Source organism: Arachis hypogaea, chromosome 2 (genome assembly GCF_003086295.3).
Source record: "Arachis hypogaea cultivar Tifrunner chromosome 2, arahy.Tifrunner.gnm2.J5K5, whole genome shotgun sequence".
Taxonomy (NCBI): Eukaryota; Viridiplantae; Streptophyta; class Magnoliopsida; order Fabales; family Fabaceae; genus Arachis; species Arachis hypogaea.
In genome coordinates this window covers 38,444,010-38,516,098 of record NC_092037.1, presented here as the reverse complement: position 1 = coordinate 38,516,098, position 72,089 = coordinate 38,444,010, and the positions used below count along the sequence as shown (strand labels likewise).

Below are 72,089 nucleotides of genomic sequence, written 5' to 3'. Positions count from 1 at the left end.
CCAAAATTTCGAAAATTTGGAGGAAAATAAGGAAAAGATATATATATTTTTTTTTTATTTTTGAATATTTAATTATGAGAGAGAAAAATAACAAAAATACTCAATGCATGAAATTTTTAGATCAAAACAATGAATGCATGCAAGAATGCTATGAATGTCAAGATGAACACCAAGAACACTTTGAAGATCATGATGAACATCAAGAACATAATTTTAAAAAATTTTTAATGCAAAGAAAACATGCAAGACACCAAACTTAGAAATCTTTAATGCATGAAAAATATGAATGCAAAAGTGCACATGAAAAACAACAAACAACACAAAACAAGAAATCATCAAGATCAAACAAGAAGACTTTGTCAAGAACAACTTGAAGATCATGAAGAACACTATGAGTGCATGAGATTTTCGAAAAAATGCAAGAAAAATTTTAAAAGCATGCAATTGACACCAAACTTAAAAATTAACACAAGACTCAAACAAGAAACACAAAATATTTTTGGTTTTTATGATTTTATGATTTTTTTGTATTTTTATTAAATTTTTTCGAAAAACATTTTTTTGAAAAACGAAAAATAAAAGAAAAATTTTTGAAAAAGATTTTTGAAAAGAAAATTACCTAATCTGAGCAACAAGATGAACCGTCAGTTGTCCATACTCGAACAATCCCCGGCAACGGCGCCAAAAACTTGGTGGACGAAATTGTGATCACTATTCTTTGAGTTGCATTCATCAACTTGGTGCTGTAGTTGCACGTAATTGTAAAATTATGGAATTTGAAATTGACACGAGTGGACACAACTCCGTTCAACTAACCAGCAAGTGTACTGGGTCGTCCAAGTAATAAACCTTACGCGAGTAAGGGTCGATCCCACAGAGATTGTTGGTATGAAGCAAGCTATGGTCACCTTGTAAATCTCAGTTAGGCAGATTAAATTGGTTTATGGGTTTTCGAAAATAGAAATAAGAAAATAGAAATAATAAAAGGGATAGGGTACTTATGCAGCCTCATTGGTGGGAATTTCAGATAAGCGAATGAAGATACTGTATGGCTCAAGGACGCCTGCTCTCCCACTGCTTCAACTCAATCCTTCTTACTCCTTTCCATGGCAAGCTGTATGTAGGGCATCACCGTTGTCAATGGCTACATCCCATCCTCTCAGTGAAAACGTTCCTATGCTCTGTCACAGCACGGCTAATCATCTGTCGGTTCTCAATCAGGTTGGAATAGAATCCCTTGATTCTTTTGCGCTTGTCATCACGCCCAGCCTTCAGGAGTTTGAAGCTCGTCACAGTCATTCAATCATAGAGTCCTACTCGAAATACCACAGACAAGGTTTAGACTTTCCGAATCCTCATGAATGCCGCCATCTATCTAACTTATACCACGAAGATTCTGTTGGGGAATCTAAGAGATATGCGCCCGGTCTAAAGTAGAACGGAAGTGGTTGTCAGTCACGTGCGTTCATAGGTGAGAATGATGATGAGTGTCACGGATCATCACATTCATCAAGTTGAAGTGCAACGTATATCTTGGAATAAGAATAAGAGGGATTTGAATAAAAGACAATAGAATTGCATTAATACTTGAGGTACAGCAGAGCTCCACACCCTTAATCTATGGTGTGCAGAAACTCCACCGTTGAAAATACATAAGTAAAAGGTTCAGGCATGGCCGAATGGCCAGCCCCCATGATCTGAGAACTAATCGTCCCAAGATGTCTAATACACTAGTAAAAAGTCCTATTTATAATAAACTAGCTACTAGGGTTTACATGAGTAAGTAATTGATGCATAAATCCACTTCCGGGGCCCACTTGGTGTATGCTTGGGCTGAGCTTGATTAATTCACGAGCTGAGGCTTCTCTTGGAGTTGAACTCCGAGTTATGACGTGTTTTGGGCGTTCAACTCCGGATCATGACGTTTTTCTGGCGTTTAACTCCAGGCAGCAGCATGTACTTGGCGTTCAACGCCAAGTTACGTCGTCAATCTCCGAATAAAGTATGGATTATTATATATTGCTGGAAAGCCCTGGATGTCTACTTTCCAACGCCGTTGAGAGCGCGCCAATTGGAGTTCTGTAGCTCCAGAAAATCCATTTCGAGTGCAAGAAGGTCAGATTCCAACAGCATCAGCAGTCCTTTTGTCAGCCTTTTTTCAGAGTTTTGCTCAAGTCCCTCAATTTCAGCCAGAATTTACCTGAAATTACAGAAAAACACACAAACTCCTAGTAAAGTCCAGAAATGTGAATTTAACATAAAAACTAATGAAAACATCCCTAAAAGTAGCTCAAACCTACTAAAAACTACCTAAAAACAATGCCAAAAAGCGTATAAATTATCCGCTCATCACAACACCAAACTTAAATTGTTGCTTGTCCCCAAGCAACTGAAAATCAAATAGGATAAAAGAAGAGAATATACTATAAATTTCAAAATATCAATGAATATTAATTTAATTAGATGAGCGGGACTTATAGCTTTTTTGCTTCTGAACAGTTTTGGCATCTCACTTTTTCTTTTGAAGTTCAGAGTGATTGGCGTCTCTGGGAACTTAGAATTTCGGATAGTGTTATTGACTTTCCTAGTTAAGCATGTTGATTCTTGAACACAGCTACTTATGAGTCTTGGCCGTGGCCCTAAGCACTTTGTTTTCCAGTATTACCACTGGATACATAAATGCCACAGACACATAACTGGGTGAACCTTTTCAGATTGTGACTCAGCTTTGCTAGAGTCCCCAGTTAGTGGTGTCCAGAGCTCTTAAGCACACTCTTTTGTTTTGGATCACGACTTTAACCACTCAGTCTCAAGCTTTTCACTTGGACCTTCATGACACAAGCACATGGTTAGGGACAGCTTGATTTAGCCGCTTAGGCCTGGATTTAATTTCCTTGGGCCCTCCTATCCATTGATGCTCAAAGCCTTGGATCCTTTTTACCCTTGCCTTTTGGTTTTAAGGGCTATTGGCTTTTTCTACTGCTCCTTCTTTTTCTTTCTATATTTTTTTTTCGCAAGCTTCCTTTTTCACTGCTTTCTCTTGCTTCAAGAATCAATTTCATGATTTTTTCAGATCATCAATAACATTTCTCTTTGTTCATCATTCTTTCAAGAGCCAACAATTTTAACACTTATAAACAACAATATCAAAAGACATATGCACTGTTCAATCATTCATTCAGAAAACAAAAACTTGGTGCACGTTCTGGGCGTTCAACGCCCATGTAAAGCATGTTTCTGGCGTTGAACGCCAGTTTCATGCTTGTTACTGGCGTTCAGCGCCAGTTTTTCCTCTCTGGGCACATTCCTGGTGTTTAGCGCCAGGATGTTGCTTGTTTCTGGCGTTCAGCACCAGAATGGTGCTCTGTTCTGGCGTTGAACGCCGGCCAGATGCACTTTACTGGCGTTGAACGCCAGCCCGTGCGTCCTCCAGGGTGAAAATTTTTTTCTTCTGTTTTTGACTCTGTTTTTAATTTTTTTGATTTTTTCGTGACTCCTCATGATCATGTACCTAATAAAACACAAAATAACAATATAATAAAAATTAGATAAATAAAATTGGGTTGCCTCCCAACAAGCGCTTCTTTAATGTCAATAGCTTGACAGTGGCTCTCATGGGGCCACAAGGTGATCAGGTCAATGTTAGTGTAGTCCCAACACCAAACTTAGAGTTTGGATATGGGATCTTAACACCAAACTTAGAGTTTGGTTGTGGCCTCACAACACCAAACTTAGAGATTGACTGTGTGGGTTCTTCTTGACTCTGAACTGAGAGAAGCTCTTCATGCTTACTCTCTTTTGTCACAGAGGGATGGCCATGTGCTTTAAACACAAGGTAGTCCCCATTCAATTGAAGGACTAATTTACCTCTGTTGACATCTATCACAGCTCCTGCTGTAGCTAGGAAAGGTTTTCCAAGGATGATGCAATCATCCTCTTCCTTCCTAGTGTCTAAGATTATGAAATCAGCAGGGATGTAAAGGCCTTCAACCTTTACTAGCACGTCCTCCACTATTCCATAGGCTTGTCTCACTGACTTGTCTGCCAATTGCAATGAGAACAAGGCAGGTTGTACCTCAATAATCCCTAGCTTCTCCATTACAGAGAGTGGCATAAGATTTATCCCTGACCCCAGATCACATAGAGCTTTTTCAAAGCTCATGGTGCCAATGGTACAAGGTATTAAGAACTTGCCAGGATCTTGTTTCTTTTGAGGTAGAGTTTTCTGAATCCAAGTGTCTAGTTCACTAATCAGCAAGGGAGGTTCACTTTCCCAAGTCTCATTACCAAACAACTTGGCATTCAGTTTCATGATAGCTCCTAAATATTGAGCAACTTGCTCTCCAGTCACATCTTCATCCTCCTCAGAGGATGAATAGTCTTCAGAGCTCATGAATGGCAGAAGGAGATTTAATGGAATCTCTATGGTCTCTATATGAGCCTCAGATTCCTCTGGATCCTTAATAGGAAACTCCTTCTTGCTTGAAGGACGTCCCAGGAGGTCTTCCTCACTAGGATTTTCGTCCTCCTCCTCCCTAGTGCATTCGGCCACTTTGACTAAATCAATGGCCTTGCACTCTCCTTTTGGATTCTCTTCTGTATTGCTTGGGAGAATACTGGGAGGAGTTTCAATAACTTTCTTACCCAGCTGGCCCACTTGTGCCTCCAAATTTCTAATGGAGGATCTTGTTTCATTCATGAAACTGAAAGTGGCCTTTGACAGATCAGAGACAATATTGGCTAAATTAGAAGTGTTTTGTTCTGAATTCTCTGTCTGTTGCTGAGAAGATGATGGATATGGCTTACTATTGCTCAGCCTATTGCGTCCTCCATTGTTAAAGCCTTGTTGAGGCTTTTGTTGATCCTTCCAGGAGAAATTTGGATGATTTCTCCATGATGGGTTATAGGTGTTTCCATAAGGTTCACCCATGTAATTAACCTCTGCCATGGCAGGGTTCTCAGGATCATAAGCTTCTTCAGAAGCTACCTCTCTAGTACTGTTTGATGCATGTTGCAATCCATTCAGATTTTGAGAGATTATGTTGACCTGTTGAGTCAACATTTTGTTCTGAGCCAATATGGCATTCAGAGCATCAATTTCAAGAACTCCTTTCTTCTGAGGTATCCCATTATTCACGGAATTCCTCTCAGAGGTATACATGAATTGGTTGTTTGCAACCATGTCAATGAGTTCTTGAGCCTCTTCAGGCGTTTTCTTCAGGTGAATAGATCCACCTGCAGAATGGTCCAATGACATTTTCGAAAATTCAGATAGACCATAATAGAATATATCTAATAGGGTCCATTCTGAAAACATGTCAGATGGACATCTTTTGGTCAGCTGCTTGTATCTTTCCCAAGCTTCATAGAGGGATTCACCATCTTTTTGTTTGAAGGTTTGAATATCCACTCTCAGCTTGCTCAGCTTTTGAGGAGGAAAGAATTTATCCAAGAAGGCTGTGACCAGCTTATCCCAGGAGTCCAGGCTATCCTTAGGTTGTGAATCCAACCAAATTCTAGCTCTGTCTCTTACAGCAAAAGGGAAAAGTATGAGTCTGTAGACTTCAGGATCAACTCCATTCGTCTTTACAGTCTCACAGATCTGCAAGAACTCAGTTAAAAACTGATAAGGATCTTCAGATGGAAGTCCATAAAACTTGCAGTTTTGTTGCATTAATGCAACTAGTTGAGGCTTAAGCTCAAAGTTATTGGCTCCAATGGCAGGAATGGAGATGCTTCTTCCATCAAACTTGGACGTTGGCTTTGTGAAGTCACCAAGCATTCTCCTTGCATTATTATTATTATTTTCGGCTGCCATGTCCTTCTCTTGTTCGAAAATTTCTGAAAGGTTGTTTCTGGATTGTTGTAATTTAGCTTCTCTTAATTTTCTCTTCAGAGTCCTTTCAGGTTCTGGATCAATTTCAACAAGAGCGTCTTTTTCCCTGTTCCTGCTCATATGAAAGAGAAGAAAACAAGAAAAGAAAGAGGAATCCTTTATGTCACAGTATAGAGATTCCCTTATGTTAGTAGAAGAAGAAAGGGGTTAGAAGAATGGAGATGGGGATTCGGATTTTTGGATGAAGAGAGGTGAAGAGAAGTGTTAGTAATTAAATAATTAAATAGAAGAAGAAAAGAGAAGGAAGATTTCGAAAATAATTTTTGAAAAAGAGGTTAGTAATTTTCGAAAATCAAAGACAAAATATAATTAAAATTAAAATTTAAAACAAAAAGAATTTTTGAAAAAGAGAGGGAGAATTTTCGAAAATTAGAGAGGGAAAAGTAGTTAGGTGGTTTTGAAAAAGATAAGAAACAAACAAAAAGTTAGTTAGTTGATTGAAAAAGATTTGAAATCAAATTTTGAAAAAGATAAGAGGATAAGAAGTTAGATAAGATATTTTGAAATCAAATTTTGAAAAAGATAAAATTTTTGAAAAAGATAAGATAAAAGATAAAAAGATAAGATAAAAATTTTAATAAAAAGATATTTTGAAAAAGATTTAATTTTTTAAAAAGACTCAACTAACAAGAAACTACAGGATAAGATTCTAGAACTTAAAGATTGAACCTTTCTTAACAAGAAAGTAACAAACTTCAAATTTTTGAACCAATCACATTAATTGTTAGCTAATTTTCGAAAATATGATATAAAAGATAAGAAAAAGATTTTGAAAATATTTTGAAAAAGCTTTTTGAAATTTTCGAAAATTATAGAAAAAATGAAAAAGATATGATTTTTGAAAAAGATTTTGAAAAGATAAGATTTTTAAAATTGAAATTTTGACTTGACTTGTGAGAAACAACTAATTTTGAAAAATTTTTGACCAAGTCAACCCAAAATTTCAAAATTTTGGAGGAAAATAAGGAAAAGATATTTTTTTATTTTTGAATTTTTTTAATTATGAAAGAGAAAAACAACAAAAATACTCAATGCATGAAATTTTTAGATCAAAACAATGAATGCATGCAAGAATGCTATGAATGTCAAGATGAACACCAAGAACACTTTGAAGATCATGATGAACATCAAGAACATATTTTTGAAAAATTTTTAATGCAAAGAAAACATGCAAGACACCAAACTTAGAAATCTTTAATGCATGAAAAATATGAATGCAAAAGTGCACATGAAAAACAACAAACAACACAAAACAAGAAAACATCAAGATCAAACAAGAGGACTTATCAAGAACAACTTGAAGATCATGAAGAACACTATGAATGCATGGGATTTTCGAAAAATGCAAGAAAAATTTTTAAAAGCATGCAATTGACACCAAACTTAAAAATTGACTCAAGACTCAAACAAGAAACACAAAATATTTTTGGTTTTTATGATTTTATGATTTTTTTTGTATTTTTATTAAATTTTTTTCGAAAAACATTTTTTTTGAAAAACGAAAAATAAAAGAAAAATTTTTGAAAAAGATTTTTGAAAAGAAAATTACCTAATCTGAGCAACAAGATGAACCGTCAGTTGTCCATACTCGAACAATCCCCGGCAACGGCGCCAAAAACTTGGTGGACGAAATTGTGATCCATATTCTTTTGTACTTGTATGAAATCATTATTATGGCACCAGTTGAATTCACAACTCCGTTCAACTAACCAGCAAGTGTACTGGGTCGTCCAAGTAATAAACCTTACGTGAGTAAGGGTCGATCCCACAGAGATTGTTGGTATGAAGCAAGCTATGGTCATCTTGTAAATCCCAGTCAGGAGGATAAAATTATGGAATTTAGAAAATCAAATATGATTAATAAAAATAAACAGAAAATAAAATGGATAGAGATACTTATGTAAATCAATAGTGAAAATTTCAGATAGGCATATGGAGATGTTGTGCTCCTCTTGAATCTCTAATTTCTTATTACATTCATCCAATCCTTCTTACTCCTTTCCATGGCAAGCTGTATGTAGGGCATCACCGTTGTCAATGGCTACATCCCATCCTCTCAGTGAAAACGTTCCTATGCTCTATCACAGCACGGCTAATCATCTGTCGGTTCTCAATCAGGTTGGAATAGAATCCCTTGATTCTTTTGCGTTTGTCATCACGCCCAGCCTTCAGGAGTTTGAAGCTCGTCACAGTCATTCAATCCCAGAATCCTACTCGGAATACCATAGACAAGGTTTAGACTTTCCGGATCCTCATGAATGCCGCCATCTATCTAGCTTATACCACGAAGATTCTGTTGGGGAATCTAAGAGATATGCGCCCGGCCTAGAGTAGAACGGAAGTGGTTGTCAGTCACGCGCGTTCATAGGTGAGAATGATGATGAGTGTCACGGATCATCACATTCATCAAAGTTAAGTGCAACGTATATCTTGGAATAAGAATAAAAGAGAATTGAATAGAAAGTAATAGTAATTGTATTGAAACTTGAGGTACAGCAGAGCTCCACACCCTTAATCTATGGTGTGCAGAAACTCCACTGTTGAAAATACATAAGTGAAAGGTTCAGGCATGGCCGAATGGCCAGCCCCCATGGTCTAAGGACTAGGCGTCCAGAGATGTCTAATACACTAGTAAAAAGTCCTATTTATAATAAACTAGCTACTAGGGTTTACATGAGTAAGTAATTGATGCATAAATCCACTTCCGGGGCCCACTTGGTGTATGCTTGGGCTGAGCTTGATTAATCCACGAGCTGAGGCTTCTCTTGGAGTTGAACTCCGAGTTATGACGTGTTTTGGGCGTTCAACTCCGGATCATGACGTTTTTCTGGCGTTTAACTCCAGACAGCAGCATGTACTTGGCGTTCAACGCCAAGTTACGTCGTCAATCTCCAAATAAAGTATGGACTATTATATATTGCTGGAAAGCCCTGGATGTCTACTTTCCAACGCCGTTGAGAGCGCGCCAATTGGAGTTCTATAGCTCTAGAAAATTTATTTCGAGTGCAGGGAGGTCAGATTCCAACAGCATCAGCAGTCCTTTTGTCAGCCTTTTTTCATAGTTTTGCTCAAGTCCCTCAATTTCAGCCAGAATTTACCTGAAATTACAGAAAAATACACAAACTCCTAGTAAAGTTCAGAAATGTGAATTTAACATAAAAACTAATGAAAACATCCCTAAAAGTAGCTCAAACTTACTAAAAACTACCTAAAAACAATGCCAAAAAGCGTATAAATTATCCGCTCATCAGCCATTTAGGGTGGGTTTGGGTGGGGAGGATGGGTAGATGTGAGTGGTGAAGAGGTGATGGGAAAGAGAGATTGAGGTGATTAGTGAAGGGTTTTTGGGGAAGAGTGTTATTGGGTTGTGTGAAGAGAGGATGAATGTGAAGAAGAGGAGAGAAAGTGAGTTGAGGTAGGTGGGGATCCTGTGAGGTCCACAGATCCTGGGATGATTGATAAACCACTATTTTATGGTTTATCTTATGCTCAATTGAGTGGTTTTTATCAACTCTTTACTCACTTATTCATACAATTCGCATGTTTTACATTTTCCTTCCTGATTTTGTGCTATGATTGAAAACATGCTTCTTTGATCTTATATTTGCTTATTATTAATCCTCTCTTACTACCATTAGATGCCTTGATATGTGTGTTAAGTGTTTTCAAATATTATAGGGAAAGAATGACTTGGAGGATGGAAAGGAAGCATGCAAAAGTGGAAGGAATACAAGAAGTTGAAGAAGTTGTTAAGCTGTCCAGCCTTATCTCTTCGCACTCAAACGGCTATAACTTTAGCTACAGAGATCCAAACGACGCGGTTTCAGTTGCGTTGAAAAGCTAACGTCCGGGGCTTCGATTTGATATATAATTTGCCATAGCTACCCTGAAGTTAGGCGACGCGAACGCGTGAATGACGCGTCCACGTCGCATCTGCGAACCTCAATCCGCGCGGCCGCGTGGACGACGCCTCCGCGTCACTTGCCCGCGACCTGAACGTAACAAAAATTGTAGGGGGTGATTTCTGGGCTGCTTTTGACCTAGTTTTTAGCCCAGAACACACAGATTAGAGGCTATAAAGTGGGGGAATGCATCCATTCATAATCATGCTCTCATAATTCATAATTTTAGGTTTTAGATGTAGTTTTTAGAGAGAGAGGTTCTCTCCTCTCTCTTAGGATTAGTATTTAGGATTTCTCTTAGTTTTAGGATTGCTTCTCAATCACAGGTTCAATATTTTCTTTTATTTATTTTTCCAATTTAATTTATGAACTTTTCCATGTTACATTTGAATTTCTATTTAATATATCTTGAGGTATTTCAGACTTATGATTGCTTTCTTTAATTTATTAATGTTCTCGATTTATCCAAATTATTTTCATTCAAGTAGAATTTCTTCCCTTTTGGCTTTGGTTGATTAATTGGTGACTCTTGAGTTATCAAACTCATTATTGATTGAAAATTGGAATTCTTCAAGAATTAATTCGAGTTCCAATAACTCTAGCCTTTCCCAAGGAAGGACTAGGACTCAAGGAATTGAAATTAATTCATCTACTTAACTTACTTTCATAGTTAGAGGTTAACAAAGTGGGAGAAAAATCCAATTCTCATCACAATCGATAAGGATAACTAGGATAGGACTTCCAGTTCTCATACTTTGCCAAGAGTTTATTTTACACTTATTATTATTTTATTGTACTTGTCATTTAACTAACTTTTTACCTTAATCCAAAACACCAAAACGCCCTTTTTCATAACCAATAATAAGAACATACCTCCCTACAATTGCTTGAGAAGACAACTCGAGGTTTAAATACTCGGTTATCAATTTTAAAAAGGGGTTTGTTACTTGTGACAACCAAAACATTTGTAAGAAAGGTTGATTGCTTGGTTTAGTAACTATACTTACAACGAGAGTTTACTATAACTTCTAAACCATCAATCTTCAGTTCTTCAAAATGGCGCCGTTGCCGGGGAATTGCAAACGTGTGCCTTATTATTGGTTATTGTAAATATAAAAAAATATTTCAGATTTTTATTTTAAAATTTTTATCTTATCTTATCTTATTTTTCAAAATTCAATTTTTTTAAAATCATCTCTTTTTCAAAATATTTTGTTTTTGTTAGTTTTTGTTTTTATTTTCTCTCACTACTATGAACTCTCACCCCTTTGACTATGAGTCTGGTTATAATTATGTTGCAGGAAGAGGAGATTATAATAACAACATGCACCATGGTTGGAACAATCAAAGATGGGAGGAGCCACAAGGATTTGATCAACCGTCATGGCAACAACCACCTCCAATGGACTATCAACAACCATTCTGTGATGCATATAAAGGCAATGGCTATGGTGAGTGATGAGCGGATATTTTGTACGCTTTTTGGGGCTAATTTCATGTAGATTTTAGCATGTTTCATTTAGTTTTTAGTAAAATAATATTAGTTTTTAGGCAAAAATCATATTTCTGGACTTTACTATGAGTTTGTGTGTTTTTCTGTGATTTCAGGTATTTTCTGGCTGAAATTGAGGGAGCTGAGCAAAAATCTGACTTAGGCTGAAAAAGGACTGCTGATGCTGTTGGATCCTGACCTCCCTGCACTCGAAATGAATTTTCTGGAGCTACAGGAGTCCAATTGGCGCGCTCTCAACGGCGTTGGAAAGTAGACATCCAGGGCTTTCCAGCAATATATAATAGTCCATACTTTGCGCAAGGATAGACGACGTAACTTGGCGTTAAACGCCAAGTTCATGCTGCTGTCTGGAGTTAAACGCCAGAAAAACGTCATGATCCGGAGTTGAACGCCCAAAACACGTCATAACCTGGAGTTTAACGCCAAGAAAGGCCTTTACACGTGGAAAGCTTTAGTCTCAGCCCCAGCACACACCAAGTGGGCCCCAGAAGTGGATTTCTGCACCAATTATCTTAGTTTATTCATTTTCTGTAAACCTAGGTCACTAGCTTACTATTTAAACAACTTTTACAGACATTTCTTGTACCTCATGACATTTTCAGATCTGAATTACATACTTTGTGACGGCATGAGTCTCTAAACTCCATTGTTGGGGGTGAGGAGCTCTGCAGCGTCTCGATGATTTAATACAATTCCTTTGTTTTCCATTCAAACACGCTTGTTCTTATCTAAGATGTTTATTCGCGCTTAACTGTGAAGAAGGTGATGATCTGTGACACTCATCACCTTCCTCAATCCATGAACGTGTGCCTGACAACCACCTCCGTTCTACATCAGACTGAATGAATATCTCTTAGATTCCCCAACAGAATCTTCGTGGTATAAGCCGGATTGATGGCGGCATTCATGAGAATCCGGAAAGTCTAAACCTTGTCTGTGGTATTCCGAGTAGGATTCCGGGATTGAATGACTGTGACGTGCTTCAAACTCCTGAGGGCTGGGCGTTAGTGACAGACGCAAAAGAATCAATGGATTCTATTCCAACCTGATTGAGAACCGACAGATGATTAGCCGTGCTGTGACAGAGCATAGGAACGTTTTCACTGAGAGGATGGGAAGTAGCCACTGACAACGGTGACACCCTACATAGATCCTGCCATGGAAGGAACCTGCGTGTGAGAAGAGGATTTCAAGGAAGAGTTGAAGTCAGAGGACAGAGCATCTCCAAAACTCCAACATATTCTCCAGTACTGCAAAGTAAAGTAACATTGTTCCCTCTTTTGTTTTTATAATCAAATCTAGTAATTTCACTTTTAATCCAAATAATCCTATTGACATCCTGACTAAGATTAATAAAATAAATATTAATTGCTTCAAACCAATAATCTCTGTGGATTCGACCCTTACTCACGTAAGGTATTACTTAGACGACCCAGTACACTTGCTGGTTAGTTGAACGGAATTGTGAAAAGAAAGTAATCAGTTAGTTAAATTGGTTCTCTTTGGCGCATGCCAAGGAGCCTTTAATCAAGGATCACAATTTCGTCCACCAAGTTTTTGGCGCCGTTGCCGGGGATTATTGAGTTTGGACAATTGAAGGCTTATTTTATTTCTTAGATTAGGAATAATTTATTTTTATTTTTATTCTTATTTTTATTGTTAGAGAGTCATTAAATCTTGATAGGATAGTTTCTTTTCAAAAATTTCTTTTCAAAATTTATTATTTTTCTCTTAATTAATTGCTAATTTTCGTGAGTTTTAGTGTCTTGTTCTAAGTTTGGTGTCAATTGCATATCTCATATTTTTCTTTAAAATTTTCGACTTGTGATTTTTGTTCTTCATTAATCTTCAAGTTGTTCTTGCTTATTTTTCTTGTTTGATCTTGAGTTTTTCTTGCTTTGTGTCTTTTCTTGTTTCACTTGTGTTCCTTTTAAAGCACTAATTGGAATATCTGCATCAAGTGTCATATTTATTCCCAATTGGCTAAAGCATTGGTTTATATTCTTGATAAGGAAGCACCAGTACTTTTGAAAATCTTTTTCAAAAATAATTTTTCCTAATTTAATCTTGTGCCAAACTTTAAGTTTGGTGTTTTCTTGTTAATCTTTCCTTAATTTTCGAAAACTTGTCTTGATTTCCTAAAAATTTTAAGTTTGGTGTTCTTTCTTGTGTTCTTGGTGTTCTTGTGAATCTTCAAAGTGTTCTTGAGTTTTTCTTGTGTCTTGATCTTAAAATTTTTAAGTTTGGTGTTCCTTGGTGTTTTCCCTCCAAAAATTTTCGAAAATAAGGAGCATTAGATCTAAAAATTTAAAGTCTTGTATCTTTTGTGTGCTTTTCTCTTTCATCATAAAATTCAAAATTCAAAAAATTTTTATTTTCTAACTATTTTTAAAACTACTTTTTCGAAAATTTTACATTAAAAATTCAATTTTCAATTTCAAAATATTTCCACTTTCTTTTATTTATTTCGTTTTTATTTTATTTTAAAAAAAAAAATAATAATAATTTTCTTTCACAAAATATCTTCAAAATATTTTTATATCTATATCCCATTTTTTTTTGTTATTCCATTACTATAAAATAAATAATTCTCAACATATAAATTCTCAACTTGTATTCCATTAAGGAAGTAAGTATGAATGAACAGTCCAAGAGGACTCTGGGGTCATATGCTAACCCCACTACTGCTTCATATGGGAGTAGTATCTGTATACCTTCCATTGGAGTTGGTAGCTTTGAGCTGAATCCTCAGCTCATTATCATGGTGCAGCAAAACTGCCAGTATTCTGGTCTTCCACATGAAGAACCTACAGAGTTTCTGGCACAATTTCTGCAAATTGCTGATACAGTACATGATAAGGAAGTGGATCAGGATGTCTACAGATTACTACTGTTTCCATTTGCTGTAAAAGATCAAGCTAAGAGGTGGTTAAATAACCAGCCTAAAAACAGCATAAAAACATGGAAACAGCTGTCAGAAAAATTCCTGAATCACTATTTCCCTCCCAAACGGATGACACAGCTAAGGCTAAGCATCCAAGGCTTCAAACAAGGAGATAATGAATCCCTTTATGATGCCTGGGAGAGATACAGAGAGATGCTAAGAAAATGCCCCTCTGAAATGTTTTCAGAATGGGTGTAATTAGACATCTTCTACTATGGGCTTACAGAAAAAGCTCAGATTTCTCTAGACCACTCAGCTGGTGGATCTATACATATGAGAAAAACAATTGAAGAAGCTCAAGAGCTCATTGATACAGTTGCCAGAAATCAGCATCTGTACCTAAGCAGTGAATCCTCTATGAAAGAAGAAGCTAAAACAGTAACTGCAGAACCCAGTCCAATGGATCAGGCTAACGAATTTAATCAGCAATTAGACTTTCTAACTCAGCAGCTAGCCGAATTCAAGGAAATATTACAGGAAACAAGAATGGCTAACAGGAACATGGAAGTGCAATTAAAACAGACAGAAAAGCAACTGTCAAAACAAATAGCAGATGAATGCCAAGCAGTTCAATTAAGAAGTGGGAAAACATTAAATACCTCACTTCAAAGCAACAAGAAGACAGGAAATGAACAAATAGCTACTCAAAATCCCTCTGAGGACAGGCAGAGCCCAGAAAGGGATAAAGCTGGCGCTGAACGCCCAGACCATGCTCATTCCTAGCGTTCAACGCCAGAAACAAGCATGGATCTGGCGTTGAACGCCCAAAAGGAACATGGTTCTGGCGTTCAAACGCCAGTAACAAGCAAGGAGGTGGCGTTTAACGCCACTCCAGCTTCCACACCTGGCATTCAAATGCCAGTGGGTGATCAGTCACATACAAGTACTGATAGCAACCCTTCTAAAAAGGCTTCCCAACCCACTTCTGTAGGTAATAAACCTGCAGCAACTAAGGTTGAGGAATACAAAGCCAAAATGCCTTATCCTCAAAAACTCTGCCAAGCGGAACAGGATAAGCAATTTGCCCGCTTTGCAGACTATCTCAGGACTCTTGAAATAAAGATTCCGTTTGCAGAAGCACTTGAGCAAATACCATCTTATGCTAAGTTCATGAAAGAGATCTTAAGTCATAAGAAGGATTGGAGGGAAACTGAAAAAGTTTACCTCACTGAAGAATGCAGTGCAGTCATCCTGAAAAGCTTACCTGAGAAGCTTAAAGATCCTGGGAGTTTTATGATACCATGCACATTAGAAGGTGTTTGTACCAAGCAAGCTTTATGTGATCTTGGGGCAAGTATCAATCTAATACCTGCATCTACTATCAGAAAGCTTGGTTTAACTGAAGAAATTAAACCAACCAGGATATGTCTTCAACTTGCTGATGGCTCCATTAAATACCCATCAGGCGTGATTGAAGACATGATTGTCAAGGTTGGGCCATTTGCCTTTCCTACTGACTTTGTGGTGCTGGAAATGGAGGAGCACAAGAGTGCAACTCTCATTCTAGGAAGACCTTTCCTAGCAACTGGCCGAACCCTCATTGATGTCCAAAAAGGGGAAGTGACCTTGAGAGTCAATGAGGAGGAGTTCAAGTTGAATGTTGTTAAAGCCATGCAACATCCAGACACCCCAAATGACTGCATGAGTGTTGATATTATTGACTCTCTGGTAAGAGAGGTCAATATGGCTGAGAGTCTCGAATCAGAGCTGGAGGACATCTTTAAAGATGATCAGCCTGATTTGGAGGAATCAGAGAAAATAATAGAACCTTTGAAAGTCCCTCAAGAAGAGGAGAAACCTCCAAAACCCGAACTCAAACCATTACCACCATCCCTGAAATATGCATTTCTGGGAGAAGGTGAAACCTTTCCTGTAATTATAAGCTCTACCTTAGAGCCACAGGAAGAGGAAGCACTAATTCAAGTGCTAAGGACGCACAAGACAGCTCTTGGGTGGTCCATTAGTGATCTTAAGGGCATTAGCCCAGCCAGATGCATGCACAAAATCTTGTTGGAGGATGACGCCAAGCCAGTGGTTCAACCACAAAGGCGGCTGAACCCAGCTATGAAAGAAGTGGTGCAAAAAGAGGTCACTAAATTACTAGAGGCTGGGATTATTTATCCTATTTCTGACAGCCCCTGGGTGAGCCCTGTCCAAGTTGTCCCTAAGAAGGGTGGCATGACAGTGGTTCATAATGAAAAAAATGAACTGGTTCCTACAAGGACAGTTATAGGGTGGCGTATGTGCATTGATTACAGAAGACTCAATACAGCCACCAGAAAGGATCATTTTCCTTTACCATTCATAGACCAGATGCTAGAAAGACTAGCAGGTCATGAATACTACTGCTTCCTGGATGGATATTCAGGTTATAATCAAATTGCAGTAGATCCCCAGGATCAGGAGAAAACAGCATTCACATGCCCATCTGAAGTATTTGCATACAGAAGGATGCCATTTGGCCTGTGCAATGCACCTGCAACCTTTCAGAGGTGCATGCTCTCAATTTTCTCTGATATGGTGGAAAAATTTCTGGAAGTCTTCATGGATGACTTTTCAGTATTTGGAGACTCATTCAGCTCCTGCCTTAACCATTTAGCACTTGTTCTGAAAAGATGCCAAGAGACTAACCTAGTTTTAAACTGGGAAAAATGTCACTTTATGGTGACTGAAGGAATTGTCCTTGGGCACAAAATTTCGAACAAGGGAATAGAGGTGGACCAAGCTAAGGTAGAAGTAATTGAAAAATTACCACCACCTGCTAATGTTAAGGCAATCAGAAGCTTTCTAGGACATGCAGGGTTCTATAGGAGGTTTATAAAGGATTTTTCAAAAATCGCCAAACCTCTGAGCAACCTGCTAGCTGCAGACGCGCCATTTATCTTTGATGAAGAGTGTCTGCAGGCATTTGAGACTCTGAAAGCTAAATTGGTTACAGCACCAATCATCTCTGCACCAGACTGGACATTACCATTTGAACTGATGTGTGATGCCAGTGACCATGCCATTGGTGCAGTGTTGGGACAAAGACATGACAAGCTTCTGCACGTCATTTACTATGCAAGCCGTGTGCTAAATGATGCACAGAAGAATTATACAACCACAGAAAAAGAGCTACTTGCAGTGGTTTACGCCATTGACAAATTCAGATCCTACTTAGTAGGATCAAAAGTGATTGTGTACACTGATCATGCTGCTCTTAAATATCTACTCACAAAGCAGGATTCAAAACCCAGACTCATCAGATGGGTGTTGCTTCTGCAAGAGTTTGATATAGAAATAAGAGACAAAAAAGGGACAGAGAATCAAGTAGCAGATCACCTGTCCCGAATAGAACCAGTAGAAGGGACGTCCCTCCCTCTCACTGAGATCTCTGAAACCTTTCCGGATGAGCAACTGTTTGCCATCCAGGAAGTGCCATGGTTTACAGACATTGCAAACTACAAGGCAGTGAGATTCATACCCAAAGAGTACAGTAAGGTGCAATCAAAGAAATTAATCACAGATGCAAAGTACTATCTTTGGGATGAACCATATCTCTTCAAGAGATGTGCAGACGGAGTAATCCGTAGATGTGTGCCTAAAGAGGAAGCACAGAAGATCCTTTAGCATTGCCATGGATCACAGTATGGAGGACATTTTGGAAGTGAGCGAACAGCCACAAGAGTCCTCCAAAGTGGCTTCTACTGGCCTACTCTCTATAAAGATTCCCGAGCATTTGTGCTTAATTGTGACAGTTGCCAAAGATCAGGCAACCTACCTCACAGTTATGCCATGCCTCAACAAGGAATCTTGGAGATTGAGTTGTTTGATGTATGGGGCATTGACTTCATGGGACCTTTCCCACCATCATACTCAAACACTTATATTCTGGTGGCAGTGGATTATGTATCCAAATGGGTGGAGGCTATTGCAACACCCACTAATGACACTAAAACAGTGTTGAAATTCCTCCAGAAACATATCTTCAGCAGATTTGGTATCCCTAGAGTGTTAATCAGTGATGGGGGCACTCATTTCTGTAATAAACAGCTTTACTCTGCTCTGGTACGTTATGGAGTCAACCACAGGGTGGCTACTCCATATCACCCACAAACTAATGGGCAAGCTGAAGTCTCAAATAGAGAACTTAAAAGAATCCTGGAACGGACTGTAATTAACCGTAGAAAGGAGTGGGCAAGAAGCTTGGATGATGCTCTGTGGGCATACAGAACAGCATTCAAGACCCCTATAGGGACCTCTCCATACCAGCTTGTGTATGGAAAGGCATGTCACTTGCCAGTGGAACTGGAACACAAGGCCTATTGGGCAACCAGATTCCTAAACCTTGATGCCAAGTTAGCTGGAGAAAAACGATTGCTCCAGTTAAATGAGCTAGAGGAATTTAGACTCAATGCTTTCGAGAATGCAAAAATTTACAAGGAGAAAGCAAAAAGATGGCATGATAAGAAATTGTCATCCAGAGTCTTTGAGCCAGGGCAGAAAGTTCTGCTATTCAATTCTAGGCTCAAATTATTTCCTGGGAAATTAAAATCCAGGTGGAGAGGTCCATATGTAATTACAAGTGTGTCACCATATGGATACGTAGAGCTTCAGGATAATGAATCTAACAAAAAGTTCATTGTTAATGGACAGAGAGTTAAACATTATCTTGAAGGCAACCTCGAGCAAGAATGCTCAAAACTGAGACTTGATTAGAGCTCAGTGGTAGTCCAGCTAAAGACAATAAAGAAGCGCTTGCTGGGAGGCAACCCAGCCATTTGCAAAGTTTATTTACTAATTAAAATAAATTTTCTTTTCTTTACAGGTTTGAGTCCAAGTATCTTCAAAGGTGAAATAGCAATTGGTTGAAGTCACAGAGTTACAGGGAAATTTGGAAGCTCACTGGCATGAGAAAGCCAGTAAGAAACACTTTGGGCGTTAAACGCCCGAAAGAAGCACCCACTGGGCGTTTAACGCCAGTAAGGGTAGCCATCTGGGCGTTAAACGCCAGAAAGGAGCATCTTCTGGGCGTTAAACGCCAGAAAGAAGCACCTTCTGGGCGTTTAACGCCAGTCTGCTAGCATCCTGGGCGTTCAGAAAAACGCCCAGTAACAAAGGACTTCCTGGCGTTCAACGCCAGAAAGAAGCATCATCTGGGCGTTGAACGCCCAGGAGAAGCAACAATTGGGCGTTAAACGCCCAAAACATGCACCAGTTGGGCGTTTAACGCCAGGATGGTGGGAGGAGGTAAAACTCGTTTTTCTTTATAATTTTTCTAAATTTTTATGTTTTAATTCATGATTTCTTGCATAAACATGTTTCAAATTGTCATCCTGCAAATCAAATTAGTTTTCTAAAAATCCTAATTTCTAAAATCCCTTTTTCAAAAATATTAAATATATCTTAATTCATAAACCAAATCTTTTTCCAATCTAATTCTTTTTCAAATCTTTTTAATTTCTTCTCATATCTTTCTCAACTCATCTTATTTTCTTTAAACTGCCTCTCCTTCTATTCTTCTCCTTTCCTTTCTTTTGCTTGAGGACAAGCAAACCTCTAAGTTTGGTGTGATGTGCCATGATCACTGAGCTAAAACTCATTAAGATCATGGCACCTAAGGGAATAGGAAGAGCAAGGATGTGAACTTAAGGGAGCTGAAGCGTCAGAAAATAATTCTTAAAGGCACCCCACAGACTAGAGGAACATCCACTTCCCAAAACACAGGTCGTTGAGTTCTAATCTTTGCCTTAACTCTGTGATAATTATTCTTATTAGAAATTGACCTTAGAAGTTATATATTTAGTAGTAATTAGTATATCTATTTTGATTTTATTTCCAATTAAGCTATAATTTATTTTTCTCATCATCATTAGGCATGAATAAAGTAGTAGATTTTTTTTCAGAATAAAGAAGTAATCTATATTTTTCGAGTTCTTAATAATAAAATTTATAATTAATTATATGTGGTGGCAATACTTTTTGTTCTCTGAATGAATGCTTGAACAGTGCATAATTTGTACTTTGAATTTGATGAATATTGGCTCCTGAAAGGATGAGGAACACGAAAAATATTATTGATGATCTGAAAAATCATAAAATTGATTCTTGAAGCAAGAAAAAGCAGTCAAAAAAAGAAAAAAAAAACACAATATTCACAAGCCATGGGCACTAGCCAAGAGTAAAAAGGATCCAAGGCTTTGAGCATCAATGGATAGGAGGGCCCAAGGAAATAAATTCCAGGCCTAAGCGGCTAAACCAAGCTGTCCCTAGCCATGTGCTTGTGTCATGAAGGTCCAAGTGAAAAGCTTGAGACTGAGTGGTTAAAGTCGTGATCCAAAGCAAAAGAGTGTGCTTAAGAGCTCTGGACACCACTGACTGGGGACTCTAGCAAAGCTGAGTCATAATCTGAAAAGGTTCACCCAGTTATGTGTCTGTGGCATTTATGTATCCGGTGGTAATACTGGAAGACAAAGTGCTTAGGGCCACGGCCAAGACTCATAAAATAACTGTGTTCAAGAATCAACATACTACACTAGGAGAGTCAATAATACTATCTGAATTCTGAGTTCCTAAGGATGCCAATCATTCTGAAATTTTAAAGATACAGGGAGATGCCAAAACTGTTCAGAGACAAAAGGCTACAAGCCCCGCTCATTTAATAAGAATCTGAGCTTCATTTAAAACTCGAGAATATTATTGCTTCTTTATTTCTGTTAAAACCTATTTTATTTATCTAGTTGCTTGAGGACAAGCAACAGTTTAAGTTTGGTGTTGTGATGAGCGGATATTTTGTACGCTTTTTGGGGCTAATTTCATGTAGATTTTAGCATGTTTCATTTAGTTTTTAGTAAAATAATATTAGTTTTTAGGCAAAAATCATATTTCTGGACTTTACTATGAGTTTGTGTGTTTTTCTGTGATTTCAGGTATTTTCTGGCTGAAATTGAGGGAGCTGAGCAAAAATCTGACTTAGGCTGAAAAAGGACTGCTGATGCTGTTGGATCCTGACCTCCCTGCACTCGAAATGAATTTTCTGGAGCTACAGGAGTCCAATTGGCGCGCTCTCAACGGCGTTGGAAAGTAGACATCCAGGGCTTTCCAGCAATATATAATAGTCCATACTTTGCGCAAGGATAGACGACGTAACTTGGCGTTAAACGCCAAGTTCATGCTGCTGTCTGGAGTTAAACGCCAGAAAAACGTCATGATCCGGAGTTGAACGCCCAAAACACGTCATAACCTGGAGTTTAACGCCAAGAAAGGCCTTTACACGTGGAAAGCTTTAGTCTCAGCCCCAGCACACACCAAGTGGGCCCCAGAAGTGGATTTCTGCACCAATTATCTTAGTTTATTCATTTTCTGTAAACCTAGGTCACTAGCTTACTATTTAAACAACTTTTACAGACATTTCTTGTACCTCATGACATTTTCAGATCTGAATTACATACTTTGTGACGACATGAGTCTCTAAACTCCATTGTTGGGGGTGAGGAGCTCTGCAGCGTCTCGATGATTTAATACAATTCCTTTGTATTCCATTCAAACACGCTTGTTCTTATCTAAGATGTTTATTCGCGCTTAACTGTGAAGAAGGTGATGATCTGTGACACTCATCACCTTCCTCAATCCATGAACGTGTGCCTGACAACCACCTCCGTTCTACATCAGACTGAATGAATATCTCTTAGATTCCCCAACAGAATCTTCGTGGTATAAGCCGGATTGATGGCGGCATTCATGAGAATCCGGAAAGTCTAAACCTTGTCTGTGGTATTCCGAGTAGGATTCCGGGATTGAATGACTGTGACGTGCTTCAAACTCCTGAGGGCTGGGTGTTAGTGACAGACGCAAAAGAATCAATGGATTCTATTCCAACCTGATTGAGAACCGACAGATGATTAGCCGTGCTGTGACAGAGCATAGGAACGTTTTCACTGAGAGGATGGGAAGTAGCCACTGACAACGGTGACACCCTACATAGAGCCTGCCATGGAAGGAACCTGCGTGTGAGAAGAGGATTTCAAGGAAGAGTTGAAGTCAGAGGACAGAGCGTCTCCAAAACTCCAACATATTCTCCAGTACTGCAAAGCAAAGTAACATTGTTCCCTCTTTTGTTTTTATAATCAAATCTAGTAATTTCACTTTTAATCCAAATAATCCTATTGACATCCTGACTAAGATTAATAAAATAAATATTAATTGCTTCAAACCAATAATCTCTGTGGATTCGACCCTTACTCACGTAAGGTATTACTTGGACGACCCAGTACACTTGCTGGTTAGTTGAACGGAATTGTGAAAAGAAAGTAATCAGTTAGTTAAATTGGTTCTCTTTGGCGCATGCCAAGGAGCCTTTAATCAAGGATCACAATTTCGTCCACCAGTGAGCAATCTTTTGATTATCAACAACCACCACCATATGCCTATGAACCCTCTCCTCAACATGACTTTGAACCACCATACTCACAAGTCCCTTTCCACCATTCACCTCCATATGACCGTAACCCTCAACCACCATACCAACCACCTTATGAGCCATATGAACCATATATAGAACCACCCCAATTCCAACCCAATTACTCCCAAGAACCACCACTTCAATATTCACCATCTCCATATCCATCAATCCAAGAGCACTATGATCCTATTTATGAAAGCCGAGTGCATCAAGAGACAAAGGATCGTTTCAAGGAAACAGTGGATCAATTTCAGGCAACCATTCATCAATTGGAGCAAGTGATAATTCAATTAGCTTCCCGACATTCAGACACTCAAGGAACCCCCATGGCTTCATGTGGACAATCTAATGAAGAACGTACCATGAAGGAGATACTAGAAACTCCAGTGAACGGTACGGAGCATGACTTTGTACTGGAACAAGTGGAGGAAGCTGGAATTATTGAAGAAGAAGAAGTGGTTGAATATTTAGGAGATGCAGAACCTCCATGGGAAAGTCTAGTCATAGAACCCCCTTCCAAGACATTTGAAATTGATACTGAGGAGGGTGTACAACCTCCAAGGGATATCACAGTTGAAGACTTGGAAGAGGTTGATCAAGAGATGGAGATTCAAGAAGAAGAAGCACAACCTCCCATGCCCTTGGAAAGCAATGAAGAGGAGATTGAATTGGAAGAGAGCTACCAAGAGGAAGAGGTTGAAATTGAAGAAGCTTGCAAAGAGGTGGTAATTATCAGAGAAGAGCACAAGGGAGTGGAGGTTGCAATTTCATTAAAAATACCTCCCCCTAAGTTGCCATCATCCTTCACAACATTCAAGTGGGTAAAATTCATATCCCTTAGCTTTCTAATTCCACTTGAATATGGGCTACCGGAGACGGATGGTCAACTTAGAGCTCTTTGTGACATTAAGAGTAAGCGGAAGATGGCCAGTGGTAAGAATTGTCCTGCAAGGTTCATTATCGTTGGAAGCTTTAAGTTTAAACGCAAAGGTTGGTGTAAAGCTCAACTGAATGGGTCTAGGAAGCTGTTTGGTCGCTGTAGTGAGAATTCAGATCACCTTTCACCCGGCTGGAAAAATGTAGATCGAGACAAAAACGGGTGTAAAAGTAAGGTTTGGGATCTTGGAATCTGTTCTGGCATTTGTCACCCCGGGAGCCTAAAAATATGTTTGAAGCTTCTTAAGGGCTTTACATGCTTAGTTTGGGACCCCGGAGGCTATTGGAAGTACAAACATTGGTGGGGATTCCTGAATCAGTACAAGCATAAACCACCATAACAGGGAGCTCACTAAAGGTCCAACTTAAGGACTTTAACTAAAAGTGCTAGGTGGGAGACAACCCACCATGGTATGATCGTTCTTTTTCAATTTTATTTCGTGTTGTTTATTTTTTTATTTTATTTTATTTTCATTGAACCTGGAAGTTTTCATAGCATCTACATTAACACTGCATATTGCATACTGCATAATTGCATAATAAAATAAAATAAAATAAAATAAAAGGAAAACACGCACGCGACGCGGCAGCGTCGCTGACGCGTCCGCGTCACTAGTGCATTGAGAAGAAAAGAATTGAACAGAGAATCACGCGAGAGCGTGGCTAGAGGCGCGCCATTAGCATAATTTGACCCCACGCGACCGCGTCATGTGGAACTTTAGCCTCCCACGCGACCGCGTCACCCACGCGGCCGCGTGCCATGAAAATCGACGTAAAAAAGGTGCATGGCCGAAAGTTGTGCTAGAATTGGGCTGGACTCGTGCTAGAAGTCCAAGCCCTCCCACGCGGCCACGTCGTCTTTCAAAAATGGCCATCCACGAGATCGCATCACCCACGCGACCGCGTCACCCAGATTTTTGGCAAAATGCAATTCCAACAGAGAGTTGTGCGAATGCGAGGCTGCACTCGTGCCACTAGCACAAATTAAGTGACGCGATCGCGTGACCCACGCGTCCGCGTCACCTGACCTTATTGCGCACCACGCGGCCGCGTCACCCACACGACCGCGTCGCCAGCGTCGCACACCTTAACTAAATATGCCAAAATATTTTATCTTTTCTTCCCCAATCCTAATTTTTCCTCCCTCCTTTCTTACTTACTTCTTCTTCCCTTCTTTCCCTTCTCATTCTTCTCATCTTTCATTTTCTTTTACTTAATTGCATACTTTCATTCATTGTATTATTTTTCATTGGTGTTGGAATTTTATTTGGGTCATTGTTTTTTTTCTATATTTTTGTGGATTATTTGACAATTATATATTACTTTTTAAGGGGTTGCTTGCATGTTCAATTTAATACTTTCAAATAGCTTATTTACCATGCATGCTATGTGTTTGTGAAAACGCCCATATGGCATTGTGCACTATTTTTAAAATTTCTTTTAATCTACTACTATAAATGCTTGCTTTTCACAAAACCCTTTTTATATTTTATTAATTAAATATAATTGTTATTACAAACATGTTGTTAGTTTGAAAGACTTGGTAATCTAACTTGGACATTGAATGCTTGATCTATGCTACTCATGCCTTTGCCAGCATGCCAATAAACACCTTGCATTCACTTGTTATCATATGCACTAGCTATTTTCCATTGATGACTTTTCACATGTACTCATGAGCGTGTGTTAACGTCATTCTTCTTTATTGTGCATTGATTACCACCTTTCCCGTTCTCTTCCTTGCTCTAACCCTTAGCTCTAAAAGTTACTTTCTTTTTCCCTTTTTAGGATGGCCACCAAGAAGGGTAAAGAGAAAGCTACTCCCAAATCACCAGCATGAAAAGGAACAAAAAGAGCCCCAGTTGAAGCAACCCGTCCACTAGTATATCTTAGCATGCACTGAGGACGGTGCAATCTTTAAGTGTGGGGAGATCGATACCGATTTCCATGGGTTAGCTATTGTCTTCTTTTCAACACCATTGTTTTATTTTCTTTGTTTGTTCATTATTGCATTTGCATGTTTAATTGCATGTTTGTTCATTTAGCTACTGCTTGGTTAAAATAATAAGTTTCTTTTTAAGATCCTATTTTTGAAATTTTCACTAATTTAAATTGAGAATTTTTGTGTTAAATTTGTTTGAAGTTGTATTTGGAACATGGTTTTTGAGCCAAAGAACACACAACCTGTGAGATTTTGAGCTTATTTACATGGTTACATTATTTAACCATAAATTTTTATTCTTGTGTGTTTTCTTCTCTATAATTGTAATCTTTGCTTTGTTCCATTCTATATGTCCAATATTTAATATATTTACATGCTTGCATATGATTGAGGCCATTGTTTGATTCTAGTTCACTAATCCCAAAATTAGCTTACCTTTTACATCACCCTTGTTAGCCCCCTTGAGCCTTTAATTCCCTCTTATTCTATAAACCACAACACTAGCCTTAAGCAGAAAAACAAATTTAAAATCCCAAGTTGAATCCTTGGTTAGCTTAAGATAAAAATTGTGTAATTGTTTAAGTGTGGGAAACTTATTGGGAACATGGATGATAAAAACAAAGGGTAGGAAGTTGAAAAGAATGAAATAATTCAAAATAAAATTTTTGGGAAGCATGCTCATGTGAAATCAAAATAATTGAATTACCATGTGCATTAAAAAATATAATTCTGTATTTGAATAAAGGGGATACAAAAGAATTCCCCAAATGCAAAATAAAGCAATGCACATGAGACAAAATTAAAACTAATGCATGAGCATGTAACATCAAAAGTGGGAAAAATATGGGAGAATAGGTAAAGAAGCTTTGCTTTACAAAGTATGTATGTTAGGTGAGATCTTAGACTAATCAAGGATTCACTTAATTAGCTCACTTAGTCTTATATATATATCCCTACCTTTACCTCAGCCCCATTACAACCTTGAAATGACCTCATGATGTTTGCATTAGTATACTAAATATTTGTTGATTGGTTAGATGAAGAACAAAGTTTTAGAAAGCATGATTAGAGAAGAGTAGAGAGATTGACCCTAGACACTTGAGAGATTTGAGTGCATATACACTACCAGTGAGGGTTCAATCTTTGATTCTATGTTCCCTACTTTCATGAGCTATCTTCTTACAAGTTTACTTGTTTTCACTGTATGATTTGAATTAGTGAAATCTGATTTATGTTTGTCTTGGAGAACTTATTTATTTTTAACCAAGTAGGTAGAAACATTTTGCATTTAGTTGCATTCATAGGTTGCATCTCATACATTCTATCATTCCTCTTCATTTCTTTATAGTTTCTCTAGAGCTTAGCATGAGGACATGCTATTGTTTAAGTGTGGGGAGATTGATAAACCACTATTTTATGGTTTATCTTATGCTCAATTGAGTGGTTTTTATCAACTCTTTACTCACTTATTCATACAATTCGCATGTTTTACATTTTTCTTCTTGATTTTGTGCTATGATTGAAAACATGCTTCTTTGATATTATATTTGCTTATTATTAATCCTCTCTTATTACCATTAGATACCTTGATATGTATGTTAAGTGTTTTCAGATATTATAGGGCAGGAATGGCTTGGAGGATGGAAAGGAAGCATGCAAAAGTGAAAGGAATACAAGAAGTTGAAGAAGTTGTTACGTTGTCCAGCCTGACCTCTTCGTACTCAAACGGCTATAACTTTAGCTACAGAGGTCCAAACGACACGGTTCGAGTTGTGTTGGAAAGCTAACATCCGGAGTTTCGATTTGATATATAATTTGTCAAAGCTGCCCCGAAGTTAGGTGACGCGAACGCGTGAATGACACGTCCACGTCGCATCTGCGAACCTCAATCTGCGCGGTCGCGTAGACGACGCCTCCGTGTCACTTGCCCGCGACCTGAACGTAACAGAAATCGCAGGGGGCAATTTCTGGGCTGCTTTTGACCCAGGTTTTAGCCCAGAACACACAAATTAGAGGCTATAAAGTGGGGGAATGCATCCATTCATAATCATGCTCTCATAATTCATAATTTTAGGTTTTAGATGTAGTTTTTAGAGAGAGAGGTTCTCTCCTCTCTCTTAGGATTAGTATTTAGGATTTCTCTTAGTTTTAGGATTGCTTCTCAATCACAGGTTCAATATTTTCTTTTATTTATTTTTCCAATTTAATTTATGAACTTTTCCATGTTACATTTGATTTTCTATTTAATATATCTTGAGGTATTTCAGACTTATGATTGCTTTCTTTAATTTATTAATGTTCTCGATTTATCCAAATTATTTTCATTCAAGTAGAATTTCTTCCCTTTTAGCTTTGGTTGATTAATTGGTGACTCTTGAGTTATCAAACTCATTATTGATTGAAAATTGGAATTCTTCAAGAATTAATTCGAGTTCCAATAACTCTAGCCTTTCCCAAGGAAGGACTAGGACTCGAGGAATCGAAATTAATTCATCCACTTAACTTACTTTCATAGTTAGAGGTTAACAAAGTGGGAGAAAAATCCAATTCTCATCACAATCGATAAGGATAACTAGGATAGGACTTCCAGTTCTCATACTTTGCCAAGAGTTTATTTTACAGTTATTATTATTTTATTGTACTTGTCATTCAACTAACTTTTTACCTTAATCCAAAACCCCAAAACGCACTTTTTCATAACCAATAATAAGAACATACCTCCCTGCAATTCCTTGAGAAGACGACCCGAGGTTTAAATACTCGGTTATCAATTTTAAAAAGGGGTTTGTTACTTGTGACAACCAAAATGTTTGTAAGAAAGGTTGATTGCTTGGTTTAGTAACTATACTTACAACGAGAGTTTACTATAACTTCTAAACCATCAAGGGTGTGATTTTTCTTCTGCTATTTTTGATTCTGTTTTTAATCTTTGCATTTATTTTGTGACTCCACATGATCATGAACCTAATAAAACATAAAGGAACAATAAAATAAAAAATAAAATTAGATAAATAAAAATTGAGTTGCCTCCCAATAAGCGCTTCTTTAATGTCAATAGCATGACAGTGGGCTCTCATGGAGCCACACAGGTGATCAGGTCAATGTTGTAGACTCCCAACACCAAACGTAGAGTTTGGATGTGGGAATTCAACACCAAACTTAGAGTTTGATTGTGGGGGCTTTGTTTGACTCTGTATTGAGAGAAGCTTTTCATGCTTCCTCTCCATGTATACAGAAGAATACCCTTGGGTCTTAAACACAAGGTAGTCCCCTTTCAATTGAAGGACTAATTCTCCTCTGTTAACATCTATCATAACTCCTGCTATGGCTAGGAAAGGTCTTCCAAGGATGATGCATTCATCCTCCTCCTTCCTAGTGTCTAAGATTATGAAATCAGCAGGGATGTTAAGGCCTTTAACCTTCACTAACACATCCTCTACCAATCCATAAGCTTGTCTTACTGACTTGTCTGCCATTTGTAATAAGAATATGGCAAGCTGTACCTCAATAATCCCCAGCTTCTCCATTACAGAGAGTGGCATAAGATTTATACCTGACCCTAGGTCACACAAAGCTTTTTCAAAGGTCATGATGCCTATGGTGTAGGATATTACGAATTTGCCAGGATCTTGTTTCTTTTGAGGTAAAGTTTGTTGAACCCATGTATCTAGTTCACTAATGAGCAAGGGAGGTTCACCTTCCCAAGTCTCATTACCAAATAACTTGGCATTTAGCTTTATGATAGCTCCTAGATATTGAACAACTTGCTCTCCAGTTACATCTTCATCCTCTTCAGAGGAAGAATAGTCTTCAGAGCTCATGAATGGCAGAAGGAGGTTTAATGGAATCTTTATGGTCTCTATATGAGCCTCAGATTCCTTTGGGTCCTCAATAGGGAACTCCTTCTTGCTTGAGAGACGTCCCATGAGGTCTTCCTCATTGGGATTCACGTCCTCTCCTTCCTCTCTAGGTTCGGCCATGTTGATTATATCAATGGTCTTGCACTCTCTTTTTGGGTTTTCTTCAGTATTGCTTGGGAGAGTACTAGGAGGAGTGTCTGTGACTTTCTTGCTCAGCTGGCCCACTTGTGCCTCCAAATTTCTTATGGAGGACCTTGTTTCACTCATGAAACTTAAAGTGGCCTTGGATAGATTAGAGACTAAGTTTGCTAAGTTAGAGGTATTTTGTTCAGAATTCTCTGTCTGTTGCTGAGAAGATGATGGAAAAGGCTTGTTATTGCTGAGCCTGTTTCTTCCACCATTATTAAAGCCTTGTTGAGGCTTTTGTTGATCCTTCCATGAGAAATTTGGATGATTTCTCCATGATGAATTATAGGTGTTTCCATAAGGTTCACCCATGTAATTTACCTCTGCTATTGCAGGGTTCTCAGGATCATAAGCTTCTTCTTCAGAAGATGTCTCTTTAGTACTGTTGGATGCATTTTGCCATCCATTCAGACTTTGAGAAATCATGTTGACTTGCTGAGTCAACATTTTGTTCTGAGCCAATATGGCATTCAGAGCATCAATTTCAAGAACTCCCTTCCTCTGAGGCGTTCCATTATTCACGGAATTCCTCTCAGAAGTGTACATGAATTGGTTATTTGCAACCATTTCAATAAGTTCCTGAGCTTCTGCAGGCGCTTTCTTTAGGTGAATGGATCCACCTGCAGAGTGGTCCAGTGACATCTTAGAGAACTCAAACAGACCATAATAGAATATATCTATCATGGTCCATTCTAAAAACATGTCAGAAGGACACTTTTTGGTCATCTGTTTGTATCTTTTCCAAGCTTCATAGAGGGATTCACCATCTTTTTGCTTGAAGGTCTGAACATCTACTCTAAGCTTGCTCAGCTTTTGAGGAGGAAAGAATTTAACCAAGAAGGCCGTGACTAGCTTATCCCAAGAGTCCAGGCTATCTTTAGGTTGTAAGTCCAACCATGTTCTAGCTCTGTCTCTTACAGCAAAAGGGAAAAGCATGAGCCTGTAGACTTCAGGATCTACTCCATTAGTCTTAACAATCTCACAGATCTGTAAGAACTCAGTTAAAAACTGGTAGGGATCTTCTGATGGAAGTCCATAAAACTTGCAGTTTTGTTGCATTAGAGCAACTAGTTGAGGTTTTAGCTCAAAATTGTTTGCTCCAATGACAGGGATTGAGATGCTTCTTCCATCAAATTTGGAAGTAGGTGTAGTGTAGTCACCAAGCATCCTCCTTGCATTATTATTTTTGGCTACCATCTCCTCTTCCTTTTCGAAAATTTCTGTAAGGTTGTCTCTGGATTGTTGTAATTTAGCTTCTCTTAGTTTTCTCTTCAGAGTCCTTTCAGGTTCAGGATCTGCCTCAACAAGAATGTTCTTGTCCTTGCTCCTGCTCATATGAAAGAGAAGAGAACAGAAAAAGAAGAGGAATCCTCTATGTCACAGTATAGAGATTCCTTTATGTTAGTAGAAGAAGAAAGGGAATAAGAGTGAAGAAGAATGAATAATCCAAACACAAGGGTGAGGATAGGGACAGTGATTTGAGATGAAGAGAGGTGTTAGTAAATGAATGAATAAATAGAATAAGATGAGAGAGAAGTTTTCGAAAATAATTTTTGAAAAGGAGTTAATGATTTTCGAAAATTAAAGGGGAAATAGAATTAAAATTAAAACTTAAAACAATTAATTAATTAAAAAGAAATTTTTTTGAAAAATAGGAGGTATTTTCGAAAATTGGAGAGAAAAGTTGTTAGGTGGTTTTGAAAAAGATAAAAAATAAACAACAGTTAATTGGTTAGTTTGAAAAAGATTTGAAAATCAAATTTGAAAGGATAAGAAGATAAGAAGATATTTTGAAATCAAATTTTTGAAAAAGATAAAATTTTAAAAGATATGATAAAAAGATATGATTAAAAAGATATGGTTGGAAAAGATTTAATTTTTAAAATTAAAATTAATTACTTGACTAACAAGAAACTAAAAGATATGATTCTAGAATTTAAAAATTGAACCTTTCTTAATAATAAAGTAACAAACTTCAAATTTTTGAATCAATCACATTACTTGTTAGTTAAGTTTCGAAAATTTGAAATAAAATAAGAAAAAGATTTTGAAAAATAGTTTTAAATTTTTGAAAATCATAAGATAAAAGTAAAAGAGATTTGATTTTTGAAAAAGATTTTGAAAAGATAAGACTTTTAAAATTAAAAATTTGACTTGACTTATAAGAACTTAACTAATTTTAAAAATTTTTGACTAAGTCAACTCAAATTTTCGAAATTTTGAGAGAAATAAGGAAAAGATCTTTTTTATTTTTTTGAATTTTTAATGATGAGAGAGAAAAACAACAAAAATGACTCACAACATGAACATTATGAATCAAAACTCATAATGCATGCAAGAACACTATAAATGTCAAGATGAACACCAAGAACACTTTGAAGATCATGATGAACATCAAGAACATATTTTTGAAAAATTTTTGATGCAAAGAAAATATGCAAGACACCAAACTTAGAAATCTTTAATGCTTAGACAATATGAATGCAAAGATGCACATGAAAAACAATAAAAGACACAAAACAAGAAAACATCAAGATCAAACAAGAAGACTTACCAAGAACAACTTGAAGATCATAAAGAACACTATGAATGCATGAATTTTCGAAAATTGCAAGAACAAGATGAATATGCAATTGACACTAAACTTATAAATTGCCTCAAGACTCAAACAAGAAACACAAATTTTTTTTTATTTTATGATTTTATTATTTTTTGGATTTTTGTATATTTTTTTCGAAAACATATAGAAAAAATAAAATAAGAAATTCAAAATTTTTAATAAGAATTCCAGGAATCTTTCAATGTTAGTCTAAAGCTCCGGTCCAGAAATTGGATATGGCTTAATAGCCAGCCAAGCTTTAGCATTAATAGTTCAAGCATGTGAAGAGGAAGCCTCAGTTCAAAAGAATTTAGACATGGCTTTACAGCTAGCCAGATTTCAACATGCTTCATGAAACTCTAGAATTCATTCTTAAAAATTTTGAAAAATTTTTGAAAACAGGTGAGAACATTTTGAAAAATATTTTGAAAAATACTTATTTTTTTGAAAATATTTTGAAAAGAAAAAAAAAAGAAAATTAATTAATCTGAGCAACAAGATGAACCGTTAGTTGTCCAAACTCGAACAATCTCCGGCAACGGCACCAAAAACTTGGTGCACGAAATTGTGATCTCTAATAATGGCATTCAACTTGGTATGCGTGTTTATAACTCAGCACTTTCTTCACAACCTCGCACAACTAACTAGCAAGTGCACTGGGTCGTCCAAGTAATAAACCCTACGTGAGTAAGGGTCGATCCCATGGAGATTGTTGGTATGAAACAAGCTATGGTCATCTTGTAAATCTCAGTCAGGCGGTAATAAATGGTTATGGAGTTTTCGAATAATAATAATAAATAAACAGAAAATAAAGATAGAACTACTTATGTAGACCATCGATGGGAATTTCAGATAGGCGTATGAAGATGCTGTGCTCCTTCTGAATCTCTGCTTTCCTACTGCCTTCATCCAATCCTTCTTACTCCTTTCCATGGCAAGCTGTATGTAGGGCATCACCGTTGTCAATGACTACATCCCATTCTCTCAGTGAAAAAGGTCCAAATGCTCTGTCACGGCACGGCTAATCATCTGTTGGTTCTCGATCATGTCGGAATAGAATCCCTTGATTCTTTTGCATTTGTCATCATGCCCAACAATCGCGAGTTTGAAACTCGTCACAGTCATTCAATCCCGGAATCCTACTCGGAATACCACAGACAAGGTTTAGACTTTTCGGATTCTCATGAATGCTGTCATCAATTCTAGCTTATACCACGAAGACTTTGATCTCACGGAATGGAAGGCTCAGTTGTCAGGCGAGGGCAACCATGCGTCGTGCATCAAGAATCCAAGAGATACACACTCTAGCTTTCGCTTGTAGAACGGAAGTGGTTGTCAGGCACGCGTTCATAGGGACGGATTATGATGAGTGTCACGGATGATCACATCCATCAGATTGAAGTATGAGTAGTATCTTAGAATAGAAATAAGATTGAATTTGAATAAAAGATAGTAGTAATTGCATTAAAACTTGAGGTACAGCACAGCTCCACACCCTTAATCTATGGTGTTTAGAAACTTCACCATTGAAAATACATAAGTGATGAAGGTTCAGGCATGGCCGAATGGCCAGCCTCCAAAACGTGATCACAGGATCAAAAATACAATCCCAGATCCAGGATTTCTAATACAATAATAAAATGTCCTTTACAGAAGTAAGTAATTGATGCAGAAATCCACTTCCGGGGCCCACTTGGTGTGTACTTGGGCTGAGCTCGAGCTTTACACGTGCAGAGGCTTCTTTTGGAGTTGAACGCCAAGTTGTAATGTGTTTTTGGCGTTCAACTCTGGTTCGTGACGTGTTTCTGGCGTTTGACTCCAGAATGCAATGTAGAACTGGCATTGAGCGCCAGTTTACGTCATCTAATCTCGAATAAAGTATGAACTATTATATATTGCTGGAAAGCTCTGAATGTCTACTTTCCAACGCCGTTGAGAGAGCACCATTTGGAGTTCTGTAGCTCCAGAAAATCCATTTTGAGTGCAGGGAGGTCAGAATCCAACAGCATCAGCAGTCCTTTGTCAACCTTTTATCAGAGTTTTGCTCAGGTCCCTCAATTTCAGCCAGAAATTACCTGAAATCACAAAAAAACACAAAAACTCATAGTAAAGTCCAGAAATGTGAATTTAGCATAAAAACTAATGAAAATATCCCTAAAAATAGCTAGATTATACTAAAAACTATCTAAAAACAATGCCAAAAAACGTATAAATTATTCGCTCATCAGTGGCTTTGATGTGTATGAAATGTGTGTGTATGAAGGGTTAGTAAGAGGGGGAATTTATATGAGTGGGCTAGGGTTGGGTTCGGTCATGGGTGGGATAAATGGGAGAGAAATTTTATTTTGAAGTGAGTGGGGGTTGGTGGGAGTTATGATGGTTTGGGGAAGTGATATGGATGTGATTGGGCTAGAGTTTATAAGGAAGAGTGTATGGGGAAGTGTGAAAAAAGAAGAGGGAAGAAGTGGGGTAGGTAAAGATGTTATGGGACCCACTGGTCCTAAAAGGCTAGGGAATGCAGATTTCCTGCCCTTTGCATGGACGTTGAACACCCAGCACTATGCTCTTGGCTGGCGTTCAACGCTAGCTTTGCTGCCATTTGGAGCATTGAACGCCCAGGCTATCCCCCTAGCTGGCGTTCAACGCCAGCAAGACACTCCATCCAGAGTGTTCTATTTTCATTGATGAACGTTTCTTTCTCTGTTCTAACTGCTTTACATGATCATGAACCTAAAGAAATAACTTAAAAAGAAAATAAATTCAAAGAAAAACATAAACTATAACTATGGTTTGGTTGCCTCCTAACAAGCGCTTCTTTAGCATCACTAGCTTGATGCTTAGCTCCTTACGGAGATGGATATGGGCTCGGAATTTTGCCCATTACAGTGAACTTTCTTCTTGTCTTCTCATGAATGAGCTCCACATACTCTAGAGATAGGACACGACTCACTGTATGTGGTTTGACTAGCTTCTTCATGAAGATAACTATCATGCTAGGTGAGAGGCCTTCTGTAGGGACTTTCTCGTCCCTCCAACCTTTAGGTACTTTCTTCTTAGTACCTTTGTTCTCAGTGCTTGTTGAGGGTTGCCCAACACCAAACTTAGGATTGGTGTTTGGGGACTTAGTAAAGCTTTGCACTGAAATAGATGGTTGGAATACTAAGTGTTGCACAGTTATCTCTCTTTTTTCAGAGGGAGAGTTGGGGTAAGGCATCTTGAACAAGATGTGATCCTCCCCTAGTTGTAGAATCAGTTCTCCCTTTGCTACATCAATGATAGCATTGGCAGTGGTTAAGAAAGGTTTTCCAAGGATGATGGATTCATCCTCATTTTCCCTAGTATCTAAGATAATGAAGTTTGCAGGGATGTAAAGGTTTTCAACCTTCACCAATACATCCTCTACTAAGCCATATGCTATCTTCATTGATTTGTCTGCCATCTCTAGTGAGATATTTGTAACTTGTACCTCAAAGATTCCCAACTTCTCCATTATAGAGAGTGGCATGAGGTTTATACTTGACCCTATCTCACACAGAGCCTTCTCAAAAGTCATGGTGCCTATGGTGCAAGGAATTAGGAAGCGTTCGAGGATCTGGAAGCTTCTGAGGTAGCTTCTACTGAACCAAAGTATTGAGTTCTTTGGTAAGCAGTGGAGGTTCTTCCTCCAAATGCTTTGTACCAAACAGCTTGGAATTCAGCTTCATGAGAACTCCTAGGTACCGAGCAACTTGCTCTTTCCTAGTGTCCTCATCCTCATTAGAGGATGAGTATTCATCAGAACTCATGCACTGCAGGAGTGCATGCAAGGGAACCTCTATGGTCTCTATATGAGCCTTGGCTTCTTTTAATTCTTGAATAGGAATTTCTTTAGTGGGTGCTAAACACTCAGTAGGTATGCCTTTACTGGCGTTCAACGCCAGTTTTGGTGGTTCTTTGGGCATTGAAAGCCCATCATGCATCCCTCCACTGGTGTTTAATGCCAGTTTCTTTGCCAAGTTGGGCATTGAATGCCCAAGAGGGACCTCCTTTCTGGCGTTCAACGCTAGTTCTAGTGTTATTTTGGGTGTTGAGCGCCCAGTGAGATATTCCTCACTGGCGTTCAACGCCAGCTCTGATGCCTATTTGGGCGTTGAACGCCCAGTGAGGTATTTCTTACTAGAGTTCAATGCCAGCTTCTGTGCTAGCCTGGGCGTTAAACACCCAGTGAAATGCTCTTCACTGGCGTTCAATGCCATCCTAGTCTTTCCAGATTCAGCTTCAACCTCTATAGTGATGGCCTTTCACTCTTCTCTTGGATTTACTTTAGTGTTACTAGGAAGAGTGTCAAGAGGAGACTCAGGGATCCTCTTGCTCAGCTGGCCAATTTGTATTTCCAAATTTCTAATGGAAGATCTCGTTTCAGTTATGAAACTATGAGTGGTCTTAGAGAGGCTGGAGACTAGAATGACTAAGTCAGAAAGGCTCCACTTAGGAGTTTCCATATTCCCTTAAGAAGATGGGAACAGTGGTCTGTCGTTGAACCTGTTTTGGTTCCTTCCACATTGATTGTTGTTGAAGCCTTACTAAGGCTTCTAATGATCCTTCCATGAGAGGTTAGGATGATTCCTTCATGAGGGATTGTAGGTGTTTCTATAGGGTTCTCCCATGTAATTTGCCTCCTCCATGGTGGGTTGATCAGGATCATAGGCTTCTCCTTCAGAGGAAGCTTCTTGATTGCTGCCAGCTGATTCCAGTCAAATGCTAAGAGATCATATTGACCTGTTAGGTCAAGATCTTCTTTTGAGCCAATATGGCATTCAGAGTGTCAACTTCAAGAACTCCTTTCTTTTGAGCTAGCCTAATGTTTGGTGCACGAAATTGCAATAACACTTTTTGCAATCCGCACAACTAACTAGCAAGTGCACTGGGTCGTCCAAGTAATACCTTACGTGAGTAAGGGTCGAATCCCACGGAGATTGTTGGTTTGAAGCAAGCTATGTTTATCTTATTATTCTTATTCAGGATGCCAACAACAGTGTTTTTCAAGTTCAGTGAAGAAAGGGAAAAGGGCATAAAATAAATACTTGTTATGCAGTAATGGAGAATATGTTGGAGTTTTGGAGATGCTTTGTCTGATTTATTCCTGTAATGTAATATTCTATCCATGGAAAAGTGCAAAGTTCTCTCCATGGTAAGCTGTATGTAGGGTGTCACCGTTGTCAATGGCTACTTCCTATCTTCTCAGTGAAAATGGTCCAAATGCTCTGTCACAGCATGGCTAATCATCTGTCGGTCCTCAATCAGGTTGGAATAGAATCCAATGATTCTTTTGCGTCTGTCACTAACGCCCAGCCTTCAGGAGTTTGAAGCTCGTCACAGTCATTCAATCCCGAAATCGTACTCAAAATACCACGGACAAGGTTTAGACTTTCCGGATTCTCATGAATGCCGCCATCAATCTAGCTTATACCACGAAGATTCTGATTAAAGAATCTAAGAGAAGCTCATTCAATCTGATGTAGAACGGAGGTGATTGTCAGGCACATGTTCATGGATTGAGGAAGGTGATAAGTGTCACGGATCATCACCTTCTTCATAATTAAGCGCGAATGAACATCTTAGATAGGAACACACACGTTTGAATGGAGAAATAGAAACAATTGCATTAATTCATCGAGACGCTGCAGAGCTCCTCACCCCCAACAATGGAGTTTAGAGACTCATGCCGTCAAAGTGTATAAAATTCAGATCTGAAAATGTCATGAGGTACAGAGTTAATCACTAAAAGTTGTTTAAATAGTAAACTAGTAACCTAGGTTTACAAAAAATGAGTAAATTATGATAGATGGTGCAGAAATCCACTTCTGGGGCCCACTTGGTGTGTGCTGGGGCTGAGACTTAAGCTTCTCACATGTCTGGGGCTGTTTTGGGCGTTCAACGCCAGGTTGTAACCTGTTTCTGGCGTTGAACTCCAACTTGTAACCTGTTTCTGGCGCTGGACGCCAGACAGCAGCATGATACTGGAGTTGAACGCCAGTTTATGTCATCTATCTTCACGCAAAGTATGGACTATTATATATTGCTGGAAAGCCCTGGATGTCTACTTTCCAACACCGTTGAGAGCGCGCCAATTGGACTCCTGTAGCTCCAGAAAATTCATTTCGAGTGCAGGGAGGTCAGGATCCAATAACATCAGCAGTCCTTTTTCAGCCTAACTCAGATTTTTGCTCAGCTCCCTCAATTTCAGCCAGAAAATACCTGAAATCACAGAAAAATACATAAACTCATAGTAAAGTCCAGAAATATGATTTTTGCCTAAGAACTAATAATATTTTACTAAAAACTAATTAAAACATGCTAAAATCTACATGAAATTACCCCCAAAAAGCGTATAAAATATCCGCTCATCAATGTTCATAGGGTTTCTCTCTAAAGTGTACATGAATTGGTTGTTTGCAACCATCTCAATGAGTTCTCTTGCATCTTCAAGCATTTTCTTCAAGTGAAGTGATCTACCAGTAGAACTGTCCAATGATATTTTGGACATCTCAGAAAGACCATCATAGAAGATACCTAGGATAAACCATTTTGAGAGCATGTCAGGAGGACACCTCCTGATCAGTTGCTTGTATCTTTCCCAAGCTTCATAGAGGAATTCACATTCTTTTTGTCTAAAGGTTTGAACTTCCACTCTGATTTTGCTCATTCTTTGAGGAGGAAAGATTTGGCCAAGAAAGCATTGACCAACTTTTCCCAAGAGTCTTGGCTCTCTTTTGGTTGAGAATCCAATCATATTTTAGCTCTGTCTCTAACAACAAAAGGGAAAAGAATCAGTCTGTAGACTTCAGGATCCACTCCATTGGTCTTAACAATATCATAAATCTGCAAAAATTCAAATAAGAACTGATATGAATCTTCCAATAGAAGTCCATAAAATTTGTAATTCTGTTGCAGAAGAGAGACTAACTGAGGCTTAAGTTCAAAATTGTTAGCTCTAATGGAAGGTATGGAGATACTTCTTTCATAAAAGTCAGAGGTAGGTATGGTGTAGTCACCAAGAACCTTTCTTGCCTCTCCTTTATGATTAGGCTCGGCTGCCATGCCTTCAGCTTCTTGTTCAAAATTTTTTGAGAGGTTTCTTCCGGAGTATTATTCTTTAGCTTGTTGTAAACGCCTCCTTAGAGTTTTCTCAGGTTCAGGATCAAGATTAAAGAGAGGTTCTTTATCCTTGTTCCTGGTCATAAACAAGAAAAGGAAAACAAGAGAGAAGAAGAATGGGAGCTCTTTGTTCAAGAACAGAGGATTCCCTATGAGATGTAAAGAAGAAAGAAAAGAAGAATGAAGATAAAGAAGAGAGAAGAAGAGTTCGAATAAAAGGTAAGAAGAATTCGAAAGTTAGAAGTAAAAAGGAAAAATATTTTTTTGTTTTTATTTTATTTTAAATTCAAAAATAAAACTAATTAACTAAAAAGATTTAAAAATTAAATAATGTATTTTCGAAAAAAGAAGAGAGAAAAAGAGAGAAGATTTTTTCGAAAATTAGAAGAGAGAAGAGTTAGTTAGGAAGTTTTGAAAAAGAAGAAAGAGAAAACAACTAACTAATTAAGAAATATTAAAAAAATAAAATAAGATTAGAAAAGAATTGAATTTAAAATTTGAAATTTAGAAAAGATAAGATAGAGATTGAAAAGATAAAAAATATTTGAATTTAAAATTTGAAATTAGAAAAGATAAGATAAGAATTTGAAAAGATTTGAAAAAGATAAGATTTGAAATTTGATTTTTGAAAAAGATTTGATTTTGAAATTTGAAATAAGATAAGATTTTTGAATTTTAAAGAAAGGCAAGAAAGATAAAATAGCAATTTGGAAAAGATATGATTTTTGAAAAGATTTGATTTTGAAAAAGATTTGAATTTGAAATTTAAAACTAAGATAAGATAAGATAATAATTTTAAAATTAAAATTTGAAATCTTTTTTAATATTTTCGAAAATTAAGATAAAAAAAGAAAGAAAAGATTTTTTATTTTTTTGAATTAATGAAGAAAGAGAAAAACAACTAAATGACACCAAACTTAAGGTTTTTAGATCTAAGACACCATGAATTCAAAAATTCCAAGGAAAAATACAAAGGGACACCAAACTAAAAAATTTTAAGATCTAAACAAAAAGAAAAATAAGAACACTTTGAAGATCAAGAAGAACACCAAGAACAAACCTAAAAGAATTCAAAGAAAATAAGAACATACAAAGGACACCAAACTTAAAAATTTTGAAAACCAAAGACACAATTTTCAAAAATTTTAAAAGAAAAGATTCAAGAAGACACCAAACTTAAAGATTGACACAAGATTCAAACAAAAGACACTATTTTTAAAAATTTTTAGAAAAAGACTCAAGAAATTCGAAAATTCAACAAGAACAAGAACAAAAGACTCAAACCAAAGATCAAGATTAATAAAGAAAAGAAAAGGTTTTTGATTTTTTTTAATTTTTTTTCCGAAAAAGAAGTGGAAAATAAAAGACTCAAACAAAATTAAAAACAATACCTAATCTAAGCAACAAGATAATCCGTTAGTTGTCCAAACTTGAACAATCTCCGGCAACAGCGCCAAAATCTTGGTGTACGGATTCCCACACTCTGTACAACTGAACCAGCAAGTGCACTGGGTCTTCCAAGTAATACCTGAGGTGAGTCAGTGTCGATCCCAAGAGTATTGTGATTTGAAGCAAGCTATGGTTATCTTGTAAATCTTAGTCAGGCAGATAAAAAAGTTGATTATTTGTTTAGAGAGCATAAAAAGAAAATAAATAAAACATTACTCAATTGATGGTGAAAACAATGATAAGAAGATGGTTAAGGTTTGGAGATGCTTTGTTCTTCTGGATTACTCTGGTCTTACTGTTTTCTTCAACTGTGATTGATTTTTTCTATGGCAGCATGTATGTGATCAACGCCTTTCTTGAGAGGTCGCCAATGCTCCTCTAGATCTGAACCCCTAGGGTTAGTGCGGATCTATTCTGATTGAGGGTGAAGCTCCTGCAGTCTATTCTCCTTAGTGATCCTACTCAAAACGCCACAGACAAGTTCGAATCTTCTGGATCAGAGAATGCTGCACTTTTGGTTCTAGCCTTTACTACAAATACTCTAATCTCCCCGTATCTCGGCTGAACTGGTGTCTCGAGAAGTCGTGGATTAGCTGTCTAAGAGATGTATAATCAAGGTAATGGTTCATCATTGTCCGATGAAAGACTCACTCTGAACCCATGTGGAATGAGATAACCTTGTTCCGGTTCAACACATTCATATTGATGAAGAACGAAGATACATCTTAGAATAGAGAATCAAACATAGATTGAAGATAGAACAATAATACTTTATTAATCCATAAAACTCAACAGAGCTCCTCCTCTCAACCTAGGAGGTTTAGAAACTCATACTGATAGAAAATACAATCATAAACGTGTAAAATGTCAAAAGGTTTTCCAAGATTGTAAAAGTTCTCAAATAAATACTAGACTAATGGCTAAGGATTACATAAGAAGGGTAAAACAGTCTTTTAGTGCGAAAATCCACTTCTGGGGTCCACTTGGTGAGTGTTTGGGATGAGCTTGATAGAGATCCACGTGCTAGAAGGCTCCTTGGGCGTTGAACACTGGCTAGGGGTTCCTTTTTGGGCGTTGGATGCCGGTCTCTTCTCCTTTGGGCGTTGGATGCCAGAATAGGGTAGGAGGTTGGCATTGAACGCCAGTTTTGGGCCTTAAATTTCGAAAGCAAGTATGAGCTATTATATATTTGTTGGAAAGCCCTGGATATTAGCTTTCCATAGCCATTGAGTACGCTCCATTTGGATTTCTGTAACTCCAGAAAAGCTCTTTTGAGTGCAAGGAGGTCATATCCGGACAGCATCTGCAGCACTTTCTCTGTCTCTGAATCAGACTTTTGCTCAAACTCCTCAATTTTAGCCAGAAAATATCTGAAATTGCTTAAAAAGACACAAACTCAAAGTAGAATCCAAAAATGTGAAGTCTGCACTAAAACCTATGAAAACTTAATAAAACTTAAACAAAACATACTAAAAATTATATGAAAATAATGGCAAAAAGCGTATAAAATATCCGCTCATCATGCGGCATCTGCGAACGGCGGCAACGACGGGCTTACACAGGTTGTATCATCGAATTTGGGTCTTAGTCATCGGCAAGGATGGAGGAACGTGGTTTCAGCTCCATGCAACAATCCTCTTGATTCTTGAGGAAAAGCTCCGGTAGTATTGGTGTTATTCAGAGACTGAGAGTGAGGAAGAGAGGAATTGGATTCTAATTATGTTGGCGGGTTAATTTGTGGGTTCAATTGTGAATCGGGCTAGGTTCTGATTTGCCTAGGTTAGTTTTTCTAGCCTAAGACTATGTCCAAAAAAACAAAAATTATGCTAATGGTGATTCTACATTTATAATTCTTGCTTTTAGAAAAAAAAGGCACATATTGTTAAACACATTCCAATCTAAAGAGAAGTTCAACTTGATAGTGATTTTTCATGATTACAATTAAAAACCATTGTTGTTCTCTACAACCTATAAAAAAATAGAAATTTGTTTTATTTTTTATTATTGAAAAATATGCAAACCAAGCATATTTTAAATATTTTTAGTTTTTTTTAAATAGAAAACAATATATCAAAATAAATATATTTTCAAAAAGTTAAAAAATAAAAATCATTTTTAAAAAAATTAAAGATATTTTCTCAAACCAAACACATCATTAAATTTTGAGTGAATACCCAACTCTACCCTTGATCATTTTTTCGAAGGATTACGAGGTCAAACAAAAAAAAATACTCTTTTTGCCCTCTTGATATTTAACTTTGTCAGACTAGTTAGTTCCTATTTGAATAATTTTTCTCCAAAACATACTTACATGACTCATTAATCATTAATATATCTTTTAATTTTTATAAGTAAAACTAATTTAAAAATCACTAATATTTCTTAGTTTTACATAATAAATTTAGCTAATGTATTTAAAAAAGGTAATAGAAAAATAAAATAAAAACTAAACGACCTTGATAATTATACTTAAAAGACAATAAAACTCCTAACAAAAAAATTTATTAATCTTAATTGATTTTTAATGAATAAATCAGCAATTTAACATATTATATAAGTTTATTCTATTAATACCAATAAAAAATATTAACAGAAACATTAATCAATCTCATATAAACTTTTTTTTTAAGATTTGGTTGTGTTTCCAGATAATTTTCAGGATATTTAGGATTGTTTTTTCTTAAATTTTCCTTTTTTTTTTTAAGTATCACTTGGGTTAGCATGGTCCGGAACCAGACACCGGGCTCCAATCCCAGAACGTGCATACGTGTATCTCATAGCCGTACACGAAAAGCAGCTATCCATTCTCACAAGAAGCTGCCCTTTCTTTTCCTCTAAATAACACAGCTTGCCATTATTTTGTTCTTCTGTTCATTTTCTTTCCCTCCTTTTGACTTTTTCTACCACCCCTGTCTTATAGTCGTCTCTTTTATTTTCTGTTCAATTTCAAATGGATTCTCTTCACTCTCTTCAAGTCCACTGTTTTCTCTCTCCGCTCTCGCCCAAGATTCGATTACCTGAATCCTCAAGGAGGTGTCGATTTTCTCGCCGTTTCCAGCCCCATTTTCCCGGAAAGTTGCGGATATTATCTTCCAATGGATTCAGCGGGAGCAAGAACAGACAGAAACATGTTCTCTCAATCCGCAGTTCCTCGAAAACTGGTTCCGAAGTTGAAAGCATCTCTCTTCAGGAAGGCGATGAACGCCCTCCGTTTGATATCAATCTTGCCGTAATTCTTGCTGGATTTGCCTTCGAAGCCTACACTACTCCTCCAGTATGTATAATCTCTGATTTTTTTTTTTAATTTGGTTTTTCTACTTTCTTGGTTACTGTTTGGTTCCCGAGAAAATTGATGAGGTTTTAGATAGATCACTTTTTCTTCGCATTTTCTTTATATTCCTAAGAACGAAAATACTTTTTCCTTTTCTAAACTTGAGGATATGAGATTGCACTCAAACAAATAAAGAGAAAAAACCTCCTCTGCTGTTACGTTTGCATGTATTTGTTTCTGAATTTTGTGTTTCCCGAGAATCAAGCAATGAAGCAATGTGGTGACTATTCTCTCTAGTGGAGTAGTGGGAATAAAACTCAAGAATCAAGTGTTATCTTGAACGTTCATATCCATTAAATTAAATCAATGGTTCAATATTTAATATAAACTCTAAGAGTGCGTTTGGTTGGGGAAATGTTTCAGTATTTCTAGGAATGTTAGCAAGGGTAACACGATTTCTTGTCTCTGGAGGATAATAGTTTATATGATTGTATCTGAACCCAGCTACTATTCCTTCAAAACATAAACCTGCAATTTTAATGGTTGAGTATAATAAAAGCTACTTTGATTCTGGATGACAGTGATTATAACATCAAAACTATTTGTTTGTGAATGAATATGACATTCTAATGTACATCAATATTTGACAATAATACGTTTTCATTTTCTTAGTATCACCAAATTGTTTTTACTAAGGAGATGATGATGGAGAAGAAGACCAAGATTCTCCTCCTCATCCATCACACACAGTCCCACACCAAGTCCCCGACAAAGATGGACCCAATCTTTCATATCCAACTCCAATAAGCTCACAACAACACCAACGTTAAAGGAGCTAAACCAGCTGAAACCACCCAAAAGTATGATCTTTTCTCCTTCTTCCGCGTCGCTCTCACCCTCCCCTTTCCCCATCTTCTTCATCACCATTACTGACATCCATTCTCATCGAATATGCAAGAAAGGTGAAAGAAATAAATCACCACCATCAACAAGCAACAATAGCAATATAACATCGAGACTTGGAATGAGGGCTAGTGGGCCACCACCGGAGGAGGAAAAATCATAGAAGTGGGAGGAGGCCACATTGTTATGGGAAGGATTGTAAGATAGAAGAAAGGGCTTCAAGGTCTATTCAATTAAATCTTGGACCATTGATTTAATGGATATGAGCGGTCAAGATTTAACACTTGATCCTATCCATTTTTTATCACTGGAGAGGATATGCTCCCTGTTGGACAGAACTAGAAATGGAATATTTAAAAGGAGTAAACTGAGGATATCAAAAAGCCATTGAGGACATTAGGAATGTAATTTCAATAATCAGGCTAGACTTTAGTACCGCCCTTCTGTTCTTGGACAAATTATTTTGTCCTTCTATGTCCCATTCCAACTATCATCAGACAGTCTAAAGGAATGTAGGACCTTACATTTTCTTGATGTTTCTTTGTCAGCATAAGTTTGAGGATAGAATAAATAAGATGATGATCATGCAATGCCGAGAGTCATTGTTTGTTTGTTCGCTGTTTTTGTTTCATGTTTCAAAACCGTTTGTACTTTTGTAAATACTCAATTTTAATCTTTTTAAATCTGGTTCACTTTGCAAATTTTGCAGGAGAACATAGGCAGGCGTGAAGTTGATGCTGCTGGTTGCAAGACAGTCTATCTCTCTGAGTAAGTGAATTTAGAGATGTTCTCACTGCATGAATTTGAATAGTTACACTTGATAATTTATTACGTCATTAGTATTGCTCATTGTCATGAATTCATTCATATGATTGATTCAAATAGGCTATGTGAGCTTTAGTTGCCGATATTTTACTATCTGTCATGATCTTCCTTATTCCTTATGGGGATACTGAGCAAGTTCTTTTTTGTTTGACTCTATATGCAGGGGATTTTTTCGTGAAATTTATCATGGTCAATTGTTTGTAAGGTTGAAACAAGGGCTCAATTTTCCCGCCATGGATCCCTGGGTTAGTTGTCTTATTTTTGATATCATATCTTATATCTTATCTATATAAAGCTTGACTCTACTGCATTGTTCTGTACTAAAATGTTTATGGTTTATTTGTTGTTCCTGTACCTCTTACCAGAGTGTATCTATAATAAATAGTAATAATTTATTTAAGATATTTACATTCTTTTTATCTGACTTGTAGGGAACAAGTGATCCATATGTAGTCATGCGGATGGATTCTCAGACAGCTAAAAGCAAGATCAAGTGGGGGTGAGTTTTTCTCCTCTCCCCCCCCCCCCCTCGGTGCATGTGCGCTTGTCTCACCTTTTGAATTGAAAAAAAAAAAAAAGTGATACAAGTCTTAATGGAAAAAAAGGGGGCTACAAACCTCAATGGCTCATGCTCATTCGCTCAGTAGAATTTTTACAGTGCCAACTATGGGCTTTTCCTTAATGTTAGAAAATGATCTTTGTTGTTGCTGTTGCAAGCATCTTTTATCTTGAATTGGATTGCCAGCTTTTAATTGAAATTTTGTATTGGTTGAGTTGCAGCAAGGATAATGTTGGGGACCATAATATTTTGTTATATTTTTCCTTATCTAAAATCTGATGTTAAACTGTTGCTTTGTATTTATGTACTGCATTTTAAATAATTGACCGAGTTGTAAGAAGGACAATATTTTTTGTTTTCGAATTCCATTAAATTAAGCTCATTTCTTCAGTTTTTCCCCCTTTATAATCCATAGTCTTAGTTTCTGCTTTGCCTTTACATGCTGCTTTAAATCATTATCTTATATATCTGGTGAGAAATTTGTTTCATCTGGCAGTAAAAGAGAACCAATATGGAACGAGGATTTTACTTTTAATATAAAGCAACCTCCAAGCAATCCTCTACAGGTCTCTCTCTCTCTCTCTCTCTCTCTCTCTCTCTCTCTCTCTGACACACACACGCACAGACACACACACACACACACTGACTCACTCACTCAAAGAGGCCTAAAATAATTCACCATTAATACTGATTCTTATGTGGATGATTTATCTGTAAAAATTGTTTTGATAGAACACTGTTTGATCAGGTGTAGCTGAATCACCTAGTTAGACAAGACTTGTTTTTTGTTTTTCATCTTGTGCTGTTGTTTGAATCATGTATATCATTTCCTGGATGTTTACTCCTATGGTGTTATTTAGACAAAGCAGCTTGTAGCTTTAATCAACTACTTACAGTCGAAAATATAATTTCCTTTCATTACGGGTAAATAATGAAACTATTTATTGAAAAATAAATAATAAATAAGATAAAAGTTTTGGTGTTTTAAAATTATCTTAAAAATTCACACTAGTTTTCTAACAAATGGCAAAAATCTTAGGTCGCAGCTTGGGATGCAAACCTTGTGACTCCTCACAAACGCATGGGAAATGCAGCGGTTGACTTGGAGTGGCTTTGTGATGGTGAGTGAGGATTGAAAAGCTTGTGAGATATATTGATGCTATGCTGAATGTTTTTCAGTGTTTCGTAATGCTTTAATTTGGGTTGAACTCTTGCCTCATTTTCTTACAGTTATGTCTGACTGATATGTTTACTTGGGAATTTCTTTATTTTTATTCATTTTGTTGCTGCCAAATGGCAATAAAGTAATACAGACATTAAGATATGATTTTATTCAGTAAGATCTCATAAAGCTCAGTTTTTTTTTTTTTTTTTTATTGGAGTTATGTTGCTGTAAAACTGTCCAAGATTCTCTCAAATAACAACAATGCACTTTTTGTAGGAGATGTTCATGAAATAGAGGTGGAGTTGGAGGGAATGGGTGGTGGTGGAAAGGTTCAACTGGAGGTATGTTTCTTTTTAATGGAGAAAGGGAGAAAAACGATTATAGTTTGCTTGAGAATTGCTTACCATTTATATTTTAGTGGTCAACACATTACCTATGCTATTTATACTTAATGCTCTTTCTTTCTTTCTTTCCTTTTTTTTTTTCTTTATAGAGAAAAATAATCGTTAAAAGATGAATTACAATTTACGCAACATGATAAGACATTTACATATAGTTGAAAAATGAACTAAAAGCCATGGGAAAACCATGCATGAAAGGGATGCCAAAAACTTAGATTGTTTTATGCCTTATTCAAACTTAATTTTGTTAAGTTAACATTTCATCCTTTCCATTTGCGGGGGTAAGGATGCGAACGTCTATGATCCTTGTATCTCTCAAGTGGACGCCTCGTACAACTTTATTCGAGGTTATATGCTCTTTTTAATTAAGTTCTACAAGAAAGAACAAAAATCTTGACTTTTGCTTGAACTCAAGATTATCTAAGACAAAACCAGTTCACTTTATCGTCAAGTGTGTGTTTGGATAGAGTATTTTAAAATTTTGAAGAATTTAAAATGCTATGTAATTAAATTGTTCAAATTCAAATACATGTAATTTTAAAATATCTTGTTTGTATATGCAACAAGAGAATATGAGGATGAATATATGTGGCAAGTTCGATTCCAAATTCTTTTCTTTTCTTACCAATCATGTTTTCTTACCATCAATAGTAATAAATGTCTCTACTTCCAACAAGCTTACACTACTTCAATGCTTAATTTGATGTAAATGCACTTATCTCCTATATATAATGGGCATATGGTAGAGTTTCGGTGCACAACTTTCTTTTCCTAAAATACCTTTCATCATATAATCCATTAATTTTTTTTGGGTATTTCTAAGAGTTGAACCAAAGACCTCTTATTAGAGTATAAGATACTTATTATGTTGACTAACTTTATATTTGTTATTATTACACATTCAATTTATAAGGTGATGATTTGTTACACTAATATATGTAAATAATATCAGTTTCCAATTTGATGAGTCATAAGTTGTTGATCTATAAATAAATTTTGAATTTTTAGGTTAAATATAAAACCCTAAACCTTTGATGAAATTGAGGAAGAGAAGAAGTGGTGGAAGATACCTTTTGTTTCAGAATTTCTAAAGATAAATGGTATTGATACTGCACTTAAAAAGGTTATTGGTTCTGATACAGTGCAAGCTCGCCAGTTTGTGGAGTATGCATTTGGGCAGTTGAAGTCATTTAATAATTTGAATCTCCAGAAGGGTCAGATATCTGGTAGTGATAATGAGAAGTATGATACTGAAGGCTCTGGGGAACTGAAAGATTCTTCTGTTGAACTAAATATGCCTTCTCAAGAGGCTGGTAGTTCCAAAGTCTCAAATGAAGATTGCATTGAACAGAGAAACTCGAAGGAGTTGCATAAGTATGATGGCAATACTGACAATGGACAAGATTCTGATTCATCAACACAATTTAGTGATGAAGAGCTGTCAAATCAACTTTTCTGGAAAAATTTTGCTAATGTTATTAATGCTAACATTGTTCAAAAGCTAGGCCTCTCTGTTCCAGAGAAGTTAAAGTGGGATGGGTTGGAGTTTCTAAATAAAATTGGCTCACAGTCACAAAATATTTCAGAAAATATATATATTCAGTCTGGACTTGCATTACCAGGAGGCACGGATGATAAAGATCAAACAAGTGATAAGGATAATACAAGGGATAATGATAAAACAAGTGATCAGCCTGCCATCGCTGTAATTCAATCTTCACTTCCAGAGGTCAAGAAAGCAACAGAGAATTTAATTAAACAGACTGATTCAATTTTAGGTGGTTTGATGCTTCTGACTGCAACAATTTCAAAAATGAAAAATGAAGCACATTCTTCGGAAGAGAAAGAAACCAAAGAAGATTGTACCAAAGTAGGAGGTGATGACACACAATATTCTACTAGTCAGGAGTTTCTTCCCCCACAGAATGGATTACTGTTGGATGAGAAGAAAGCTGAAGAGATGAGAGCACTTTTTTCAACAGCAGAAAGTGCTGTGGAGGCTTGGGCAATGCTGGCCACTTCACTTGGTCATCCTAGTTTCATTAAGTCTGAGTTTGAAAAAATATGTTTCTTAGATAATGCATCCACAGACACGCAGGTCTTTTCTTATCTCCTCGACAGTATATATGCTACATTGCTACTCTAACAATTGCAGTGTATCACCCCAAAATACCATTTATGCGGATATCTCATTCAATACACTTCTTTAGCTAATAATTGAAACCTTCAGGTTGCAATTTGGCGTGATTCCACAAGGAGGAGGTTGGTGGTTGCATTTAGGGGAACAGAACAGGTAGTTCTTGCAATTGCTACTTGATATGAAATGTGGTTTCTGGTATGTCTAAAAGATGCTTATATTTGATTTTTCAGTCTCAATGGAAGGACTTAAGAACTGATCTAATGCTTGTTCCAGCCGGGTAAAATTGATTTCCTACCTTGTGACCATGCATAAGATTCAAATATAAATGGTTTAGGCACGGATATGATTTTTGGCTGAGCACTTATGTTGCTTGACCCATGTAGCCGACTGCCTATAGTGTGACAACTTTTGTTGTTGTTGTTGTACTATTTTGTTCTAGTATCTCACTATGTTTTCACAATTGCAAATTTTAATCTCTTGTGAGAACATGTATGATATTTGATAAATCAGCTTAATCTACAAGATGCTTCCACTTGAAATGTATACTCAAATGTACAGGGGATCATCCTCTTTATAGAGGAATTACAAAAATAGGAATAACTAGAAAATGGGAAAATACTAGCCTAAAATAAAGGAATTTCTAATTATAAAATTCCTAAAATTAAGCTAAACTTAAAAAGGAAAGGATATAATAATTAATTCTATTTACCGAAAATTCATGAAAGAAATCAGGAATTTGATTTTGATTTGATTTAGTCAACACTCCTCTTCAAGCTGGCTTGAAGATATCCTTCATTGACAGCTTGCTTATTATGCTATCAAAGGTCTTCTTGGGTATTCCTTTAGTTAGAACATCTGTTGATTGCTCCGTGATCGGAACATATGAGATGCAAATTTGTCCTCTCTCAATTTTTTCCTTTATAACATGTGGGTATTCCTTTAGTTCTGTCATGCTGAATTGGATTATGGGCAATAGAAATACAGATTTTTTGTCACAATACAACCTCATTGGTGGGAAAATGGGAACCTTTAGTTCTTGTAGGAGTTTCTCTACCCATTGTGCTTCACATATTCCATGAGCCACTGCTCTAAACTCTGCTTCTGCACTACTTGCCACAACACACTGTTTTACTCCTCCAACTAACCAGGTTTCCTCCAACAAAAGTACAATACCCAGATATTGACCTTCTATCCATGACATTCCCAGCCCAATCTGCATCTATATAGGCTTCTACTTGAAGATGTACATGGTTTTTGTAGAGTAACCCTTCCCAAGCGATCCCTTCAAGTATCTTAGGACTCTAAAGACAGTATCCATGTGTTCTAGGCCAGGTGAATGCATAAACTAGCTTACCATGCTCACAGCAAAGGCTATATCTGGACGTGTATGGGATAAATAGATTAGCCTCCTCACCAACCGCTGATATCTCCCTTTGTCCATTACATTTTCTGGTTCAGCTGGCTTCAATTTTAAGTTAGGCTCTATAGATGTTTTAGTAGCTTTACAACCAAGTAATCTAGTCTCTTTTAAAAGATCTAGGATGTACTTCCGTTGGTTCATAAAAATGCCTTCCTTAGACCTTGCAAATTCAATTCCAAGGAAGTATTTAATGATCCAAGTTCTTTGATTTCAAATGCTTTGGCAAGCTTCTCCTTCAAGTCTTTTAGCTCCAAGATATCTCCTGTTTGAGCCAAATAACCACTAGGAATACTAGACACAGAACTGGAATTTAACAGCCTTATGAGCTGCTCAACCTGTTCCTTACTCATGGATGATTTTTCAGCCTCATAAGCAGTTGGGGTAGAACATGGGACCAGTTTTGCTGCCTTTAAGATGTTTTGGTTTTCCAAGAATCTTCCAGTAGGTTTTTTGGGTGTGACGAGGTTTATTGCAGCGGTCAAACCAAAGATTGGAGGGGTGCTTCTGATTTGATGAACTTCTAAGTGTAGCAGGTGCCATTAAGAGTGCATTAGACTCCAAATAAGTCTGTTCAGTCTTTGCTTTTTCCATCATCACGGTTCTACGGGTTTCCTCTCTTCTAACTTCAGCAAATACTTGTCCAATTTGAGGGTAGGATTGCTCTTCCAATAATTCTGCCCCGAACTTTATCTAGTTCCATGTTGAGGCCTACAAGAAATTGAAATATCCTCCCTTCTTCCACTCTTTATAGGAACTCAAGCAAGATCCTTTGATTTTGTTATTTTGATGAAAAGATGGTACATGATCTGATTATCATTGTTCTTGTCAAATTTCTTAATCGTGCTTCTAGCAATGTTGGGTGCCTTAATGTATATTTCAAACGTAATTAATTTAAGGGTTGATTTAAAAAACTTTCTTTTGATAATGGCTTCCCTTTGGCTTCCATAGGTTGAATCCTGAAAGGATAGGTGGAGATTTCAAGCAAGAGGTTCAAGTATGTTAATTGCTGGCAGGTTTAGATGCCATATGTGTCTAATGATTATTAGATATCTGGAAGATGCAAGAACAGTAAACTCCTCAGTAGTTGATGGTTCTGAGATTGCAGGTTCACAGCGGCTTTTTAAGTGCATACGACTCTGTTAGGATCAGGATCATTTCTCTAATTCGACTTGCAGTTGGCTTTGTGTAAGTACTTCTGTGTGCAACTTATTGCACCATGCACTGCCTTAGAAATATGTAGATCTCAGTATATCCAATTTTTAAAAACAATAAAATTCACTTCCAATTTGAAAAGGGTATATTCAATTGTTTTTTATAGCAATGTCCATAAATAAATTAGTATTCCTTTTTTTGTTATCCTTGGGTACATGCTGTAGAGGAGTCAAGCAATAATTCTAGATATTTAGGGGCAAAATTCTCGGTAGAATTCAATATTGATTATTATTATATTATTATTGTTGTTGTTTTATTATTTTCTACAAAAAGAATAGTATCAAAACCTTTATTTTCAAGTGGTATGGAGTTTGATACCCATGGCCATCCATGCCAAAACTTCATTTCAACACTAATGTCGACCTATGCATCATAATGTTTCAAGGGATTTATGATTGCTATGTTTGAAAGACAGGAAGACATATCAGGAATACCATGTCTCAGACAAATTGAAGATTTTTTTTTTTTTTTATTATTGTTGTTATTATTATTATAATTTAGTTCCCCATATACATTTTAGATTCTAACACTCACCCTTAAGCTGGAGCATATCAGTCACATCTACCAAACCTCACAATAGGCAACTTATTCTGAGGCCTCTAAAACATTGTTCACCACATCTAGCAGTTGATCATTTAAATTGAGAAAGGTTGTTGCGGTTCTGGCTCCTAATAAAAACCTTTTCTCTGATGAAGTGATATCAACTTAACCATGCTTGAGTTTGTCATAGAAAACTAGGTTAGATGCTACTTGCAAGGCAGCTTGATTGCAACAAACATGAGTCATATGTCTAATCTCACAAAAGTGAAGCTCTATAAGGAGTTACTTAAGCAGATTTGCATGTGCTGCATGCCGTTGCAAGATAATCTATCTCAACCACTTTTTGATTCTTTCTCTTAGGAAACGAAATTGGCTCAAAAGAGAATATTATTTCTAGAAATGTAGGGCCTGTTAATTTTCTATTTTTTAGTAACTTTTCGTTAAATGTAATTTTCATGTATTACCAATGTAAAGGAATTTTATACAAACAACCAATTGTATGTTGCCCCATCAGCAAAATAACTAATTTTCAAACTCATTACTCAAAAAGTCATCTAAACGCATGAATCTGATTGGATGATGGTGCAAAACGTTTTACATGCATGTGCAATGCATCAAAATTGACTAAATCTCCAAAGTAGCCCCTGAGATTCACATCATGCACAGTTTTGGTCCCTGAGGTTCTAATTGCATTGTTGTTGTCCCCAGGATTGGGCTCCAGGCACCATAATGGCCCATTGACCCCTTTTCGGCAGTGACTCAGCAAATGGAGTGATGAGTTGACACTTCCTTGCCATGCTGGCCAATGGTGAAACGATGTCGTGTGTTTTTGGCACCCAATCAAACCAGAAATAACGTCATTGATAGTTGTTGGCATGTAAAACGATGTTGTGTGTTGTGCACAATGATGACACTTCGATTGGGCGTTTTTGCTTTGATTGAGCGCCAAAAGCAAAAAATGTCGTTTTACCATACCATTGTTCAATGTGGCAAGGGAGTGCTAGCAAATCGCTCTGTTTGTTGAGTCATTGCTGGAAAGGGGTCGAGAGACCATTATTGTTCAATGTGGCAAGGGAGTGCTAGCAAATCGCTCTGTTTGTTGAGTCATTGCTGGAAAGGGGTCGAGAAACCATTATAGTTCTCGGAGCTCAATTTCGGGGACACCAATAGTGCAATTGGAACCTCGGGGACCAAATTGGTACACGTCATGACTCTCAGCGACCACTATGGAAATTTAGTGATCAAAATTATACTCGTTTTTAGTTTTAAGTTTTTAAGTAAAATGTTCAAATAGAAAACAAAATTTTATTGTCTTCATGTTCTTCTGGTAATCAAACAAGTTTGTAATTGATCTCTGTTGTCCTTAGAAATAAAAGGACATGGTTTCTTGGGGGAAAAGTGCTTAACAACCTCAGTAGGGTTGCCTTCCTCTCTAGGCTTTTGATACCAGGTTAAGAGAGAAAATATGAGAGGAAGACAGAGACAAACGAGGAAAACTATGTCTCTCAACTAAAATGCAGAGGCTGTATGAATCATAATGGCGTGAGACATTTTAAGATATAGAAGAATATATACTTTTCTTGCAAATTTTGTTGACATCCTATCTACAGATTCTAAAATAGAAAAACGGTATTTTAGAAGGGAGACAGAGAAATGATTCAATAGAAAGAGACTGAGCTGTCTGATTTTTCATTCATCAGAAGTTGAATGTTATAGTGTACTGCATGAAACTGAAGCTAATGTAACTGCATAGCTATAATGTGACAGCTATCTTCCAAATTGTATCGGACGCTGAACGGAATTGCTAACTTTTAACAGCTAGTTCAGTATGTGCTTGGTACACCATACTAAATTTCCACAACCCCTTTTCATGAAAGCAAACTCAGGGTAGTAGTGACTGATCAATAATAGTGAATTTGTCATGCAGCTATCTGAATTCATAGAGCTTTAGTATGAATGTGTTAAGAAATAGGAACCTCAAATTAACGTGATGTCAGAGAAGAGCCCATATCAAGTCAGGCCCTCCTGTTAAATCTCATGGTGTAAAATTTGAGGGCATTATGTGATTAGGCATAAGCATTTCTTTTATTGCTATGAAGCATTGCTGTTAAACAGTGGTCTAAATCAGCTGTTTCTTTTCTTATAGCCATCTAAAATATTCAGTGTGCTGCTACATTTCAATGATTACATTTTGATAAGCAGAAGCTATTTTCTTTTGTCCCAGAGAAGAACATTCTGAATCACTTCACAAATGGCATGTTTATGTAACTGGTCATAGTTTGGGTGGTGCGTTGGCAACCTTGCTTGCCCTTGAACTTTCATCAAACCAATTAGCTAAGTAAGTTTATTTTCTGTTTTTCAGTCGCATTTTTATTTATAATTTGTTTAAGCAAAGTAGCTTTCATTTAGAAGTATACGTGGAAAAATCATATTGTACAATAACTCTTTTCTGTTTGTGGTACTCAGCGTGTTATATGCATTTTTTCTGGTGTATGTTTCTGCCATTTTAAGGAGTCTATATCTGCAGTAGTTAGTTTTCTCAAGGTTCATTATTTATTCATTTGAATGAAAGAGGGATAGAGAGAAATAAAGAGCTATATTTCTTGCTAAATATAATTGATAGGCCAATATGGGCTTTTTCCCTGCCAATATGCCACTCTTTTTAAATTTTTTTTTTACCAAAATGCCATTCTTTTCAAACTATTTGCTCCAGTGTCATCATTTTGCCATCATGCAAGCTTGTATATTTTTGGCACATTGACTTGGAGGCGCCTAAGCAGAATCCGCATTCCATGAAGAAAGCGCCAATCAAGGAAGCACCTCCTATGCAAAAACGCTAAAGCCTTTAGCGCATTCCATTATGGATACGCTGATCATAAATGTGCTTGTAACTTCCAAGTTGGAAATGCAAGATGCATATGATCCTCTGCTAACATGGAATAATTAATTTTTTTTATATTAATTAACAATTAAAATTAATTAATTAATTAATTAATTAATGTTAATAAAAATTATGTTACATTTAAATATAGAATAAATGACTATTTGTATCCATGAAAGATGAAAACGCTGACATATGTACCTACATTAAATCAAAACTAGTACCCATGCAAGATGCCCTCCGTGTGACAAAAGTACCCTGTCTTTGGAGGGTTGGAGCGCCACGTAGGGTATTTTTGTCACACGGATAACATCTTATGTGGGTACAAGTTTAGTTTCGATTTAGTATGGGTACATAGGTCAGTGTTTTCATCTTTTATGGATACAAATGGTCATTTATTCTTTAAATATGCTTATCAGTTTAACTAAGTTTATTAGTCATAAAGAAATACAAAAAAAATTATATAATACAGTATAAGGAAATATATATCTTTGGTAAAAGAAAATTGATATGATGAAATATAGTACTCCAATTAATTATATGTTACTTTTCAATATGCTCATGATAAACAATATCAGATAATTGATGAGGGTAATGTGGTTTAATTTTTTCAACCAGATATATTAGATTTTGGGACTTTTTTGTGATTAATCCTCTTACATTAATATTCCAATAATCGTAAAATACATCAATTATCATTATGGGAGTACTGTATTTTATAGTAGAAATTTTCCTTATCTAAGATTATGTATTTCGTTATAAGTATTTTAGAACTTTATTTTCATTTTTTATGACTAATTGGTGGGAGTACTATATTTTATGATGGAATTTTTTTAATTAGAATATATATATATATATATATATATATATATATATATATATATATATATATATATATATTAGAATTTTATGCAATTTTTTTATCATTAATACTCTTACTTAATATTTCAATCATGATAAAATACATCAATAAGTACTGTATTTTATCAGGAAAATTTTCTGTAACCAACCTTATATATTTCATTATATGGCATTGTAGAATTTTTTTGTTTTTCTTTTGTCGAAAATATATTCTTACATTAAGGTTTCAATTATCAATATTTACATTAACATTAATAAATTAATTTAAACATAACGCTATTTATATTAACATTAATTATTTAATATTACTTATTTTTAATTATTAATTATGTATACAAAATTAATTATTCCACATTAGAAGAGGTGCTTGTGAGTCCAGCGTTGCCACCTTGAAAGCGCCTTTACCTTTGGCATGTCCTGCTAGATGCGCGCTTCCTAGATTGATGCTTTCTTCATGGAATGTGGGTTTCACTTAGGCGCCTGAGTTAGGGTGCAAAAAAAAAAAAAAAAGAATTACAAGGTGCAACGATGAAAAAGGGTGGCATTTTGTTAAAAGTTTTAAAAAGAATAGTATTGAAAAAAAAGCCAAAACATTGTTCATGCTGAGATTGACTTTTAACCAGAATTAATATTCTTTTAAAATATTCTCTAGTGGTATAGTTTTTGCAATTGATATGTCAGTTCATGCTTAGTTTCTCTTGATGTGCTGAAAGGTTTTCGTACTTTCATGAAATTTTTGAAACACAAACCCAACCCTGTTATCGATGTTCATGGATTGGCTATGTCAACTCATCTGGCTTGGTTAACCTCTTTTTCTAGGTTGGAGATACTGTTAGAACAAACACATTTGTTTCCTCAAATAAATATCGTGTTGATTTTGTCCACTATGCCTATTTCTAATTGTTTGCTATGCCTAAGAAAATATGTAGATCTTATTTGATCCATACATACCCATGATTCAATTTGGAGAGCAAATACCAATGTTCTCTGTTGTTATATGTAGAACAATTCTGTTAAACACAATAAACTGTGCATATAAAATTACATCTATAGTATTGATAATTACATTTTGGAGCCTGGAGGGTTGTATAGTTGTTGCATATCTTTGTAAACATGGCTGTTGAAGGCAACATATCTTGATATTCAACTTACCATAAATTCCTTTTAGAATGCATTCAAGTTTTGAACTTTCTAGGTGAGATTATTTTTCTAGTATCAACAAAATTAACCATGCCTATTGTGTAAAGTATCTAACTTTCTACGTACCAGGCGAGGAGCAATTTCTATTACTATGTACAACTTTGGATCTCCGAGAGTCGGTAATAAAAGATTTGCAGAAGTTTACAATGAGGTCAGAAAATTTAATAATTATTTTATTGGTGTTGTTTCCATTGTCTTGCTTTTAATGTTGAACCGAGTGTCCGTAAATAATGGACTGGTTTTATAAGTTGAAGGAAGGAAATCAGATACTGCAAATTATGTGCATAATTATTATCTTATGCAGCAACTTCTCTGAAAACAGTGGCTTGATGTTTGCAACTTGTGGCGATGCATCGGGTCCTACTAAGTTACAGTCAGCACTGAACTAGTATTATCTTATGCAATTCTGCTGTAGTGTAGCTCATCTAGTATCGTATATCTTCCTAGGCCTTCTGGGAAGGGGCTTAGACTGTGGTGTGGTATTCATTGCCATCTTTTTCTTTGCCATTTGTTTTATAGTAAGACTTTCCTGAGAACCCAGTATATTCAGAAACAAATGATTGATTCTTTTTGTTGGTTTTATCAAACATCCATTCTCGCTACAAAAGGAATGCTCATGAAATTTGTAATTTCTTTTTTTATTTTTGTGGATAAAAACAGAATTTCATGAAGAAGCAGAAGAAAAGTTATCCTCCCAACAAGAAGAAAAATACAGAAAACCAAATCATTAGTAAACCATGGCATTCCAATCTCTCAACAAGTCTGAGAGGGAAAGTCCTGTAAAGAGACCATCTCCTTCACACCGCATAGATGCTTGACACCTATTTCTATCCCATACAACAACTTTTCCTGAAAATTTAAAGATGTGTAAATTATGCTCCTGCCAAATGCTCCAGATAGTGCCATATACTGCACATTGCACAAAGATTTTGCTTTTCTTTTTTGTTCTCCTAAATTCTGCAAATGTTGTCAATAGCAACTGATCTAAAGATGTGGGCACACCCAAGGTTCACCAAAGACACCAAACAAAGAATTCCATGAAGAAACAGCGATAGGGCAGTGCAAAAACAGATGATAGGGGAAATGGCCTTGTATGTTCTTCTAACCTACAAATTATCACGTGTTAATCCTGATAAGCACAATAGTCAAAATGAAGAATTTGACTTTAGATGAGTAGATTTCCATATAGGTTTATCAAGGTGGCAAGGGGATGTGGTTGAGGATTGAGATTGAAATTGGAATTGTGATTACATGTTTGCAGACCAGATATATGATATATCAAGCAGCCACAATCTCTTATTAAGGTTAGAAGACTATGGAGCTTTGTCAAGCAGACCCAAGAGAGTTCCTAACTTGGAGCTTTATCAAGTAGAACCAAGAGAGTGTCTAACTAAGAGGATTCTATGCCCTAGGTTTGGAAAAAAAATGGAAGTCCCACGTATAAGAATGAGAAGAACCCTGTATAGAATAGAAATCCTTGATTTGATAGTTTTTTAAAGAGGATAGGTAATAAAGATGGGGGAAGGTCAAATAACAACGACAATCGGTCCTCAGCAAATAGAAAATGAGATTCATCCTCTTCTTTCATAGGAAGCAAAAGATTGAACGTGGCAAAACCACTAGAAATTAATTTCTAGGGGCTAAAATGAGTAGCATAGATGTATTAGCATCCCAACCATTCCTGTCCAAACCATACTTTTGATAACTAATGCCATAGAGAGCAAGATCCTGAAGGAAGCACCAATTTTTGATACAAAAGCAACGCGCTAGACACAATTTCTGAGACCCAACTCACCTTTTATAGGACAAGAAACTTCTCGGTTCACTAAGTAATTACTATTTGTTTTGAAAGCACCACACTGAAGAAAGTCCCTCATGATCTTTGAATGGTGTTGGCCACACCCACATGGATACAGTCATACAGAACAAGGATAAGTAAATTGGAATGCTGGAATGAAATGACTGAGTAAGAGTTTGGTAAAATTCCAAATTATTACTTTATTACTATTACAATTTTCATATTTTTTGGTTCAATTTCTTAACCAATTTTAGTTTTCCTATACCAAAATCAAAACCCATTCTTACACCATCTGATTTAGTAGAGAAGATATAAATAAGACCTCCAAATTTTAAAGTCAGCTAAGCATGTGAAGGGTCATTGCAAAGCGTATATCATCTTCCACTCCGAGTCCATGTTTCTTTTAATTTGCCATTTGATTCATAACCATAGATTTGTTTGTTTGTGTACTTTTGTAGAACACTTAGCAATTTGCCTTTCAATTTGCAGAAAGTTAAAGATAGCTGGCGAGTTGTGAACCACAGAGATATTATACCTACTGTACCCCGGCTAATGGGATATTGTCATGTTGCTCAACCTGTATATCTTGCTCCAGGGGCTTTAAGAAATGCACTGGTGAGTGCTTAGTTTAGTACCAGCCCAATATACTATTTGGCATCTTTAATGAGCATTGATTTAACCGCTTACTTTTATTGCAATGACAAAAACAACAAAGTCTTATTTCACTAAGTGGGGTTCGTTACATAGATCAAACGACAACTTGCATTCTATTATATATCACATCTGCAGTGAGATAGTTCACACATGGATCTCACTTGACCACTTCATATGTCGTGTTGCTTTTAATATTTCTGAGAAATGACTGCAACGTGTTCCTTGCAACTATTGTTAGTTCAGAAATAGGTGGGCTTTCAAGTAATAAATTTAGTCTGCAAGTGGGTGCTCAATAGCAAATTGAGAGCATCATTAACCAAATAAATGGTTAAGTTTTCAAAAAATGGTCCAAATCTCCTCTACTTATTTCATATTACATAGGTTGGAAAAATATGATATATTTTTTGTCCTTATCAATTATGCTCATTTTCCAATTGATCTGTATACAAAATACATTTTAATTGGTACCTGAATTTGCCTAAAGATACAATCATTTCCACTTTTGTCTGCCCTTATAATACTATGATACCGACAGAACTGGCTGTTCAGACAACCTCTAAAGCCCAATTTGTAAGACACATGAAAAATGCATATGGGATGTACGAACTTCCTTAGTGCTAATACAAATCCAGCTTTATTTGCCATACTAATAACTTCTAGGAATTTCCATAACAATCCTATTTTCAGGATCTTGGTAAGATTCTGAAATCTGTTTTACTGCATTTAATTTTAGTAAGATGTTGGAATGTTATTTGGAATAAATTACTTATTTCTAAAGGAATTCCCTGCGATTGCTTTTGCTATTTATTTATATCATGTTACGGTGGCACTGTTGAATCCTTTGTATGATGCAACTTTTGCTCTTATCGAGATCATGATAGCACAGAATATTATTCATTGAAATTTACACTTCGACTCTTTCTGGTGCCTCTATCTTACTGATAGATTGCCTAGGAAGTTGGCACTTCATTGTTAGTTATTTATTTAGTGCGTGCTTTCCAGGAAAACAAAGATATTTTGGGAGATGGTTATGCAGGTGATGTTCTTGGGGAGTCAACACCAGATATTATAGTCAGTGAATTTGTACGTTTCTTCCTATTTTTCTACTAATATTTAAATTGTTTACATACAACTGTCACAACTCTCATGCATGGTTACACCTTATTACAACATATTAAATATGCTCAACTAGTCAACTGCAATAGGGGGGCATGATTTCCCTTTCCACAATTTATTCTTGTATCTCGAGGTCAAGTGGGAACCGAATTTCCATAAAGATGAATACATTTTCTGATGATTCCCAACATTTATTTGGAGGAAAAGGTCAAGGAGCTGTTCATACTTAATCCATTGTTTCTCAATATCATTGCTTTGGCTTGCCTTGGACTTGGAGCATTCTAATTGGATTTTAAGCTTTTGGATATTAAATATTTGTTCTCTATTTTAAATTTTAATATCAAGACATTGTGTGTAATGTTTGTCACTAATATTGTAACTTGTATCTGGATTTGCTATGAGTGTTTTAGTAATTAGTATTGTTGGTGATGATTGTTAGATTTGCAACAAATTACTTGTTATTTTTGTCTGGACAAAATACGATGCATAGTAACGCAATTTTGGGATTTGGAGCATACACACTCCAAAAACAAGAAATCTTAATCCTACTGTACCATGTTTGCTTTGGATTTCACCCGATTGACATTCACTTTAATTGAGAATTCTTCCAAATAATTTAAAGCTTCCCGTTTTAATTGTTTTAGATTTCTGTAATTTTTTTTTTTCATTACTGACAACTTTGTTCCTTCCAGATGAAGGGTGAGAAGGAGCTTATTGAGAAGTTGTTACAAACTGAAATAAATATATTCCGCTCAATCAGAGATGGGACTGCCCTTATGCAGCATATGGAGGATTTCTATTATATAACATTATTGGAGGTACACTAGATGGATTGCTTTTCTATTTCCATTTGGTTTGTTATTATAACATAGAGCTTAGTTTAATTAGGAAAATCTGTAATCCTTTGGGGAAGAGAGACATAATATGAATGTTGGCATGCTATGCAAATTGTAGGTTGGTTAAGTGCTTGTTTGGGTGCCATTTATCTTGATAAAGAAAGATATTTTTTTAATGAAAAATATTTTTTTTTATTTTTTAGCGTGTTTGGCAAATTTTTAGTAGTAAAAGTAAAAGCACTAGAAAAAAAAACATCTTTTTTGAGAAGTTACAATTTACATCTTTTTCTAAAAGATATTTTTTCCTTAAAAAAAAGATGTTTTTTACATAATAAATAAATAAAAGTACTTTTATATTGTTATACCCAAACATAATTGATAAATAAAAAGATTTTTTTGCATGAGATATCTAAACATGAAATTACTTTTACTTTTGCACAAGATCTTTTAAAAAAAGATAACTCGAAAAAAGATATTTTCTTAGAAGTTCACCCAAACAAGCCCTAAGCTCATAAGCTATAATATGAAGTAGGAGAGAGTGTTAGAGTGGTGATTAAGATTCGTGAGTTTCTCTTTCCAAATAAAATGAGGAGGAGGAGGAGGAGGAAGAGGAGGACAAGAAAGAAGAGAAAGAGGTTAATGGTAGATATTGAAGGAAGAGGAGGAAGAAGATATTGAATGGGAGTAAGAGGACGAGGACAAGAAAGGGGTTAATGTTAGATAGTTGGGGTGGTGACAGAAAGAAGAAACAATAAATTGAAGACTATTATTAATAATCTCAATTTGACTCCAGTGGGAAATCCCAAGAGAAAGAGAGGTAGATAACACAGCTTAGCAGTAGCCTTGAAAGGAAAATTGCTCGATTCTGAGTGTTTGAGAGTCTCTAGTTTCCCCCAAGAGTCCAACACCAAATTCTAGTCTCCCTGTTCACACGCACCCGTTTCCTACATAAGCCTTTCACACACCTCACTCTCTAATCCCTATGCCGACTCAGCAGAGTTGCTTACAAATGTAATGTGTGTGTTACTAATCCTACCACAGAGCCAACACCAGAGTAGATCATTGCACTAATGGTGAGAATGTTGTGTTTAATAGATGACAGTATTAGTTATTACTTCACTGTCCTATTTTCGTCAATGCGAGAAACTCGAGTTGTTTCTGCCACTTCTGCTGTTGTGCATCACCAGAAACAATCTACTCCTTTTTAATTTAAAGGATGTTCTTTATTTTAAAATTCCATCTAATCGAGTGTCCTTCCTCTTAATAGAATGTCCTCTGATGTGTTCTTTTGTTTCAAGCAACCAAAAAACACCTTCTGACCACCTTCAGAAACGATTTCGACCTTCTGACCACCTGTCCAGACAACACTGTTGCCCTTGAAGCTTCACGTGGTTCCACGTGCTGTTTTCTCCCTTGGACATCCAGTCACCACTGCAGCTTTTGCAGGTGCAGGTTGCAGCTTTGGCTGTTGTTTTCCACCACAGGTCACACTGTTGTGTTCACCTCGCTGGCTCTTTGCGGATCTGGTCTTGTTTTTTCTCATCCAACCAATTTTCTTCTCTTGCATTTTCTGCATTTCCAATTTTACCCTTGGATGCCGTCTATTTTGAGGTATTCACTAGTATCTTTTGCATGCATCAGTGTGTCTCTCTTCAATTATAAACTCGATTTCAGTGCTATGGAGTTTGCCTATACACCTTCTGTAGGCCTTGGTATTATGTAATTCACTTCAGATCTCCTTGATTTTCTCTGCTTCCTCATGGCAAAGTGTGGTATCTATTGGATTGTATTTTTCTTACAACTTCTTATTGTGAATCTTACCAATGGTGATATTTGTTATTCACTTAGTAATTTACCAATTATCTGCTCTTTATGACCTCCTTGAAAGATCATGATTGTTGAAACCAAGTCACCGTCCTAGGTTCCCTACTGGCCCAGGCTGTTCTTGGTACCAGTTAGGCTTTGTAAGTCCATGACAGTCCCAGCTGTTCCTGGTACATCTTCAGCCATCCAAGCAGGCCCCGTTGACACTTCTTTAGAGTCCTAGTCTTCGTCATATTTTGTTTTTCAGCTCGAGGCAAAGTGTTGAAATATGAGAAGGAGTTGAGTAGTGGTTATTAATTATTAGATAATATATAGTGGTTATTAGTTTAGATGGTGCATTATAGAGAGTAGTTGAGTAGGTACTCTACATTTGTTACTCTCTTCTATATATGTTGGTGTTCTCTCTTGGAACACACACAAGTAATATATTATCTTTTCTCTTTTGTCTAGTTACTCTAATATATCTGCTGAGTAACCATTTAATCTTAACAACTATTATTATTTTTATAGCACTTTTAATTTGTTCATTCATCTCTTTTGATTACTGATTTTATGCCATTTCTTTGTTATATAAACTAATTCAGAACGTAAAATCAAATTACCAAACTGTCCCAAGGCCACAATCAAATGAAAACTACAGGCTATAATGAGGGAACTGCAGCTCAACATTGTGAGGCCGTCAGTGGAGTTCCATGCATAATAAGTATGATACAATATGTTCCATGTCACAACCAAATCTTTAATGGTATGCCAACCTCTGCTCTCCACTAAGCATTGTATTTTGTAAAATCAAAGCATTAAAACAATTTTTTTTTTGACACGGAAATATTAAAATGATAAATAGTAATATACCAAACCAGCAGGCTTTCTGTTTCTTCTTTCTTCTGTTTACTGGCCGAGCGTCAATTAGTACACAAAATAAAGTTTTCTATATCCCAACATAAATCCATAGGCTATATATCATTTCACCTGAAATCAAATCTATTTACCACATCAGTTATTCTTCACCTCTGTCCTAGAATTTGTTTTACATGCATGAAACTGATTTTGTTTAAATTTTTTCGTGTCATTAATCCATTAGTTTCATGTTTTAAAGTTTAAACTATTTGTTGAAAGTCATCTTCTAGAACTTCTAGGTCTAACGAGTAAATTTTGTGGCTTTATTTTCTGCTGCATTTCATTGAGAGATATTGAGGCATTAGACACTCAGACAAGAACATAGAGACACAAAAATTAGTTTCTTTGTGTTTTGTTTGGCAATAATTTAAATACAAATACAGAACAAAATATTAGAAGTCTTTTTTACCCTTGTCATCTTCCTCTAACATTCTCACCATCTGCATTCTCCACCATCCACTACCACTGCCACCATCCTTATGAAACATCAACTAAAACAAACAATCACCAACTATAACTACTTCAACATTAAAAAAAAAAGAAAACAAGAAGATAAATTTCAGGGTGAAACAAAGACAGGGCTGATGGCTGAGGGGTCGGGGATGGAAAGAAAGATGAAGACGACGAAGCCTGAGAAGACATAGATTAAGAAATAAGAAGCAAACAAGGAGATGTTGTCAATGCTCATAGAGGAAACAACGCCATCGCTCCCGAGTGTCGCAGAAAAGACGAATCAGATCTGGAACTCTTCTGTGGCCAACGTGGAAGCCAAGATCGACCCCCTTCAGTCACAACTCCTCTCAGTGGCCACTGCCATCATCCAATCTTCATTCGTGTCCACTGCCAATCTAGCCTTGAACAGTGGAGGAAGGTGAAGATGGACGATCTGTGTGTGTTGAAGAGAAAAATTAGGATCATATAAATGTGGATATAAAATTTTGATAAGGATAATAAGGGGAACTTTTTTGTTTTTAATTAATGTCTCTTGTTTGGAAGTACACAATACTCTATTTTATCGTCCAAGGACATAGTATGTTGCGCTTGTCTCTCGTTCCAAACTTATTTGTGTCTCGATATGCATATCTTAATGTCTTGTCCTTGAAAACAAATGCAGCCATCATGATTAAGGAATAAATAAGGTTAGAGTTTTTTGTGGAACATATTGCAATATATTTCTTTAAATCCTCTTACCTGGGTTTCTGGAAAGCACGATTTTTAGCGTTTCACTTATTTTTTTTAAATGTTTTGGCAGTGAGGAGAATGGCAACGATGCAGTATTTTCAGTATAGATGACTGGAAATGGAACCGGGTGTGCACATGGAACTGAACAGTGCAAGTAACTCAGCTGCTAGGGACTGCAAGTAGCAAAAATATTTACAGATCGTATTTCTTATAGTATAATCATTTGTGTTATGATAGAAACCGAGGTTATAGCATGTATGTGATTGTTCAAATGAATAAAATCTTGTAATAAGAATGCAACCTATTGAATGCAATTTGTGTTGTAACTGGCAAATATAAAACATGCTTCTGTGATCCAATTTGTGTTCAATCAAGTCTTCCAAATGCAATTTATGTTAGTTTTTTTGGTATGCGTATGACAGGATTAAAAGATGTGATCCTGCCGTCCAGCTATGGAGAAAAACTCAGCCAACTGCAAACCCCTTTTTGCAGCTTACGCCATTAACAACTAACAGAACAGCGTGACCTGTCAAGTTGCTGGTAAGGCCGTTATTTCTCAAAATGCAAATACGAGCTGTTTTGTTGGAAGCGGAAAGTGATTCTTTTTAATGTAGACTAATTTGTTTTGTAATAATTTTTAGATTAATTGTCTTTTTTTTTTATATAGAAAATTAGTGTTATTTGTCTCAGACTAATTTATTTTATATTTTTTATATTAATTTAAAAGAAATTGGAGACTTATTGATACTTACATTATACACAATCGAATCAAATTGGGTTGGTCTAGTGGTTAGTTTAATAGTTCGTTTAAGCAAGTGTCGGGAGTAATCTTGCCTTATGCATGCAGGAATCCATTGGCCAACGGCAAATCATTAAATGGAGCTTAGTACAACGACAGATTAGTCTTTGACTTGTTGAGTTGGGGGATACCGTGAGAAATAAAAAAAAAATATTATACACAACCGAGAATGGATTAGCTTTTGGTGAGGTGTTTATTAGTATATGATAAAATTATAAATTTTTTATTAAGCATATTTGATAAAATAAAACTTATTTACAAATATATTTTGACTTGTGAAAAGATAATTGTTCATACCTTGATCCAAAATGAACCGAGGCCCAAAAGAAATAAAGCCCACCCAAAGAAGGTGGTCTTATCTACTCCTACCTGACCTCATAAAGGTAAGGCGCGATGACGGGAATTCATCCTTAGTCCTTACTTATCTAAATAAGTAACTACTTCTTTAGATATCTCTTATCTCTCTAGAAGGGAGATCTCAACAAACTTCCCTAGAAAAAGAAAACAATTATCCACCATCAAAGGTGAAACTACACTAAAAGGTGGTTATTGATTCTATTATAAATACACTAAAACCCTTAGGGATATTCACAACCATTCTACTAAAAGGCTTGCTTAAACCCCCTGCTAACTTAAGAATTGGAGTCTCTTGCAAGTACCATCCCCCACATCCTCGTGAAGAACTTGGACGGCGGCACTTCGATTTCAATACAAGTTGGACGCTGCCTTAGAAGGATTTTGAACCTCATGTTTAGGTCCAAATCACCGTTTCAGGTAACCCTCGGAACATTGGCGCTGTTGCAGGGAACCTGGAAGTCTACACACCACTATGGTGGACGAGCAATTTAAAGACGGATGCACTGCATCTGAGTCCGAGCCATAACCTCATAATGATGATCGAGCCCTTGTGATACCCCACGACAACAAGGATCAAGTAATCCTAATGGGGAAGGAATATCACAAAATCCTCAGACCTGATGATTACAGTAAGAGGTACATCCACTTGAGAACGAAGTGTCCCCACATCCAACCTAGATCATGGTACTCGTACACGAACATCAAGGCTGATTAAAGTAACTCAAACAAGAGATCAAGCGAAAAGAAAAGCTAAAAAAAATCTGTGAAGGGAGGTACGACGCAGGAGAGAACTCGAGGAAAAGCTTCTAAAAATAGAAGCTGATATACAAACTCGGACCAACAATGAACAAGAAGAAAGCCCTTTTGGGGGAGAAGATTCCTTTATAAAAGAGATCATGTAGGCTAGGGTTCCAAGTGATTTAAAAGCCCCAACATAAATCTCTATGATGGCACAACCGACCCAAGACATCATCTCAACAATTTCAAAAGTATGATGTATTTGGCCGACATATTTGACGCGGCTCGTTGCAAGGCTTTTCCGACAACCTTAACCAAAGCAAAAATGAAAGTGTGATAGCTTACCACCCAGGTCGGTGACTTGCTTTCATAACTTGGCCAGGAAGTTTCTTACTCGCTTTTCAATTCAAAAGGAGAAAACCAAACATGCTCCAAGTTTCTTAGGGGTAAAGCAAGAAGTCGAAGAGACCCTCCAAGCTTATATGAAAAAGTTCAACAAAGCCTACATAGAAATACAGAATTTTCCTCCTAAAGCAATAATAATAGGGTTAGTTAGTGGCCTTAGAGAAGGATCAATCTCTCAATCCAAATCAAAGTGGCACCCGACTTCTTTATGTGAAGTACAAGAACGGACAGAGAAGTATATCAACATGGAGGAGAGCTCCCGACTTAGAGATCTAGTACCGAGGCAAAACCTTTCCTACCAAGCTTGGGATAAAGATAAGGAGGCAAAGAAAAATGAGGAATACAACTCAGAAATGTTGTCACAACTACACCCTAGTCCGAGTTTTTCTGGTTGATATCTACAAAGAGATCTGTCACACTAAAAAACTTCCGCCTCCTCACCCCATTAAGAACAAAAAGGCTAGAAGTCAGACGGAATACTGCGAGTATCACAAATTATATGTGCATTCTACCAATGACTATTATGGTCTAAAAATGTTATCAAAAAGTTAGCCAGCGAAGGTCGGTTAGAAAGATACCTCGCTGAAAGGTCAGGCGATCCAGGCAAAAGGAAAAGAGACGATGAAGGTGGAATTCGGCGAGATCAACCACCACAAACTCCTGATAGGCATATACACATGATTAGTTAAGGGTTTGCAGGAGGGGGAGTTACTAAGTCCTCACACAAATGACATCTTAAGGAAGTATATCAAGTCGTGGAAGACAATGAAGTTCCCGATCTACCCACAATCTCATTCACCAAAGAAGATGCACAAGGAGTGACACCTAGTCACGACGATCCCATGGTAATTGCAATGATCAATTCCAATGCAAACCTCCATAGAATTTGGTGGAATAAGGGAGTTCGGCCGACATACTTTTCAAGCCCGCTTTTGACAAACTCAGGTTAGAAGAAAATGATCTAAAGACTTATCCAAACAACCCTTTTGGGTTAGGAGATACGCTTATCCGACCTCTTCGTTTCATCTCATTATATACCACTTTTGTTAAAGGCATGAAATCAAGGACCTTAAGCATTGACTACATTGTGGTTGACGTGGCAGTAGCCTACAATGTTTTGATAGGTCGGACCACCTTGAACCGACTAGTTACAGTCATTTCAACACCTCATCTATGCACGAAATTCTGAACTACAGAGGAAATTGCTACAATAAAAGGAGATCAAAAGCTAGCATGAAAGTGTTACAATGAAAGCCTCAACTTAAGGGACAGTACAAAAGGTACGGAATTCAACACCATTGAACTCGGTGGTGTCTAAGTACGAGAAGAGCTACGTTCACAACCTGAAGGAAAGGTTGAAAAGGTTCAAGTCGGAGATCAGACCAAAAAGACAAGTATAGGAGCCAACTTGGATGAAGATTTAAAGGCAAATCTCATTGAGCTCTTACAAAGAAACTCTGGCCTCTTTGCTTGGAAAACCTCCGACATGCCTGCCGTTGTCCCCAACCGCATGAGTCACAAGCTCGCCGTTTATTTAGGCTCCTGACCTATTTGGCAAAAGCGGCAAAAACTTGGTCCTAAAAGAACACAAGTCGTAGAAGAGTATGTGCAAGCTTTACTAGAAGCTAGGCTTATAAGGGAGGTAAAAAACTCTTCGTCGTTGGTTATTGTGATCCTCGTGAAAAAGTAAAATGGAAAATGGAGGATGTGTGTTGATTACATCGACTTCAACAAAGCTTCTCCCATGGATCCATATCCTCTTTCAAGCATTGATGCCTTGGTTGACTCAGCTTCAGGGTATAGATATCTTTCTTTCATGGATGAATATTTGGGTTACAACCAAATTCCGATGTATAAGTCGGACCAAGAGAAAACCTCTTTCATCACTCCAAAGGCTAATTGTTGTTATATAGTAATGCCTTTTGGATTGAAAAATGATGAGACCACGTATCAACGATTGGTGAACAAGGTATTTTCATGTCATCTTAGAAAATGGATGGAAGTATATGTAGACGATATGCTTGTCAAACCCAGAGACGACCTCAATCTCATGTCCGACCTTGTCTAGGTATTTACCACAATAATAAAGCACAGGATGTGGCTTAATCTTTCAAAGTGCACCTTTGTAGTGGAGGCTGAGAATTTCTTAGGCTTCATGCTCACTCAAAGAGGTATTGAGGCCAACGCGGACAAATGCACATCGGTACTAGAAATGAAACGCCTGACTTGCCTGAAGGAAGTTAAACAACTAAATGGAAGGTTGGCAGCTTTATCCAGGTTCCTACCAAGATTAGTCCTGAAGTCTCTATCCTTGTTCTCAATACTAAAAATAGGGAAGCAATTTGAATGGACTTATGAATGTGAATAAGCCTTCCAAAAATTTAAAATATTTCTGAGCCAACCTCCAATCCTTACCCGACCTATCTTAAGAGAAAAGCTCATTTTCTACCTAGCAGTTACAAGCCGGGCTGTAGCCTCAGCTTTGGTCTAAGAAGATAAACACAGACAACAACTCATCTACTTTGTAAGCAAAGCTTTGCAAGGGGTAGAACTAATCAACCCATGAAGCATATGCCCTTATCATCACTTCTAGAAGGCTCCGACCTTATTTCCAAGCTGACACTATAAAGGTCCGAACTAATCAACCCATGAAGCATATTCTACTGAAGACAGACATTGTAAGAAAGATGCTACAATGGGCCATATAGTTTTCTGAATTCAACTTAAGGTATGATACTTGGACAGTAATGAAATCCCACTATTTTGGGCAACTTTTTGGCCGAATACACTGAAGGTCAAGAAAATCATACAACTTGGAGTATCTATGTGGATGGATCATCCAATAAAGTTAGAAGTGGAGCAGGACTTATTCTGAAAAATGAATAAGGAACTTGGATTGGATTATCGTTAAAGTTTGAGTTCCCTCCTTCTAACAACCAAGCAGAATATAAAGCATTACTTGCTGGCTTGAAACTGGCTAAGGAGGTCGGGGTAGAAAAATTAATAGTATTTAGTGATTCTCAAGTAATCACCTCCCAAGTCAACGAGACTTATCATGCTAAAGATCCCAACATAAAGAAGTTTCTAGAAGAAGCACAAGAACAATTAGCTCAGTTATTGGAAAGAGGGGTCCGACATAAATTCAGGAGTTCAATATCCGAGTTGATGCCCTCTCTAAATTAGCCAACACCAAGCCAATGAGCAACAATAGAAGCCTGATCTAGGAAACCCTCCACACACCATCAGTAGCAAAGGAAGACGATAGGTCGGACATAGTGGCCATATCCAATCAAAGCCTAGG

The 72,089-nt window shown here is 36.8% G+C and overlaps 1 long non-coding RNA gene, 2 other non-coding genes and 1 pseudogene across 3 annotated transcripts; all 4 read left to right on the top strand.

The window, feature by feature from the left end:
• Positions 1-5,315: 5,315 nt before the first annotated feature.
• Positions 5,316-5,419, top strand: LOC112767281 (small nucleolar RNA R71). The gene has a single exon (XR_003184826.1). It is a non-coding gene; the product is annotated as a small nucleolar RNA R71 (small nucleolar RNA).
• Positions 5,420-38,788: 33,369 nt separating this feature from the next.
• On the top strand, positions 38,789-38,897 carry LOC112762667 (small nucleolar RNA R71). Its single transcript, XR_003182743.1, has one exon. It is a non-coding gene; the product is annotated as a small nucleolar RNA R71 (small nucleolar RNA).
• A 4,596-nt stretch (positions 38,898-43,493) lies between these two features.
• Positions 43,494-66,467, top strand: LOC112743453 (uncharacterized; annotated as a pseudogene).
• A 445-nt stretch (positions 66,468-66,912) lies between these two features.
• Positions 66,913-67,554, top strand: LOC140179014 (uncharacterized). The gene is made up of 2 exons (XR_011872529.1): positions 66,913-67,029; positions 67,337-67,554. It is a non-coding gene; the product is annotated as an uncharacterized lncRNA (long non-coding RNA).
• Positions 67,555-72,089: the final 4,535 nt, after the last annotated feature.